The 71,790-nt window shown below is 43.9% G+C and overlaps 2 protein-coding genes across 2 annotated transcripts; both read left to right on the top strand.

The window, feature by feature from the left end:
- The first annotated feature begins 10,425 nt into the window (after positions 1-10,425).
- On the top strand, positions 10,426-21,796 carry LOC141471337 (C-type lectin domain family 2 member B-like). The gene is made up of 5 exons (XM_074157831.1): positions 10,426-10,939; positions 11,786-11,842; positions 13,963-14,126; positions 16,248-16,351; positions 19,316-21,796. The coding sequence occupies exons 1-5, from the start codon at positions 10,753-10,755 to the stop codon at positions 19,431-19,433; spliced, it is 630 nt and encodes a 209-aa protein (XP_074013932.1). The 5' UTR covers positions 10,426-10,752; the 3' UTR covers positions 19,434-21,796.
- A 32,795-nt stretch (positions 21,797-54,591) lies between these two features.
- Positions 54,592-66,467, top strand: LOC141471762 (killer cell lectin-like receptor subfamily F member 1). The gene is made up of 7 exons (XM_074158451.1): positions 54,592-54,673; positions 60,626-60,703; positions 61,858-61,956; positions 62,802-62,942; positions 64,719-64,870; positions 65,566-65,678; positions 66,335-66,467. Exons 1-7 carry the CDS (start codon positions 54,592-54,594, stop codon positions 66,465-66,467), a joined length of 798 nt encoding a protein of 265 aa, XP_074014552.1.
- Positions 66,468-71,790: the final 5,323 nt, after the last annotated feature.

Below are 71,790 nucleotides of genomic sequence, written 5' to 3' on the forward strand. Positions count from 1 at the left end.
GCCAAGCGTCCAGATCATCAGGGCAGGTCCAAGGTCAAGCTGGGAAATCAAGGGTTCACTTGAGCCGAAATGGGGTCCTGAGCCCCTGGGCTGGGGAATGGGAAGAGGGACCACCTGGAGCGTGACCCTTTAGAGTCACTCATGATGAATTCATCTGCATGTGGACAGGGAGGCTCTACAGAGAGACCTAGATAGGTTGGATGGATGGGCCAACATTAATGGTATGAACTTCAACAAGACCAAGTGCCAGGTCCTGCACTTGGGCCACAACAACCCCACGCATCGGTACAGGCCTGGGGAAGTGTGGCTGGAGCTGCCTGGTGGAAAAGGACTTGGGGGTTCTAATTGACAAGCGGCTGAATATGAGCCGGCAGTGTGCCCAGGTGGCCAAGAAAGCCAACGGCATCCTGGCTTGTATTAGAAATAGTGTGACCAGCAGAAGTAGGGAGGTGATTGTGCCCCTGTACTCAGCACTGGTGAGGCCACACCTGGAGTATTGTGTCCAGTTTTGGGCACCTCAATCCAAGAGAGATATCGAGGTGCTGGAGCGAGTGCAGAGGAGGGCAACGAAGCTGGTGAAGGGCCTGGAGAATAAATCTTATGAAGAGCGATTGAAGGAGCTGGGACTGTTTAGTATGAGGAAGAGGAGGCTGAGGGGAGACCTCATCACTCTCTATAACTACTTGAAAGGACATTGTAGAGAGGTTGGTGCTGGTCTCTTCTCACAAGCAAATAGCAATAGAACAAGAGGGAATGGATTCAAGCTGCAACAGGGTAGGTTTAGACTGAACATTAGGAAGAAATTCTTCACAGTAAGAGTGATCAGACACTGGAACAGGCTGCCCAGGGAGGGGGTTGAGTCACCATCCTTGGATGAGTCTAAGAGTCGCTTAGATGTGGTGTTGGGGGATATGGTGTAGGGAAGAACTTTGTAGAGTAGGGTAGATGGTTGGACTCGATGATCCCAAGGGTCTTTTCCAACCTGAACGATTCTATGATTCCATGAATTCACAGACCCTGTCATGGTCCTACACAGTCTGTGGATTTCACTGTGCAAAAACATCCTGTGCCCACCTACCGACAACAAGCGTAAGGAAGCAGGTATCCTAAGCTAAACAAAGCAGTCTTGGACGACCATGAACCTAAAGCAGGGGAGCAAGTTCAACCGAAAACAGAGATCCAAAGCATCGCTGGCAGCAACTACTGGAAGTCTTTATTGGCATATTTATTATTGGCGTATTATGCTTTTTTGGGGAACTACCATGGGGAATGAAGATATACTCCGGTCCAGTTTCTCATCGCACCTATTTCTTTCCCTCCCATCCAACTTCTGGATGAATACCAAGTGCATTTATAGCAATTCGAAGTTTTGTCTTCCCATTTCTTTGAAGATCAATATGCCAAACTCTTCGTCTTCCCTGTGAGCTCTGAGCTTAACGTGGTATTCTGTTTCCGAACTAGAACATTTTCCTAGCTTAAAAAGCCTGTCTTCTTCATTCACATTTTTAAAGACAGTAACCACCCTTTGTAAATCATGTACCTTGGGAAGCAGTCATTGTACAGGTGTCTGAATCTGAGCGTAACCAGACAGGAACAAGCCACAGATCTTCCAGGTGAGACTTCCATGCCCCCAGTGCCCATTTTCAGGGCATCATACCAAGAATTTAAACAGATTAATCCAGGGTGCTATGCTATTTGGTTCTAGTGCATCTATCCCATGGGCTGTTAAACTATCCTTGCCCACATAAGTCGCTTGATAAAACAGCCGTGCTGGAGACAATAAAAGCTTTCTTTAACCCTGCACAGGCAAACAGATGAATACCCTAAGTACCTCACTTTAAGCTGCCCTAGAACCCTAGAAGATGCTAGATAGACATGTTTCTCCCCTTCTAAATCCAGTTGAATTTGTCAGCCCTCCCAAAACGACAGTTGTGCGTGATTCAGACTGGGAGCTTTCCTATTGCTGCCATGTATTCAGCGAAGTTTTGGGTAGTAGCAGTCATGTTTCCAGATCAGTCCTGAGCGATAGAGAAGAATATCTGTAATCTGTCCCACTCTATATGCCCCTTAACAGCAGTGCCATTCACTGGAAGACCTAGTCATTATCTGCCTTCCTGATTTACAAAGCTCCCATTTATATCCTTGGACATTACATACCAAACCTCATGGAAAAATAAGGGGATAGAAGTCATAACACCTTGTGAAATCTCATCCATTTACCACAAAGACAAACTGAAAGTTCTCAGACAAAGAATTACTGAGTTCCACAGAGAAAAGGAAAAAAACCACATCATCGTGAAAATTGCATTTTCACTAAAACCTTCATGTCCATCTAACAGTGTTTTTAACGGCCTTAAAAAATTATGTTTTGCAATTGTGAAGAATTCTCAAGAACAGTATCTGTTGCCATGTCCTCCAGCAGTTTCAACAATGAAACTGTACTACCAAGAAGCAACTTCTGTTCTTTGCAACCGCCTGTATATCATTGTTTTCCCTCAGTACTGCCACTTCTTGACCAATTACCTCTTTCTCATGGAGTCACTCCCCATATTGCTTCTCACAGAGAAGTTTGGGTAAGATCCTCGCCGCGGCACAACTTGCCCCTGTGGACCTTCTACAGCAAGGACTTTCAGTACTCTGCGAATTCCAATGTCTTGTGGAGAAAGTCTCTGTATCTGCACCGCCAGCTGTTCCCTATTTAGAGCTTGTCTTGGGATTAAACTGACCAATGGTGCAAAGCCAGTTCCTGAGGGAGGAGCACTTTCTGGTAGAGATGAAGGTGGAATCTATATGGACGCAGTCTCCGTCATTTGTTATATTGACATGAAATCTAAAAAGCCAAGAGAAAATAAAAATTAGAGCAGAACTTTGAACTAAATATTAGAACACCTGTTTCTTATTCTTTGCAAAATTGGGTCTTAAAGACTGCAGAGAACAAACTACAGAACGATTTAAAATGAGCCCGGCTTCTTATTGGGAGGATCAGAATTCACATGCACGTGAAACACATGGTGATACTCTGATGCACCTACTATTAAAGCAAGCTTCTTTGATCCCCACAGAGGTGTACCACGTGTGCTTGTACTTCACAGTCTCCAATGTGTCGTGAGCATAAAAGGCACAATTCTCTAGGGCAGAAGAGAGTGGGTCCCAGCGGGACCCATGGCAGCAGTACTCCTCCAGTAGAGAACGCAGCCATTTTGCTGAGTATCTGCAGAATACACAGGATGTGGCTGCAGAGACACCCAGTCTTCCGGATGTGGGCAAAAGGGATGCCTTCTGAGACACAACGCCCCAGCCCAGTGGCCTTCCAACGTGGTCCTGAGCACCTCAGATGGTCTTAGGAGGCCCTGTCTACACTGGCTGAGTGTTGAACCCTGCAAGACCAACGGGGCAAGCTAATTCAAACAATTTGTAATGTATAACATGAGTAATTCTTCCTTCCTGAAAATGCATTTCATTTAGTGGGATTGTACAGAAAAGATGTTACTCTAGGCACAACCTAACACCTGTTATGCAACCACACAACATAGAGGAAATGATGCCACTTCCTGACTTCTCTGGGGACATAATTAGCATTTTTACAGCCAGCCCTCATTTGGTAAGATACGCCAGTTTATTTACAGTGGAATAGGTAACACAGAGTAACTTTTCTACTTGGACAAAAAAGCCACTCCATCTCCTCCTGCATAGTGTATTGGAAAGAAAACTCACAGGTTTGTGTCAAACGGCTCTCCATTCACCCAGACAAATTTGTTTCCTTTCCTGTGCAGCCCAATCCAGAAGTCTGTTACTCGTATTCGATACATTATAAAGTTCTAGACAAAACACAGAAAAAAATGACCATTAGATTTTTTTTACGATTATGATTGTATAGCTTTTTGTATAAAAACTGCACAGATATAAAACTCTTTCACAGAATATACAATGGTGGACTTTTTTTTTTCCCCACGGGTCACTGAATGTTTTACTGCTGAATTTAATTAGATGAAATATTAAAGGAAGCCCTAGTTCCACTACTAACAGTCAGTGAGGTCCCAGCTATTTAGGTGGTAGTCATGCAGAGTTACTGTCCATCCACCTATACCCTGTCCCACCCTGCCATTAAAAACATCCACGTGTGTCATTAGATGCACCATATCACAATACACACTAGTAAAATAGTTTAACTGTATCACCAGGAGAATGGCATTTCAGTACAAGGAGATGTATTTAGCAGAGGGACAGTGCCTGACTCGGCACAGGTTGCCTTGACTGTGTTGTATCACCGTAATTCCTCGGATGTCAGTTAGGTTGCATTTCTATGAAATCCAAGTCACACACTTAAAATCCCCCAACTTCCCAATTTTCGCACTTTTACTCTTGACGCTAACAGTATCATAAGTGTGTGAGTCTGTTCTGTTTTACCGTTCCTTGTATTGGGCCCACCTAAACCCAAACCCCAGGACATTCGAGGGCACACACGCAGTTTACCATCTGCAGTACAAATAAAACGAAGACTTTCTTGATTCTTTCCCTATGATCCTATAATCATCTCTGGAAACACATTGGCTATAGTGCTATTTTCTTTGGTTTTTATCAGCCATATAGAACACTGAATTGGCGGGACAGTACAGGAGCAAAAAGAAAAATGGTCTGAAAACAACAAAAAATACATGTAGAACCTACTACACGAACCAGATGTTTTCAATACCATGGTCCCAGCATCACAGCTGGTCTTCACCTTTTGTGGAAACAGAGAAATTGGCTATTTTGCACAGAACTAGCAACACGTTTCTGTTCCTCAGTTGGCGACTGAACCATTTGTAAAGAAAGCACCCTTTAAAAGAACCATGTCCTTAAAGATAAAACCTTTATAGCTACAAACTGTAAACACAACTTAGGAAAGAAACGCACAGAAACACTGACGTTGCCCTCCAGGGTCAGATCAGTGCTCTGTGGTGTGCTCCAGCACTGGGTAGCGTGAGCCACACCAGAAGAAGGTACACCAAAAACTGCAGAAATGGCACTGAGACCATACGGAGACAGTTTCTTCTGAACTACGTTGAATGGAAGTTGCTCAGGGAGAGTGGAGGAGGGTAAGGGTTCACTCTTTCCATATCCATTGGAGTCCTTGCTGAGAGCTAATATATCATTTTTAAGTTTGCTGAGTCTAGCGATAGCTTGTCGCAGGGAGTTCTGTAATATTAACCCATTGCAAACGCTCTTTCTGTTACCTTCCATCATTCTTTGCTGTGGCTGATATAGGCTGTCGCAAACTCCTGGAGCAGTGAACTGCCTTATACTGTTTTATCTGTACATCCACAAGTATCAAGAAAATAAGACACATAGGTGCGCGCCAGTGATCTGCGAACTCAAAATTAGTTTAGAGGTTATATTTAGCGTGGGAATTGCTGTTGACTGTATTTTGGGTACCCTGGAGAGATAACGAACGTCAAGAGGGTGTGAGGGGAGAGGGCAGGATAAACTGTCTAACTTAAAATGTATACCTAAATTGCCAGTTCAAAAAAACCACCCAATCACACCTTCTTTATTAGTAATTGGGAGTCATAACTCCATTGTCATATTCTTTCAGGCTTTACTTTTAATTTATACGTAGTTTGCCTTTTAAATTTCTGCCATACCCTCTAAGGTAATACCAGAATTTCTACAGCGGATTTTGGTGAAGAGACCACGTTGCGCTGAAGAACTCTGTAGGTTGTGCTGACTCACGGCAAACAGGTCTGCCACGCGGTCTGCTGGGTTCCAGGCTATCCAAGGGAACAAGTGATGGAGGAGGCCAGCAGAGATAACACCGAATTCAAGGCACCGGACAACTTACAAGCTCTTGATGGCTGTCAATCACCGCAAGGGAAGCTCCATAGTTAGAACAGGACTCCTGACTGGAATTCCAATCTGCTGGAGACCTGTCTTCTGAATGGTAGTAACACTTCCTCTTGTAGTACAGCCAGTCGTCAGGGCACGGCTCCAGCTGTAGTAATTTAGGTGGATCTTTTGTTCAAATGAAGAAGTGAAGAGAATGTTACTTACTCATTTAAAATACAATTGTATACACATTCACATATTCTGGACCTTCTTCCTTTATCTTAAAAATACCTGTGACTTGCAGTGAATTAATTAAGCAGGAGATGGGTGATCACAGTACAACCGAAGGATTGTGCTCAGTCTTATTAGTTTTTCCAGTTATACCAGCTACAGCGTGTCCAGTAATCTCTGATTACATGCTCACACGCAAACAGACTCCAGCATGTTTAGTTTGAGGAAGAGGAGGCTGAGGGGAGACCTCATCACTCTCTACAACTACTTGAAAGGACACTGTAGAGGTTGGTGCTGGTCTCTTCTCACAGGTAATTAGCGATAGAACAAGAGGGAATGGATTCAAGCTGCAACAGGGTAGGTTTAGACTGGACATTAGGGAAAAGTTCTTCACAGAAAGAGTGGTCAGACACTGGAACGGGCTGCCCAGGGAGGTGGTTGAGTCACCATCCCTGAATGTGTTTAAGAGTCGTTTAGATGTGGTGTTGGGGGATATGGTGTAGGGGAGAACTTTGTAGAGTAGGGTAGACGGTTGGACTCGATGATCCCAAGGGTCTCTTCCAACCTGAATGATTCTGTGATTCTATGTGCAAGTGCAAAGCTCCAGCTACACCAGAGACACCACAGGGGAGAACATCAGGGCAAAAGGCTGCCTTTGACAAAGGGTGCAGAGTTAGACACTCGTTTCTACTGTGAAACAGCTATAATTTGACCCTAAACAGGTTCTGGTTCAACGTAAAAAGAACTCTCTAGGCCAGAACCAAGTTAAAAAGTCAGTACTACCTCCCTAAGTTTGCTTACGGCTTTGCCATTCCTCAGCCTTTTGCTATGCTGCAGTCTAAGGAAATCCTGCAGACGGCAAAAAAAAAAGTCACTACAATTTAGTTTCATTTTCTTTCGGTGGACTCTGATCCCTGCACCAGCCGCCATTACAGTGTGTGCGGGAGAGCTGAAAGAAATTCCTCTTAGCCCTCAGCGATCAAGAGACAGCACAACTAGAGGGGGAAGTACCGTATTTCTCTTTCCACAGCTAAGGATTTTTTGAAATAAATACACTCACTTAGAGTAATCCACGTTAAGAGTAAAATCACAGCAACAGCGATGACAATTCCCGCAATTCTTCTCCAGAAAGAGAGTTGTAAAAAGATGTCTAAGGAGAGAAATAAATATTAATGCACGCCAAGGAATAAAAAGGAACGTGTAAGGAACTGAATTTTTGACTCGGGTCAAAAAAAACTCCATGCAGGGACATTAACTTTATTATTGCCCAGGGAAGTTGTGGATGCCCCATCCCTGGAAGTGTTCAAGGCCAGGCTGGATGGGGCTTTGAGCAACCTGCTCTGGTGGAGGTGTCCCTGCCCATGGCAGGGGGGTTGGAACTCCATGATCTTTAAGGTCTTTTCCAACCCAAACCATTATTCTATGATTCTAAGATGTTCCAAACGGTTGCGACTGCCCCTGAGAGGGCTGGGTACCGCGGAGCGTCAGGATTTCTAAAACTCGACCGGATTTTCCAAGGTATTGAATTGCGAAATCCCACAGAAACCCCCGCAGCACACAGCCCCCCCCACCGCTTCGTGCCCACGCACCGCCCTGGGCGGGGGGGTCGGGGGGGGGACGGAGGATCCTCGGCCCATCCCATCCAATCCCATCCCCTCTCTTCCCCTCTCCTCTCGGGCACCGGTCGGGCCTTCGCCGCAGCTCCCCTCCCGTCCCGTCCCGTCCCGTCCCGTCCCGCCCGTCTCACCCGGCCGTGCCCCGCGCCTTTTCTCCGTCGCCGGCTCTCCCTTCGGCATCCCCCCCCTCGCCACCACCGGCCGGCGGGACTCGTCCCGGGGCAGCAGCCGGGCCAGCAGCGGGTCGGTGGAGGTCCGTCGCCGGAGCCGTCTCAACCGCCGCAGCGCATCCCGGCGCCAGAGCGGGGAGAAAGAGACCTCGCCGCCGCCCGACACCTCCATCGCGGCCGCGGGGCGGAAGCCTGCCCGTTGGCCCTTTCGCTTTCACCGTAAGTGACGCGCCTCCCGCGGAGCTGGGCCTCGGCCCCGACGGCGGCCCCGGGTGCGGTGCCGGTAAGATGGCGGGCGGGGGGCCCGGGGAGCGCCCACCAGAGCCGGCAGAGAGCGGGGTAGGGGAGGGCCAAGCCGGGGGGGGGGGGGGGGGGGGGCGGCGGCGGCCGCCGGTTTCGTGCGGACGGGACGGGACGGGACGGGACGGGACGGGACGGGAGGGCCGGCGGGGGCCTCCGTTTCCCCCGCATGCAGGCGGCGGCCGGAGACCCCCCGCCCGCAGCGCCGGGAGCAGGTATAGGGTGCCGCTGCCGGCATGGCCCAGGGGGCCCGTGTGCCCCCCTCGGCAAAGCCACAGCCGAAGGACGGTGGGGCTGAAGAGCAGGAAGATGGAGACGCTGGCAGCCCAGAAAGCCAGGCCCATCCTGGGCTGCATCAAAAGGCCAGCAGGTCACGGGAGGGGATTCTGCCCCTCTGCTCCGCGCTCGTGAGACCCCACCTGGAGAACTGTGTCCAGCTCTGGGACCCCCGACATAAGAAGGACATGGACCTGTGGGAGCACATCCAGAGGAGGGCCACGAAGATGGTCAGAGGGCTGGAGCACCTCTCCTGTGAAGACAGGCTGAGAGAGTTAGGCTCTTTCAGCCTGGAGAAGAGAAGGATCCGGGGAGATGTTACAGCAGCCTTCCAGTGTCTGAAGGGGGCCTAGAAGAAAGCTGGAGAGGGACCTTTTACAAGGGCATGTAGTGATAGGACGAGGGGTAATGACTTCAAACTGGAAGAGGGGAGATTTAGGTTAGACATTAGGAGGAAATTCTTCCCTGTGAGGGTGGTGAGGCACTGGAACAGGTTGCCCAGGGAAGCTGTGGCTGCCCCATCCCTGGAAGTGTTCAAGGCCAGGCTGGATGGGGCTTTGAGCAACCTGCTCTAGTGGAGGTGTCCCTGCCCATGGCAGGGGGGTTGGAACTCGATGATCTTTAAGGTCTTTTTAATCTGGAGAAGGCTGAGGGGGGATCTGATCAACGCCTATAAATACTTAAAGGGAGGGTGTCAAGAGGACGGGGCCGGTCTTTTTTCAGTGGTGCCCAGGGACAGGACAAGAGGAAACGGGCACAAACTTGAATATAAGAAGTTCCACCTAAACATGAGGAGGAACTTTCCTTTGAGGGTGGCAGAGCCCTGGAAGAGGCTGCCCAGGGAGGTGGTGGAGTCTCCTTCTCTGGAGACATTCAAACCCGCCTGGACACGTTCCTGTGCAACCTGCTCTGGGTGGACCTGCTTTGGCAGGGGAGGTGGACTAGATGATCTCCAGAGGTCCCTGCCAACTCCATATCATTCCTTGGTTGATTCTGACCCTTCCAACCTAAACTATTCTATGATTCTATGACTAAGGAGGAGGAAAATGTCCTTGTTTAAAGCAGGGGTGGCCTGGGTCTCTGTGGTTCGCTTGTGGTTGTCTTGTGGCCTAGGACAAACAGAACTCCTGGTGGTGTTTCTTCCAAAGGATATTGTGGCTCAGTGAAAAATTGCTGATCTTTAGGCCGCATGTTTTTTCTTCAATCTTCCAAACCTTCTTTGAAATGCTTTTGCCGGCGCCTGCCTTCAAGAAGTGCCCTGTGTTTCAGAGCTCACCTGTACTCCTGCTGGCTGTGCTGCTCACTCTTCCATCCCAAAAGCCAAGGGAGGGCAAGAGGCTTTTTCCCTGGTGTGGATGAGAAGGTTCAGGAGACACTCCTCTGTGGCTGGAGTCAAACCCCAGTGCTTTTCAGTTCCAGTAGCAAAGCGTGGCATACTTGGTGGAGGCTAGAAGCCCGGCCCATGAACCAACACGCGAGAAAACATGGGGAAAGGGCACCTTACTGGAGAACGTAATTCCAAGCCCTAGGTTCTTTCTGCTGCAGTAGTGTGGACCAAGCACAAGTGGAATCTGATTCTCAGATGTATTTAGGCACCTAGTTAACGTTATGAATTGGTGAACTTGAGGAGGCCTCTTAGGCATGTGCCACAACATAAATATCATAATAACAGTAATGAAAATAAAGATGCTGAAGGAGGGAGTAGGGGCTTTTTCCCCATTATCACCTAACTCATGAAGATTAATTGACATTTCTGCACTGGCACAATAATGTTTATAGCTGCATATTTTTCTCTGAATGACTTTTTCTGTTAAATTTATGTCACTGAAAGTGGAATTGAAGAAAAACTGTGAGGAAAACCACGTATTGGAGTGAGCAGAAAAGAATACAGTGAACTTCCCTCTGCAGAGCAAGTTGAGCCTTTCCTGGGAAATTGCCCAAACTTTTTGCATGCAGGGGAAACTATAAGCTACGTAGTGGTGAAGTGGGAAGCTCTGCTTTTTGTGGCCTTTCCCTGCTGCCTGGATATGCCCCATCCCTTCCCTGTCGCATTGTTCCCATCTGCTCTGTCCTTCCCTTACCCTCCGTTACAGTCCTCATTCCCCATCGCCTCCCTCCCTGGGAAGGAAGATATGTGCAACGTATCTGAGGTCCACCTTCTTTTGGTGGGCCTCAAATATGTTGCACGAGTTCCTTATTTTCTATTTCTTTTCTGATTTCTCCGTCCACCCTGCCCTCATCTCCTCAGGTACAGGCAATAACTAAGGCAGCTTTGGGATTTCTGCTATTTCCACTCATTTATATAGGGGAAGCACTCATTAAACATAACTTCTTTCTTTGTTTCCCAGCTGTAGATGGAGCCTCAAGCTGAACAGGAGGCTGAACAGAAGGCTGAACAGGCTGAGACTACCAGGATGACACAAGCACCTCTAGGGAACGTAGACTCCACTAATGTCAAACAAGATGCCAAATGGAAAGCGGTGGCCAGTTCATGGATGCAGAAGAGGAGGCCCTGTAAAGAGTGCTGCTTGATGTCAAAATGTAAGACTTTTTTCTTTAGTGTTAGGTAAGACACCTTCCTGCAGGAAGCTGAAGTCAAGCTCCAAATCTAGCTCCCGGTGCCCTGGCTTGCATGAGAGAAAAGCTGGGAGTTCACTTCTAGGCAAAGCTGTAGTCACACAAATGAAGATAACTGTTATGTTTGAACCAAGTGTGAACTGTTTATGCTTGATCCTTTTGTGTGAAAATGGGCGTTTTTCCATGTGGTAGTTTACCTGTATAAAATACTGTTGGATAAGATGTAGAAAGTGAAGCCAAACCTCATTAGAGAGAATATTGTATGCCTTTGCAACAGATGAGCTTGCACATCTGCCTTGAAATGTGTGTGTGAAGGAGGGCTTGTGACACAGAGAAAACACATTTGATTCAAGACTGCAGCCATACTCTGAGCCTCAGCCTTTAGTGTTTGAATTGTGTGAAAGCATTCTCCTATTTTCCAAACATGGATGTAGCTTTCTTGGAGTCAGTGATGGCCTGTGAGTTCTCAGCCTCCACAGATTATTGCTAAGAGGTCTACAGAACATAGAGGAGATGATGAATTTGGGACTGGGTCCTTGCTATACAGGGGCCTGCACGTCTGTGGAAAACTTTAGGGTGTATACAGATCAAAAAACAAAAAAGCCAGTTTGGTGATAGTTGGCCACTTTATCGAACTGTCCAGTTATATAAATGTCAATTCAGGGTGCCTTGTTAGACTTCAGTAGTGCTTTGTATTTACATCCTTGGAGCTTAAATGAAATGAAATGCTGCTGTCTCACTTAATACTGAAATATAATCTGAGCCTAAGCGCTCATATTTACAAAACCATTTATGATCTTCTTTTCACAGGCTGTTTTCTGTGCCTATTTATTTTTGGATTTCTGGTGGTGCTCATCATTGTATTCGGTAAGATTTTGGAACGTTTTCCGTTTGAGAGATGTTTCCTCTGACTACCGGGTTCCAGGGTCACAGCAGTCAAGCGCACCAACATGAGTACTGCAAAGTCACAAAACCTGGGACTTCCGTCACTATTTCAGTTGTTTTGATGTCAATCTAAGGTTGAATAACCTCCAGGCAGAATTTAAAAGGAGAGAGAATTCTCCCTACAGATAAAATCCAGATGATTCAGCTGTAAACTCTTTTTTTTTTTTTTTTTTTTTTTAATTTTTGCTGCATCCTTATTACTCTTAAGAGTGTAGTTTCTTGCTTGGCCATACATGTGCTGTCTGCGTGTCTTGTCTGTGCTTATCTCCAGTAGCTTACTGGAGTAATACCAGCTAGTGCACTCAGTGAGCATTGCATGTCCGGGCGTATACTCCGGGCTTATTGTGTGGGCTGCTCGTATGCCTGGTCTGGAGGGGTCCTTTAATTGTCACACGTGGAAGGCAACTAGCTAATGCAGCTAGCTTATCTTTTCACAAATTTGGGGGGTCATTCTGCCTTTTTGTTTTTAAAAATTCATTTGTGTAGGAGCAAAGCCTGCGCTGCCTGCAGTATTACCTCAGGTATCCAAGTCACTGGTTGCCCATGTATCTCAGTGGAGCCTCCACAGCCCCATCTGCACAGGGAGCTCTTGAATATCTGCATTAAATATGTCTTCGGTCTGTCCCATGCAACAGCATGAGGTGTAGTAGTGAGGTCCTCTGCACGTTACGTGGAAACTAATGCCCAGGGAGGTGGTGGAGTCTCCGTCTCTGGAGACATTCAAACCCTGCTTGGACACGTTCCTGCTCTGGGTGGACTTCCTTTGGCAGGGAGTTGGACTAGATGATCTCCAGAGGTGCCTTCCAACCCCGTATCATTCTGTGATTCTGTGAATGGAGAATGATAGTGACATCTGTCCCTGTTGGTTTTCCTTTGCTTTGTTAGGCTTTTCTTTCAATGGCATCAGTCACATTTTCTTGCGAGGGGGTGAGGGCAGCGCTCACAGGTGACTTGCTAAGGGGTCTCCAATTATATATAGCAAAGAGAGTAGCTGATTGGAAAGGGAAAGGGAGCAAGCCTGACAACAGCAGGCTGCAGGGTCTGGGAGATCAATTAACTTCCTGCAAGCCCCTCTACTCACATAACGGCCAGTTACTTTAATTTCAATTATTAGCCATCTCCAAGGTTAAGCAATGAAAAAATGCACTTTGGGTGCAGAAGGTCCGGATTTGGTCCCAGGAGGATGACCCAGGAAATACTCCGGGTGAGCCCCCAGGTGTGTTACAGAAGACACCATGCCACACAGAAGGTCACAGTAACCATTCACTAACAATCAGGGCAGGTTATTTTTGTTGAGAAAACAGAAACAAAAGTAAATGCAAATTAATTATCTTCATTGGATGAACTTAAACTCAGCACTGAAATGAAACATGCCAGTGAGTCCTATCACCTCACAGAACTACTGTGATGGAAAGAAGATCAAGAGAGGGCGTCAAAATGTTCTGGGGGAACAACTCTGATGAACCATTCTCCAAACTATTATGTCCAAATAATAATAATTTTCATCTCTTCATTAACAGACAAATTTCATTAGCATCCTATCAACACCTCAACACCTACTTTACTTGCCTTCAGACAGATTTATCAAACACTTAAAGGTCTGAAAGAAAATCAAAGCAACTTGCCTTCATGAATTACCTCACCAGTTGTAGGTATTCAGTCAACTTCATTACTTAAAATGAATTTGATCACTAAATTAACAGTATGAGTTTTATTACCCTATTAATGGATTTGAAATGTGCTGAGTATAAATTGTCAATTGTCAATGCGTCTAATTCTCTAATATTTCGGAGTGATTTCCAAGCCCTACTAACTTCCTACTGGTTGTAATAATTGGATTGCAGCCCCCAACTCTCACATTCCTCAGCTGAAGACAGTGCCTGAAAGGCAGGGAAGGTCAGGACCCTTGCCCTACCTTTGGCTTCTCTTCTGGAATCTGGTGTGGCGTTGGCTTTCAAAAAATCTACATTTTAGGTTGACTTACACTGATGAATGCTAAGATTTTATTAGGTAAAAATTTCATCCTCTCTTTTCTTTTGTAGCTTTAAAACCTGGGGTATCTCATGAACAGTGCCCCAGTGAATGGATAGGTTACAAAAGGAAATGTTACTTCATCTCAGAGGAGGAAGAAAACTGGACATCTAGTCAGGCCTTCTGCGCTAAGAATGAATCCTTGCTAGTTGTTTTTGAAAACGAGGAAGAAATGGTAAGGGGAAAAAAAAAAAAACCAAAAACCCAACAACAAAATAGAACACAACTGCGGTATCTCTCTCTTTCCTTGACAAAGCTTTTTAACTTTTTTTTTTTTTTTTAAATTTTTTTTTGCATGCAATATTTATACGTTAAATCTTTGTAAAATAAGTAAGTGGTGTGAGTTCAGGTCCTGGGAAGTACCTGCTTTGCCGCTGTAAGTAGCTGGCTGCCTGCAGTGGCTGCACCAGCAGTACCAGCTGCCCCGCGCTGCTTGCGTGCCTGGATTTGACTTGAATGGCCACGAAAAAGCTCTTTGTTGTGAATCGTTTTGCCTACTTTCACTTTTCTGTCCTATGGGCCTTCATCTTCAAAGCAGTTATAATCTGTCTTAAGTTCCAGTACAGACAAATAAATGGATGCTTTGGTTGCTGTAAGAAACCAAACATTTAAAACCATTTCTCAGCACAGTGGGAAATTATCCATCTTTATCTGCTTGCATCCGTTTTTAGATACGCCTTAATGCCTCTTAGAGATGCATGCTTATACCAGTGGTGGGAATATGCCCCAGCTGAAGCTGGTTTGGACATTTTTTCATGCAAAGAAGTTTGTTCAAATACTTTGATTTCTCTGTATTATGGTCCAGTTGCATAGAGTTGGTGAATGCCAGTGACATCTTACTGCTGCGTGCCGCTAAAACTGTAATAGGCATTTACACATCTGCTGTCTTTCGAGTATTGTCAATGAGAAACTAGTTTCATCAAAAAGTTGGTTTTCAGATAGATTAACATTTGAGTTTTCTTGTTACTGTCGCTGTTGAAGAGAGGTCAAAAGGCTGCTTTTCTGGCTGGCTGGTACATATTAGTGGTGTAGCAGATACTGAAATGGAGGAGACTTCAGTGAAATTACACAGATTAAGTCACATGTGAATTTGACTTGCGCTAATAAATATTTTTACAGCGACAAGAATTTCAACAATGAGAAAGATTCAGGGCCTAGTTCCTCCTGTATGAGTCCCTTACTGAATGTGGTCTCTCATTTTATCCCATCATCAGACCCCTTTCTTTGCCAATAAGACCAACCATATTTACGAGCTTGTCCCCTCTCCACAAGCCCTTTCTGCATCGCAGCCCTGTGAGTGATCAACTCATACCAAATTTGTAGATGCCTCTTTTCCTTACTTGCCTAAAAGCTTCATTCCATTTGGTGCCCTTGATACTCAACTGATAATTGGCTGGGCAGAAATTGATGTTATTTCAACTGGTTCTTAAAAACTTTATACCTACAAACTGTAAACACAACTTAGGAAAGAAAAGCTACGTTGCCCTCCAGGGTCAGATCAGTGCTCTGTGGTGTGCTCCAGCACTGGGTAGCGTGAGCCACACCAGAAGAAGGTACACCAAAAACTGCAGAAATGGCACTGAGACCATACGGAGACAGTTTCTTCTGAACTACGTTGAATGGAAGTTGCTCAGGGAGAGTGGAGGAGGGTAAGGGTTCACTCTTTCCATATCCATTGGAGTCCTTGCTGAGAGCTAATATATCATTTTTAAGTTTGCTGAGTCTAGCAATAGCTTGTCGCAGGGAGTTCTGTAATATTAACCCATTGCAAACGCTCTTTCTGTTACCTTCCATCATTCTTTGCTGTGGCTGATACAGGCTGTCGCAAACTCCTGGAGCAGCGAACTGCCTTATACTCTTTTTATCTGTACATCTGCAGATAAAAAACTTTAAATTTAAATTAGTTAAATATTATCATTGGGAAAGGGAGGAGTTCCCATATGCCAATCTGAAATGCAAGAAACACCTGTATGTACCAGCCTAGTTAGACCAAGCTGCATACGTAGAGAGTGATAAACATATATAGACAGACACAACCAATACATGGTGTTTTGGTATTTTTGTGTGTAGGGAACAGTAATAATTTTCAAGTGAATTGAAAAATTTCACTGAAATTTATAGGGTACGATATGGTAAGAGTCAATTCAAAGACAGAATTAGGCTCTTTATCTCTCAATGAAATATTTATGAAAGTGTTCTAGATGACAGAATGACGAGCTAGACCTCCTCAAAATTCACAGGAGGAATTTGCTTATCATTTTGAGAGCTCATGTTGACAAAATGCCTTTTTTTTTAGCATTCTTTACTTAAGCATTTGAAAATAGATGACTCCTGGATTGGATTGCGCAAGAAAGGCGAAAGCTTCTTCTGGGAGAATGGTATTGCCTTCAAGGAGGGCTCGTAAGTACCTTGTGATTGCCTAACATGTACTTAAGGAAATGTACAATTAGGGTTTACAGCACGATGTTATTTATATCAGGATTCTTTTTTTTTTTTCCCTGTGAGTTATAACTATGACTTTGAAAATGAACTCTTTGCAGTTATAACTGATCTAATTCCAATAGCATCTACATAGAGAAGACCCTGATTCAAGAAGGGTTTTTTTGCTGCCTCAACACATGAAGATAATCATAGAATCCTAGAAACATAGAATCATTGAATGGTTCGGGTTGGAAGGAACCTTAAAGATCATCGAAGTCCAACCCCCCTGCCATGGGCAGGGACACCTCCCACCAGACCAGGTTGCTCAAAGCCCCATCCAGCCTGTTCTTAAACACTTCCCGGAATGGGACATCCACAACCTCTCTGGGCAACCTGTTCCAGTGCCTCACCACCCTCACAGTAACGAATTTCTTCCTAATATCTAATCTAAATTTCCCCTCATAGAATCATTCAGGTTGGAAAAGACCCTTGGGATCATCGAGTCCAACCATCTACCCTACTCTACAAAGTTCTTCCCTACACCATATCCCCCAACGCCACATCTAAGCGACTCTTAGACTCATCCAAGGATGGTGACTCAACCCCCTCCCTGGGCAGCCTGTTCCAGTGTCTGATCACTCTTACTGTGAAGAATTTCTTCCTAATGTCCAGTCTAAACCTACCCTGTTGCAGCTTGAATCCATTCCCTCTTGTTCTGTCGCTATTTGCTTGTGAGACCAGCACCAACCTCTCTACAATGTCCTTTCAAGTAGTTAAAGAGAGTGTTCAGTTTAAAACCATTACCCCTCATCCTGTCGCTCCATTCCCTGATAAAGAATCCCTCCCCATCTCTCCTGGAGGCCCTCTTCAAGTACTGGAAGGCTGCTTTTTAGGTCTCCCCGGAGCCTTCTTTTCTCCAGGCTGAACAACCCCAACTCTCAGTCTGCCTTCATAGGGGAGGTGCTCCATCCCTCTGATCATCTTTGTGGCCCTCCTCTGGACTTCCTCCAATAGGTCCATGTCCTTCCTGTGTTGAGGACTCCAGAGCTGGACACAATACTCCAGGTGGGGTATCACAAGAGCAGAGTAGAGGGGTAGAATCACCTCCTTGGACCTGCTGGCCACGCTTCTCTTGATGCAGCCCAGGATGCAGTTGGCTTTCTGGGCTGCCAGTGTACGTTGCCGGCTCATGTCAAGCTTCTCATCAACCAACATCCCCAAGTCCTTCTCCTCAAGGCTGCTCTCAATGTTATTGATCATCCCTATTTACCTTAATTTATACAAAGTATAGACATATATACTACATAGTATAGACATTTCAGTCTCTTTTCATATTAGTTTCCAATGTGATCCTGTGTGCTCGTTTTCCTGAAATACCCAATATCTAGCAGATACACATGCGTTTTTTAGGAACGAAAGATCAATGAAGTGACAGGTATGAGGGAATAATCATCTTGAGATGGATTAAGGAGCTTCATAGGAAAAATCATATCTACTTTAGTGAGTTTGTCACAACTTGCAGACAACCCAGATTTTCCCCCTATTTATAGTAGAAAATGTGTGGGCTACAGCAGTTCTGCATCAGGCCCATTGTCGTTGTTGTTGAGACGGACAAACGACACGGACAGCAATCTTCAGAAGTTCAAGCAGTAACAGTCTACCTTTATTAGCACACGTATATTCTTATATATTCTTTCTTAACACGTGTTCTTTTACTATTGGTTACATATTGTTATAACAATATATCATTGGTTGTCTCTTGCAAAACATCAAAACTACTCCTTATCTTGTCAGTCCCCAGCTGGTACCTAAAAGTTGTTTTACTTCTCAGGATGTTTTCTACTCCTTTCTTTCTCAAGGATATACTTCAATCTCTGCAAGGTCAACTCCTGACGCCGTTCCCACAATCAAGGGTTCCACGGACCTGCCGCCGCAGCCCATCACACAGCAGTTCCCTTTGTTGTACTCTCCAGAGCATTTATGACCTCAGTAATTCTAGCCAGGATAGATCATAAGCAGTCTTTTTTCTCTGCTTCTGTTATTGTATGACACTTGGTATGGACCCTTCATAGAAACAGAGAGTCATAGAGTCATAGAATTGTTTTGGTTGGAAGAGAGCTTTAAGATGGTCAAGTCCAACTGTTAACCTAGCCAAGTTACCACGTCCCTCAGCGCTATATCTACACGTCCTTTAAATGCCTCCAGGGATGGTGACTCGGCCACTTCCCTGGGCAGCCCGTTCCAATGCTTGATAACCCTTGCTGTGAAGAAATTTTTCCTAACATCCAATCTGAACCTTCCCTGGTGCAACTTGAGGCCTTTTCCTCTTGTCCTATCACCTATTACTTGGGAAACCAACCCTCACCTAGCTACAACCTCCTTTCAGGAAGTTGTGGGGAGAGATAAGGTCTCCCCTCAGCCTCCTGTTCTCCAGGCTGAACAACCACTTAGGGTTAGGGTATGGGTTAGGGTTAAGGTAAGGGTTAGGGTCATTAGGTTTAGGGCAATTAGGGTTAGGATTTGTTAGGGTTAGGGTTTCCTCAGCCGCTTCTCGTAGCACTTAGACTCCTCACCAGCTCCATTGCCCTTCTCTGGACTCTCTCCAGCACCTCAATGCCTTTCTTGTAGCAAGGGGCCCAAAACTGAACAGAACATTCGAGGTGGGGTCTCCCCAGTGCTGAGTACAGGGGGACGATCACTTCCCTGGTCCTGCTGGCCACGCTATTTCTGACGCAAGCTGTGCAGCATTGCCGACAGGCTTTTCTAATGTGGTTTGTCACTGACCTTGCTTTCAGCAGTTGAAACTACCGTATCAGAAGGGACCAAACTCAACTTGAAACTACTTCAGCAGAGGTTTAGTTTTACAGCAGGCTAAAATATTTAGTTCAGTGGTAGAAATTATTTAGTAATCACTGTTTTCTTACGTTTTTTTTTTTTTTTCAGGTTCCAGATACGGAATCACTCTGAGTGTGCCTACTTGGATGCCTTCACTATTTCTACATCAGCATGCTCTTTGCCCAGGCGCTGGATCTGTTTCCAACTTCCTAAATGGATGACATAGGTTTACATTTGATACTGACAGATAAGACATGTACATTATACACTCAGTTTAGATAGATGGCAGGCCTGCTACAGCCACACTGTCTCAGACTCTCTCGTAGCCTAAATGGGAGAGAAGAGGTTTTTGTCTTGCCTCCTGCCAACTCACAAAATCTTTCCTACTCAGCCTGGTTTTCATGTGGACTTTCATATTCATGTTTACTGAGCTTGTTTGTGCTACGATTTGAGCTTGTTCAAAAAAGCAACAGACACACCCCATCCTTGCTTACAGAGGAAACCTGGGCATAAAACTTAGGCTACACGCTGACTTTTACTGGTACTGCTAATGTTAAGTGAGATCAAAGTAAGTCTGTTGTCTGATGAATTCCCACTTTCTGAGAAGCTCTCCTGCCTCACTGAAAACCTGTTAGTCACTACTATGTTTAGTTTGTCTGGCAACTGCTTATGTCACACGCAATAATTCTGTTTTCAGTAGCACTAACTGAAAAGTTTCTAGGAAGTGTGGTTACAGGGACCCATCAGATCTAGAGATTTTAGGGTTCAGAAACTGCCGTGACTGTACCACCCAGCAAAGCTGTGCACAACTTCTGAGGTTGAAACTCCAGTTTTCCATCCCCTCTGTAGGGATTCCTGCTGTAACAGAGAGAGCACTAACTGGAAATAAACTGCAGGTTAAAGAAATTGCTCTGGCTGCGACATGGTGGGTGCTGCAAAGGGAAAGCCTGAGCGCAGAGAAGAGATGGGTGCTTTACCAAGACCGTAGACTTTTTTTGACCGCAGCTCCCAAGGCTTCACCTCCGACTTTGTGCGATGCATCTGTCAGCCAGCCCTGATACGGCTGGAAAGCAGTGAATGTGACGGGCAGTGTTCATCTCAGCCCCGGCAAGGCAGGGAACGGAAACTGCCCATGGGTAGACACTACCTCCACTTCCTGCAGCAACCATTTTCATATTACGCAGAGACTTAAAGGTTGCTGAAACCCCAGTGGTATTTGCTGCTAGCTCAAATCAGGTCATCTAAAAGCTTCCTCAGGCACTGTTTGCACTGTTTTTCTTAAGATCATCCACCGGTAAGATCAAGGATAGTAAATGTGGAGCTATTTCGCAGGAAGAAACAGCTTTACAAGGAGTTGCTTAAGAAGGGTTAACGCATTACTCCAGGATGCTTTGCAGAAGGCAAAATTAAGATGGAAATCAACAGAAACAATCCAAAGGCAGAGTGAGGGGATTTATGGAAAATGAGGGCATCACGCTCTGACTTCTTATGACTTGATGAGATCTACTGGTGATCGTAGCACTAGCAGACGAGAATGGGTTTGAACCTGTGAACACAAGGCCACAAAAGCATCTGTAACCCAATAAGAGCGGTTCCAGGAATTAGTAATTTAAAAGATGTGCAAAATTTGTTTGCTCGTTTTTCTTCTGACTGTATGAGAGCATCTACACTCTACTGAAGCACCTTTACTGTCCTTTGATCTCTATCGTAAAATCTCTAGGTAGTTTCCTCCTTCTTTACATGGTGTCAATGCCACTTACAGGAATTTTGATCTTCATTTACACAAAACATGTTTTTGAAGTGGAATTTTGAGAAATGTGGCCTTATTACTTGTTGCAATGTAACAATTTTCACACCACCGTTAAAATATTTTTTTATTCAAGGAGACCTTATAGCACCTAAAGGGGGCCTATAGGAGAGATGGGGAGGGACTCTTTATGAAGGAGTGTGTCCCGGTTTGAAGTAAAACCGAACCAATTTTCTGTTCTGTAATTTTGCATCTTAACTAGGCCGCTTCTAACTCTCTGAAATTAACAGTATATGGTGGAGAAAACTGCTCCTTCTCAGAATGATCAGCCCAACGTTTGTGCTCCATGCCAAGGGATGGTGAGCAGAGAGGCCCTTGCTTATCCTTATTGCTGTAACAACCAAGGGCAGCCAATTTCGGTATTTGCCCCCTTAGAGGGTCGGAAATGGAAAAATGTAGAGGGATCTCATCTGTAGGGAGGAGGGGACAGGAGAGGTGACCCAAACCTGACCAACTTGGGTATTCCATCCCATCTGCCCCATGCTCGGTGTAAAAGCTGAGGGATCAAAGGGTAAACCTTCTTTCTTCGATGGCCAACGTCCGAAGAGGACTCTGTCTGTTCATCTGCCTTTGATCCCGATCCGTGTGTTCCTGACTCCAGAGCTGGAATCCAGTTCCCATCTGTCGCTGAGTCCAGTCTGGGACTTCCCCAGTGCCTGCCGGTGATGTGACTGTCATCCTGGGAGCTCCACATGTTTTTCTATATATTGTATCTATTTAATTATTTTCTTCTTTATTTTTATTTTAATATTAATTCTTCATTAAAGTAGTTTAGTTCATGCTACTAAATCTCCTTATCTCTTTCTTCTCTTGGGCGGGGGGGGGGGGGCGGGGGAGAGGGAGAGAGGGGGTGAAGGGCCATCTGTGAGTCCGGTTTTGGTAAATTTGGCCAAAACCATGACAGAGTGTAGCAATAGGTTGAGAGGTAATGGCTTCATACTGGAAGAGGGTAGATTTAGATGAGATCTCAGGAAGAACTTCTTTCCTGTGAGGGTGGTGAGACACTGGAACAGGTTGCCCATAGAAGTTGTGGATGCCCCATCCCTCAAGGTCTTCAAGACCAGGCTGGTCTTGGGGCTTTGAGGCTTTGAGCAACCTGATCTAAAGGGAGGTGTCCCTGCCCATGGCAGGGGGGTTGGACCTCAATGATCTTTAATATCCCTTCCAACCCAAACCATTCCATGATTCTGTGATTCTATAACTGACAGTTTATGATGCTGACAGTGGTGCTGTGAAACCAAAAAGTGAATTCTTATTTTGAATGTCCTTTTCATTTTCCTTAAGTCAAATTGGTCAGATCTAGAAGCACTTATTTTCCACCCTCAGGTATTTCTTAATATAATTGCTGAATTTCAGAGACCAGATGCAAACAATATAAGCCCATGAACAAACATACAATTTATATTTATTATGGAAAATGACTGTAAATCTCAGCAGAGAATTTGTGAATTCCTATGTGAAGCTTAGTGGATGAAGAGCTGGACATGAGCTGACAATGTGCACTCGCAGCCCAGAAAACCAACCGTATCCTAGACTGAATCAAGAGGAGCGTGGCCAGCAGGTCGAGGGAGGTGATTCTGCCCCTCTGCTCTCATGAAGACTCCACCTGGATTGCTGTGTCCAGCTCTGGCACTCCCAACATAAGAAGGAGATGGACCTGTTGGAGCAAGTCCAGAGGGAGATGGACCTGTTGGAGCAAGTCCAGAGGAGGGCTATGAGGATGATCAGAGGGCTGGAGCACCTCTCCTGTGGGGACAGGCTGAGAGAGTTGGGGTTGTTCAGCCTGGAGAAGAGAAGGCTCCAGGGAGACTTACAGCAGCCTTCCTGTACTTAAAGGGGGCCACCAGGATGGGGCCCTGTTGTGATAGGCTGAGGGGTAATGGTTTTAAACTGAAAGGGGGGAGATTTAGACTAGATGGAAGGAAGAAATTTTTCACTCGGAGGGTGGTGGTCTCACCAGGGACAGGTTGCCCAGAGAGGTGGTAGATGCCCCATTCCTGGAAACATTCAAGACCAGGCTGGACAGGGCTCTGAGCAACCTGACCTAGTTAAAGATGTCCCTGCTCATTGCAGGGGAAGTTGGACTAGATGACCTGTTAAGGTCCCTCCCAGCCCAAAGTATTCTATGATCCTATGATTGTGTGAGTATCTGCTTGATCTCCCTGGAAAGGCTGAGACACCTGAGTATGTTTAGCCTGGAGAAGAGAAGACCGAGAGGGGATCTTATCAATGTTTATAAATATCTAAAGGCCAGGTGTCAAGAGGAAAGGGCTGGAGTCTTCTCAGTGGTGCCCAGCGACAGGACAAGGAGCAATGGACACAAACTGGAATACAGGAAATTCCATCTGAACATGAAGAAAAACTTCACTTTGAGGGTGACAGAGCACTGGAACAGGCTGCCCAGGGAGGTTGTGGAGTCTCCTTTTGTGGAGGTATTAAAAACCTCCCTGGATGCGTTCCTGTCCAGCCTGCTCCAGGTGAACCTGCTTTGGCAGGGGGGTTGGACTAGATGACCTCTGAAGGTCCCTTCCAACCCCTAGCGTTCTGTCATTCTGTGATGCTGTGACACTCTCTGGGAGCTGCAATCCAGACACCTCCTGTCCCTGTTCTCCCTTGACTGATGTTTGTCTCTTCAGTTTCAGAGTAATCCCCCTCACTGCAGCCTGCCGTTGCTCTTTCTAGAAGTCCTATGACCATGGACAATTTGAGCAAAAAAAAATAATAAAAATCAGTTAGCTCTAACAACTAACTACATGGTTTACATATAGCTTTTTTCTTTATTAAAAAATATAAACCGCCTGATAAATGGAACAAGAAAGGGCTAAAAAGGCAGACAAGAAGCCATGAAGTCTTGGAAGACTGCTACAGTATTTGCTAATAGCAGAGCCAAATTAATATCAATACAATTAATATAATGAATATAATATATATATGGTACAGCTGTAGTGTCATGCATACTGATTTAATCAACTTTTTCTTTAGAGAGAAGGCTTAAATTAATACCCTGCCCTGACAGACAGTATTCCATTCTGTTTTAATATGTAATTTCCCTAAAAAAGAGAAGGGATTTTAAAATCACATTCTTCTTTTGAAGATATAATGGGTTAAGGAGAGCACATAATGGATAATGTTTAAAAATTGTGTGCTTTCGTTACGAAAAAAACACCCTGTGTTAAGAGTTGTGGACTCAAGAACACCTTTCAGAAAGTCAGGACCTTGGAGTGCACGCACAAAAAAAAGTGACCAAAAAAAAAAAAAAGACAAAAAGTATAATTGTGACTCCAAAAGTCTGAACTGGGACATTGTTTCATTGTTTCCCTGACAGAGACGAGTATACTATTATGGGCTTTCTATAACTTGTCATTTTAGAAGACGGTGGAGCCTTTTACAAATGCAGAAAATGAGACAAAAACCTGAAGGTTGGTACAATGTCCATTGTTATAGTGAAAGCTATTTTGGATTATTGGAAGAAGTCATGTCTTTTCAAGTCAAGACTGATCACCACTAAAATCTCATGCTATGGAGATTTTCCTTTGCAAGCAAAAAATAATTGAACTTTTGGAGTTTGGAATTCTTCTTCAAGAAGAAGACATAGATATGAGAGACATGATTTCCCTCTAAATACCTTTCACTAGTGAACATATTTAGTCACGTGATGACAATTCTGTTCCTTATTTGAATTTGGGGGTTTGGGTCATTTTTTTTTTCCAGTATAAAGATCAGATTTACTGATTGGAAGTATTCCAGGTCTCTGCCGAGACCCTTGAAAAGTAGACCCGCCTTCTGACACCAGGAACTTCCTAAGTTCCTAAGACAGCTTGGCTGTCTGCTTGCTGAGTCCCACTAGAAGTCTTGAATGGATAGCACCTGACCTTAGCCGTTTGGGCCTATTGATTGTGCCGGTTCACTTCATAACGTCTCGCACTGACCTTCTGAATTGAGACACAGCCTCTCGTGTAACACCCATGAAAAAGATCCTAGTATGGGAACCTCCCCAGGTTGCTCCACAGCAAACACGTGCAAAGAAGTACTGAGTTTTTTTCCCTGCTGCTGTGTGCCCTTATCTATAAGCTGATCATCTATTGCCTTACAGACCTTTCGGCAGGTTCCCTGCTCCTGAAGAAGCAGGGTTTTGTTATTTTTATGTTTCTTGCAAGCTGCTCCTCAGTCTCTTACCTGTTTTGCTTCATTGTGTTTTCATATTCAACTTTACAGAATTTATGGTCCTCTCCTTCTGCTTCATTTCAACACCTACCTTTTTTTTTGTAGGTTGGCCTCTTGCTGTTCATAGCCTTCCTTGCCTGGCTGTTTAGATCTGCCAGCATCCTCTGGATCTATCATCTCAGTAAAAGGAATAGAAACATCCTTCCAAAATAAAGAAAAAACCCATGTATTTTTGACTTGGATTCACAATACCATGTTGCCAAGAAAGGGTACTTGTTTGCCTTTCCCAGAATTAAATCCTTTCCCAGAATTATATCCCTTATGAAGAAAGTCTGAGAGAGCTGGGGCTCTTTATCCTGGAGAAGAGAAGGCTGAGGGGAGACCTTATCTATGTTTACAAGTACCTAAAGGGTGGGTTGAAGGAGGATGGAGCCGGACTCTTTTCAGTGGTTCCCAGTGACAGGACGAGGGGCAACGGGCACAAGCTGGAACATGGGAGGTTCCACTCAAATATGAGAAGAAACTTCTTCACGGTGAGGGTGGCAGAGCCCTGGAACAGGCTGCCCAGGGAGGGTGTGGAGTCCCCTTCTCTGGAGATTTTCAAGACCCGCCTGGATGCAGTCCTGAGTAACATGCTCTGACATGCTCTGGGCAATCCTGCTTCGGCAGGGGAGTTGGACTAGATGATCTTTACGGTCCCTTCCAACTCTAAAAATTCAGTGAAATTCAGTGAAATTTAAAAGCTCTTGTTTTCAGTTAGAAGCATATATTGCACTTCACAAAAGAAATGATACAGCATTTTATATATGCCTGCAAGTGCTTTGAAATTTTCTTTCTGCTGAAATAAAACGTGAAGTGTGAAGTCTGTTTGAGAAACAAAAAGCAAGACGAAAGAAATGCAAAGCCAGTTCTCCCAGAGTGCGAAAAGAAGAGCGACGAGGTTTGTGATCGCAAAAATACTAGGCACATCAACTGGAAGTACAGCTTGAGTACACATACTCAAAAAATTCTATGCGGACACTGACGTTTAAATACAAGCATGCCTGTGTTTGCTCCCCTGGCTTGGTGTTTGGGGCCAAGTTCATAGATTCATAGATTGGTCCAGGCCGGAAGGGACCTCCAAAGGTCATCTAGTCCAACCTCCCCGCAGTCAGCAGGGACACCCCCAACTAGACCAGGTTGCCCAGGGCCTCGTCGAGCTTCACCTTGAATATCTCAAGGGAAGGGGCCTCAACCACCTCCCTGGGCAACCTGTTCCAGTGTTCCACCACCCTCATGGTAAAGAACTTTTTCCTAATATCCAATCTAAATCTCCCCTTCTCCAACTTAAAACCATTGCCCCTCGTCCTGTCACTGCAGGCCTTTGTAAACAGACCCTCCCCAGCCTTCCTGTAGCCCCCCTCAGGTACTGGAAGGCCGCTATGAGGTCTCCCCGGAGCCTCCTCTTCTCCAGGCTGAACAACCCCAGCTCCCTCAGCCTGTCCTCATAGGAGAGGTGCTCCAGCCCCCTGATCATTTTGGTGGCCCTCCTCTGGACCCGCTCCATCAGGTCCATGTCCTTTCTATATTGAGGGCTCCAGACCTGCACACAGTACTCCAGGTGAGGTCTCACCAGAGCAAAGTGGCAGAATCACCTCTCTGGATCTGCTGGCAACACTTCTTTTGATGCAGCCCAGGATGTGATTGGCCTTGTGGGCTGCGAGAGCACATTGCCTGCTCATGTCCAGCTTCTCGTCCATCAGCACCCCCAAGTCCCTTTCCTCAGGGCTGCTTTCTAATACCTCATCCCCCAGTCTGTATTTATACTGAGGATTGTTTCTTCCCAGGTGCAGAATCCTGCACTTGCTTTTGTTGAACCTCATGAGGTTCACCTGGGCCCACCTCTCCAGCCTGTCCAGGTCCCTCTGAATGACATCCCATCCCTCTGGTGTATCAACACCACCACACAGCTTGGTGTCATCTGCAAACTTGCTGATGGTGCTCTCAATCCCTCTGTCTATGTCTTTGATAAAAATGTTGAACAGTACCAGTCCCAGCACGGACCCTTGAGGGACACCACTAGTCACTGCTCTCCATCTGGACTTAAAGCCATTGAGTACCACCCTCTGGGTGTGACCATTCAGCCAATTCCTTATCCACCGAACCGTCCACCCATCAAATCCATATCCCTCCAATTTGGCAAGCAGGATGTTGTGAGGAACTGTGTCAAAGGCCTTACAGAAGTCCAGATAGATCACATCCATAGGTCGCCCCTTGTCTACTGACCTAGTCACTTCATCATAGAAGGCCACTAGATTAGTTAGGCAGGACTTGCCCCTAGTAAAGCCGTGTTGGCTGTCCTGAATCATCCCCCTGTCCTCCATGTGCCCAAGCATGGCGTCCAGAAGGATCTGCTCCATGATCTTCCCCGGCACAGAGGTGAGGCTGGCAGGTCGGTAGTTCCCAGGGTCCTCCTTTCTACCCTTTTTAAAAATGGGTGTGATGTTTCCTTTCTTCCAGTCTGCAGGGACTTCACCTGACTGCCATGACTTTTCGAATATCATGGAAAGTGGCTTTGCAACTACATGAGCCAGTTCCTTCAGGACTCTGGGATGGATTTGTTGCATGGGTCATCCTTCTGGTGAGACAGCCATCTGCATGTTCAAGGCTTGCGGCTGTCTCATACCTTCTCCCCTGCAACTTTGTTGTCAGGTTCTACCGCCAGCCTGCAAACACCCTTGAGCTTAAGTTAATTTACTAACTTATTGTCCTGGTTTAGCCTCAGACGGCAACGAAGACCGCTCTCTCTGCCCCCCCCCCCCCTTCAGTTGTGGGGGGAGAATCGGAAGAAAAAAGGCAAAACTCGTGGGTTGAGACAAAGGCGGTTTAACAGAACGGCAAAGGGAACAGGAGAACAACAACAATAGCACTGATAGAGGAATATACAAATGACCGGACCCAGGACGCCCCAGCCCGCTGCCCCGGCCAGCTCCGCTATGGGCTGGGCATGGCTCCCATGGTATGGAGTACCTGTGTCCCCTATCCACACCAGCCCCAGGACACTTTTTTAATAAACAGTTCTGTGTTTCCAGCCTCTGCCACAGCTGGAAGATGCTTCCTGTAAGTATCTTACTCCTTGACTTTCCTCCGGTACTTTCCCGAAGCTGCCCTCTGCTAGTGTGTAACTAAAACCTCCATAAAAGCTTAGCAGATACTGCTATGAGATCACTGCCCATCGTGCACAGCACTATTGGTTTACCCTTCTTGTGTCCTCCATGCTCCTCCATTTTCCTTTTGTATCCATCTCTTTGGCTTATCTTTTTGTAGAAGTAGCTAAATAAGCTTTGACATGGTAAAACCACCCCCTTGACATACGTTGCTATGGTACTCACTGTTCCCGGACAACGTACACAAAATGAATAGCAATGCCATCCTTGGTAGAGTGATGTAAAAACCTGAGAACCTTGAAAATTCTGTAATGAGAAGGGTTGCTCAAAAATTAATGTTTTGCTGTTACATAGAATTTAGCATGCATGTTAATTGGCTGTATCAGTTATTGGGTGTGCACTGCATCAATTGCTTGGTAAATTTGGGGGGCTGGATGGGGAATTATTCTTTTTAGCTTGAAAGAGTGTTTTTCCTTTCCTTGGGAATCTTTAAAGGTAGATATATGAATATATTTTCACTTCTACTCCAAACTTTTAAAAACTAATTTTAAAGTGTGAAGGGGATTTAGTACAAGTGAAAGACTATAGTATTCAGTTTATTTACTAGATACATAACTTTTTAAAACTGATTTGTTCTTATGCAGGAGGATAATCCACCTAGAAATTAATTTCTGTCATTATTCCCATGGATGGCCTTTTGCTAATCTTTTTGAGAGCCTCCTGAGACAACCACAGGATCCACTGCCTTTGATTTACTCAGCTTTACACAGCTTAACAAATTACATGAGATAAAAAAAAAAAAAAAGAAGAAATAAAAATCATATAGAAAATAATATAGAGTGGTAGGATGATTGTGGTAGGTTGACCCTGAGTGGCTGCCAGATGCCCATCCATCCTCTCTCTCATTCCCGGTCCTCAACAGGACAGGGGAGAAAATAAAGATGGAAAAGCTTGTGGGTCACGATAAAAGCAGAGAGATCACATACCGGCTACCAACATTAGCAAAACAGACTTGACTTGGGGAAAGTTAATTTATTGCAAATTAAAATAGATTTGGATAGTGAGAAATGAAGACAAAAAGATTAAAGCAACACCTTCCTCCTGCTCCCTCTTCCCAGGCTCAACTTCACTGCTTTGTTCCTGACTTCACTACCCTCATCACCCACCACCCCGAGCAGCTCAGAGGGATGGGAGTTATTGGGTCAGTCTATAACAGCTCCTCTCTGCTGCTCCTTCTTCCTCGCACTGTTTCCCTGCTGCAGCATTGGTGGTCCATGGGCTGCAGTCCTTTGAGATAAACATGCTCCAGTGTGGGTGCTGTACGTCCCACATATCCCCTGTGGTGGTGGATGCAGAACAGTCTAAGTGTCTGAAGTGAAGCAAGGCTTGTTTGGAGTTGTCACGTCTTTTACTTGACCAGCTGTTGCACCTGGTGAACCTAAAAGCTATAGCTCAGACCATGCAAGTCATTCCAGGGATGTTCTAGAACCAGTTAAAAAGCTCCGTATTCAAACTTTGCCTTCCAAGAAAGGCATCTTCCCAGAAAACAATTCAGAAAGCTGGTAAAACTGGTAAAACTCCGAGGATTTGTCTGTACTGGGTACAGGAGAGCTATTTATCATTGTGATGCTAAGTACTACCACCTTGTAGAAACAATATCTTTGTTGGTCACTCAGCACCTTTTGTTTCATGTTGATCTATCAGCCTCAAGTAGTATGTTTACAAGTACCTAAAGGGTGGGTTGAAGGAGGATGGAGCCGGACTCTTTTCAGTGGTTTCCAGCAATAGGACGAGGGGCAACGGGCACAAGCTGAAACATGGGAAGTTCCACTCAAATATGAGGAAGAACTTCTTTCCGGTGAGGGTGGCAGAGCCCTGGAACAGGCTGCCCAGGGAGGTGGTGGAGTCCCCTTCTCTGGAGATTTTCAAGACCCGCCTGGATGCAGTCCTGAGTGATGTGCTCTGGGCAATCCCGCTTCAGCAGGGGAGTTGGACTGGATGATCTCTAGAGGTCCCTTCCAACTCTGACAATTCCGTGATTCTGTTTGTGTTTGAAAGACTTTTCTGCAGATCACTTTTTTTTTTTTTCAGTATATGTGGTTGCACTGCATACAGCTTGACACTGGCTTTCAGGTACTAACCACAACATAAAAGCCGAGGTAAAGTTATTTTGGTGTCCAAGCTTAAATGACCATTCCTAATAATCAGAGAGCTTTTGTTTAAGATATCAGTGAATAATTTCTGTCTATTCCTCTGGATGCATTTATATTCCTCCAAACTGAGATAAGCGTTTAGGACACTAAGCATTTAATTGCGTACTAAAGATAATGACATGATGGTCTATGTCTCCCATGCTGTATCACCACTAGACACCATATGGACACATTAAAGGTGAAGTCAGTATGTAGTCCTGACCCAAAGAAAACCTTGATGAAACCTGCTGGATTTGACAGCTGCCAGAAATCATTATAACCATTTCAGAGAAAACAACTTGTAACTTTCTACTGAATCCTCAATTTCCAGAAAGAAATATTCCAGACTAGCACTTAAAAGATCACCAAGAACTTGCTAGAATCCCCAACTTACATTTTTTGGAAAAGACCTTGCGTAGTAATTTAAAAGTAAACGACTCTTTGCTGATACAAAAAGCTCAGGCTTGTCTTTTTGAAGCGCAACAGAAATGTTGCAACCTGTAAGTTCTGAAGGGATCTGATTCAGTTGTTCCGTGCCACACGATTCTCTGTTTAAAGAAAGGCATTAAGTTAAATCTATGAACACTTGCTCAAGTGGACAGGCACAAAGCAGAACCGAAGATCTATACATGTATTTAAATGCCCTTTCCAGCTATTTAATGACACATGTGCACACGATCTTCCTTTGGTAAAGCAAGAAGCAATTCCCAGCATTTGAGAAAAGAAAAAGAAGATTACACAGCTGATTTTAATATAAAATAAATGAAAAAAGTCCATCAATCCAGTGCTTGGGGGGCTCAAATCTATTCTCTGTGCAGGAGTGTGTGCGCATTGAAAGACTGCATTTGAGGACTGCGATATTTCACTGGAGAAAATGCAGCGTTAGAGGCGTCTGTTGGAAGGGTCTGGAGCTTGTCAGAGAACGACAGAGGCAGTGAAAAAGAAAAGAAAAAGAGTTTACTCGTTTGTGCAGTTCGCGCTGTTGCTCTTTTTCATCGTCCTGCTACTGCATGGCTTCAGCTAAAACACGAATGGCCACCCGCTGCCCCTTCCTGTTTATCACACTCACTCAAAGCATTTCCCATAGCCCGGTTTGACGCTAACAGTCAAGCAGTCTTCAATAGGAAGAAGCGAGAGAAAGACCTTGAGATGGAGAATGAAGAGGGTTACACGGCGCTTCGTTTCAAAACAAGGAAGAGAAGCTCTAACGCAGGTGAGCATGTGAGCATTTGTGCTCTGCCTTCAGACTTGTTCTGTAAATAACAAATCTCTCTAGCTATATTTGAGTTCTCATAAAAAAAAAACCAAAAAAAAACCCCAACAAATCTGCCACAGTTTTAAGCGGTGTTAGTAAATTTTTCCAATGAGAGATGGCAGTATACAGAGAAATATGATGATAAAATGCAGTACTAACAGTACCACCAGGCTTGGAGTCCCAGTACAAAATGGAGACTCAGCTATAGAGGCGCATGAGGAAAACATGAGTTGTCAGCAAGTTTGGCAGTTTAAGTTTTACCTGTTTAAGTTTTCTACAGGGTTTTTGTTTGGGTTTTTTTTTTTTTTGTTTGTTTTTGTTTTGTTTTGTTTTGCTTTCAGGAATCACGGCTAAAAAGAATTTAAGAATAACTTAAATGCAAACGGTAAGGCAGTAACTTACTGCCCAGTAAGCTTTTTTCAACAGCTTCTGGGGATTTTGTCAAGTGTCAGAAGCAGCAAGGAAGAAAGTACAAAGATATATGCCGGAAGGTTTTCAAGTTCACCCTTGCTAACCTTTATTCCTTTTAAATGTCCCAGGGAAGAGCTGCTCAGATCATAAATACCCAGTCCTCAGAGCAATTAGACATCCAGTTTCCAAACAGTTAATTAGCTGTAATGATCAGTTCCGGAGAAAACCTGGCTGCACGTTTATGTAGGAACATTTTAATAGAATTCTTTTTAATTATTAATTCTTTTTAATAGAAAAAAAATTCTTAATTAATTCTTTTTAATAGAAAAAAAAGAAAGAGAAACTTCAGTTACTCGTTATGGCAGGATAAACTTTGTGCAATTTTATTGATGTAAATTGTGCCTGTTTGTCTATTATTACAACTTGGCTGAAAGCCTGTTCCCAACTGCAGAAAAAGCACAGAACCAGCAAAATTGAGGAAAAAAATAATCAGGAAACTGGTCATACAAGCTAGTATTTATTTAATTAAGAATTTTCAATGGTCTTTAAAATGTTTGTCAGTGCACAAAAATATTGCTGTAATGGAGTAGTATGAAAGTTTCCATTTAAAAAGCAGCAGAAAGTCAGACAAAGCATACCTGGCACGTATACAGAACAGTACGTGGCCACGAACGTGCAGAGCACAGAGCGACAAAGCCGGGTTCAAAATGCTCCATCTCCATTGTCTACCTGAATGATTGGGCAGCGTGGCACGACAGGGCAGCAGGAAAGTTTGAAGTAAGCTGCTAATGGGGCACAAACTTGAATATAAGAAGTTCCACCTAACCATGAGGAGGAACTTCTTCACTTTGAGGGTGGCAGAGCCCTGGAAGAGGCTGCCCAGGGAGGTGGTGGAGTCTCCTTCTCTGGAGACATTCAAACCCCACCTGGACACGTTCCTGTGGGACCTGCTCTGGGTGTTCCTGCTCTGGCAGGGGGTTGGACTAGATGATCTCCAGAGGTCCCTTCCAACCCCGTATCATTCTGTGATTCTGTAAAGAGAGCAGCGCTTTCATGTGACTTGTTAAACAGGGCACAGCAAGCTGAGTCTCTACTTGTAGTGAGAGGTGTGTGAGCTCGCTTTAGACCAGACACAGACTTAGCATGATATACATACGGAATACAGAAGTGTATTCACTGGAGTGGTTAGAAAGGGTCGCAGTGCCTCACTGGTGTGCTCTGCTGCGATATCCGTGCCAGTTCACATAGTACAGGAAGAAGACCACAAAGACTCTGCCCTTCCCCCTCGCAGAGCCATCCGGTCTCGGCTGGTGGTGCAAGTGACGGAGCTGACGTGAGAAGCCGGGCAGCCGCTGAGTTGTGAGCCTGTGCTGCCTCGTCAGCCCTGCCGTGTTGGTGCTACCAGAGCTCACCCTGGGTAGCTGGGTGGTCATCTGAGTATTTGCACAAATCACTGTGGCTGTTTTGCCTGCAGCCAAGCCACTGTGCAAATCATAGAATCACAGAATGGTCAGAGTTGGAAGGGACCTTAAAGATCATCGAGTTCCAACCCCCCTGCCATGGGCAGGGACACCTCCACTAGAGCAGGTTGCTCAAAGCCCCATCCAGCCTGGCCTTGAACACTTCCAGGGATGGGGCAGCCACAGCTTCCCTGGGCAACCTGTTCCAGTGCCTCACCACCCTCACAGGAAAGAATTTCCTCCTAATATCTAACCTAAATCTCCCCTCTTCCAATTTCAAACCATTACGCCTTGTCCTGTCACTACATCTCCTGACAAAGAGTCCCTCTCCGGCTCTCCTGGAGGCTCCCTTCAGATATTGGAAGGCTGCTGTGAGGTCTCCCCGGAGCCTTCTCTTCTCCAGGCTGAACAACCCCAGCTCTCTCAGCCTGTCTTCATAGGGGAGGTGCTCCAGCCCTCTGATCATCTTTGTGGCCCTCCGCTGGACCTGTTCCGACAGGTCCATGTCCTTCCTGTGTTGAGGACTCCAGAGCTGGACACAGTATTCCAGGTGGGGTCTCACGAGCACAGAGTAGAGGGGTAGAATCACCTCCCGTGACCTGCTGGCCACATTTCTCTTGATGCAGCCCAGGATGCAGTTGGCTTTCTGGGCTGCCAGTGCACAGAGTTCAGATTAGACCTCAGATCAAGGCAGAGTTAAGATTAGACCCCAGATATCCTGTCAAAATCACTGCATAGCACCGAAAGGAAGAAGGAAAATGTACACAGATGCTTAACCATAGTATGTTGCCTTGCTAGCGAAAAGTACTGCGTTCGGTTTACATATATCTGCCATCTAAATAACCTGGCAATATAAAAACAGTGGGGATTAGCTGTTTGAATATTTAAAGGTGATTAGTCACAGATACAGTGTTTCCTGAGTAAGTATGATTGAACACAATCACACTTTGACTCAACGATGTTTGACCTCTGTGCAAAACAATGATAGCTAGACATGAAGTGAAAGTGTTACTGGAAATGAGACTATCATGTAGCACAAAGTTCAGGTTGTTTCATGATTTGAAATACAGCTCCGTGCATGACATTTTTGAAATAGTAATGCAGAAGCAAAGAACTTTTCTAACAGCTGATTCACATCTGATCTGGACCACCAGCACTTGAAATGTAATGGCTTTTAAATGATACTTCCTGATCTTATTTAAAAGTTAGAGAACAAGTTCTCTACAAGGTATAACATTTTGGCACCCTGTTTTCTGTTCCATGAACGGCCATTTCCATGAAATGAAAATTCTGTCATTTGCTGACTTTATTCCCGGGTCCTAACTCATGGAAGTTTCGCATGTAAAATCTTTTTTTCTCATGAAGTTGAGTTTGTACAAAGAGAACAGTGTGTTATGCCTTGCTCTTTCTAAAAGAACACACAAAAAGTATTTCCTGAAAACACTAGTGTTAGAAAGTTAGGAAGAAAAATTAACGTGACATTTCCTGCATAGCTGGGCATCTTCTAACTGTTCTCCTCCCTGTTCAAAGGAATCCTTTGAGGTATCATAGAACATCTTTTATGCCTCAATTATTTTAAAGAACTTTGCTGTATTGCAGCCTACATTAACTATATCGCTACCCCTTCCAAGAGCATGCTGACAACCTGGTGGAAGGAGTCCAGCAAAGGGCTCCTGAGATAATGAGAAGTGACACAGGAGGAGAGGCCAAGACAATTGACTTTGTGCAGCCCTAAGAAGAGAAAGCTGAAGGGAGTTTTACCTTTCTCTTTAACTACTGAATGGAAGTGTGTAGAGAAGACAGAACCAAACTCTTCTTGAAGGTGCACATTGAAAGACACAAGTTAGAAAATGGAAAATTGCAATTTCATGCAAAAAATTTGTTCTTACCGTGGCAGTGGTCAAACACTAGGGCAGGAGCCTGGAAAGGTTGTGGAATCTCCATCCTCGGAGAAATTTATAAATTGACTGGACAAAGCCTTGAGAAACCTGTTATAACCTGACCCACCATATGCAGTACTCTGGACTAGATGGCCTCCTTACATTCCTTCCAGCCTACATAGTTCTGTGATTCTATGTCAAGATATGTAGAAATCTTTATGTAAAGTGAGTGAGCAAACAGAAGCTTCATTTTTGTTCTTACTTGTTGATTTACTTTTGTTCTTACTTACTTGATATACATCTTTTTCTCTGCAACTATTAGAAACTTCAGTTCTTCATTTTTCACTGTTTGTGAGGTTTTCTTTAGCAATGTTTGTTAAGTGCTTGCTGCAACATCTAACAGTCATCATAATATCTGCAATTGACACCCCCCTGCTATGAAGAAGCAGAAACTGTTCAGTCACCAGAGAAAACCTTAAATGAACTGGCAAACAACGAAGATAGTATGAGAATCCCCAAAAAGTTTTCATAAGTGAAGGTTTATTAGAATCAAGAACCACTTGATATGCAGGAGGCAACCAGAAGGGAAAAAGCAACTGTGACAAGGCACACAGCAAAGTAACAGTGATGGATGTTCTGTCTGCAAGATGTCTAGAGAAACCCAGATTTATATCCTGGGTAGCAATTAATGCTGTGTTTGTAAACCCCTCTTATTTCTTGCAGAACTTCCCTCTAATTCTTCAGGCTTGCGGTACTTTGCTGCTCTCTCAGGATTTCTGAATGTTGTATTTTTGGGAGCTGTGATCGCATTAACTCAGCGATGTGAGTGACCAAGTGAAATTTTTTGCTTTAATTCCTGTGAAATTGATGGGTATCAATTCTTAACTTAAACAAGTTTTGCAAACAAACTGTTTTGATAAGGCCTTTCTACTATTGTGTTTCCAATGAAGGTGGGAGGGAGTCACCAGTATTTTGGGGCTGTGGATCTACAGAAGGTCAGTGGATTTCAGAGGATTGTTGCATGTTTGGGGTGTATGAAGAGGGCTGGAGTGTTTCTCACTTCCCAGTCCCCCAATCTGAGAGTCCCTCCTATTCCTTTCCAAAACTGAACAAACCACCAAGGTTTCTAGCCAAAGAATCCATCCATCCATCCATCCATCCGTCTAGAAAAACACTTTTAGCAATGAAACAGAACTCACTTCAGGTATAAGGTTCAACTGGAACCCCTGCTATGTCCTCCTTCCCTCATTCTCACATCCAGTCTTCACCTTCTGATACCCTGGTTTGCTTACCTTAAGCCTCAGCCAGTCCTCCCTGGTGTGTACAACAGGAATGTGAGCTGGACTTCAGAGACGGGTGAGATAGGAGGCTGGAAGATGGTATACTTTGTTGGAAAAGACCTCTCTAAACAGAAATAAAAATGTGTGCCTCTAAATTTATAAAAGTGGCGTTTGCATTGCCCACAGAACTTGTGCATAAGCACTGGGTCACTGCCAGCATTGATCATGTGCATACAGAGCTTACCCATCCAGCATGGATGTGTGCCATTATCCCTGAGCATCTAAACTCAGAGATCAGAGACAAATGGTGGCAGTTGCCCTGGCAAAGCAAGTTGAACAAGTTTTTAGGTTGCCATCAACAAGCATCTGAATATTGATCAAGGAGTCTGATTTTAGTCTCTTCCTTTAGAATATCTTGGCCTGGTAGTCCCAGTGTTCAGCCTGCTTCTGGACATCAAAATCATTTCACACATCAAAATCCCTCAAGAACAGAGGAGAGAACGAGAATTCAGCAGCACTTCTGGGCGTAAGCGTCCTGCAGAGTCAGCTGTTCTCCCATCCTCTGGATGTGAGTCCTGCCTGCTCACATCAACCCATTATTTTCTGAAATCTGCTCAATACAAACTTCAGGAACTGGAAAATCAAAGGCACAGCCACGCTATTTGAAAGACAACTGTTGCATACCATGTTGTCAAAAGCATGATGGTAATGGACCCTACACTGTCTTTGTGAAGTCGGTCACCTCATGCATTTGTTTAATGTATATGATTCGCATGTTCAACTCTCCACCTACCATTTGCAGGAGAGCTGGAAGGACAAATGAGCAACCTGAGTTTCCACTTAAAGCTCCTATTATTATCTATTGAAAAATACTGCGTGGTTTCTATACAGTGTGTTTTACATTAAAATGTTGGAGATTCTTGTCTAGGTGACTTGCTATCAAGTGACGTGTGGAAGTCCAGAGAAAATATTTCTGAAAGTGACAGTGTCTTTGAGGAAGGTCTTCGTGAAAAGAGCTTACTGACTACGTTGAAGGAAAGCTTATGTGTGCATACAAATGGTAAGGAAATAAAGTCTCGCTTGTAGCATAAATGGTTTGAAGCTCTTGAAAAGATTAATACAAGACCAAACAACTCCACAAAGGAATTGACCTTTGGATTCCAGAATATGCATGTATATATTGATAAAGGTGTATAAAGTGATCTATTTTAGAGTTCCATCCTTGAAAGTTTTAGTTTAAGTCAAAAATAGGAGCGGAGAAGTGTTACTGAAAGTCTTGGTTATTTCTCCATAGATGCCATTTAATTGTACTACTCCCAGTGGAGCTGGGATTTTACCCCATGGCTTTTACCCAAACTATTATGTAAAATATTTAGTACAATTATCTAGGGTTCTGAAATATTTAAAGGTACAGAGTGATCTCTAATCAAAAAATGACTATCCTTATTACCGCTATGACTGTCCCTACTGCCACTGCAAAGCAGGGACAATGTGCTTTCTTAAAATGACCTATACCATCACAATTTCTTCCCTGCCACAGAAAAAGAAGAAGCCAATAATAATGATATCAATTTAAAAAAAAAAAAAGTGACAAAAGTCCTTTTACTCCAAACTTTTCACAGACTCCAGATGTGAACTCTGCCCCATTGGCTGGAAGCTTCATGACGGGAGATGTTATTTCTACTCAGAAACTCGTGACACCTGGGAGAACTGTAGAAAATATTGCTCAGGAAAAAAATCTAAGCTCCTGATTATAGAGGATGAGACTGAAATGGTAAGCTTATAAGATACTCTGTGGCTTAAATATTCTTTTTACTTATACCTTGTGAATCCACATATGAAAGTATAGCTTTCCATGTATTTTTAGAAGCCATTTCTAATACAGATGCGCTCGTAACAGGCATTGTCAGTGGAAAGTGCTCTGATAATTGGCTTCTGCACATTAAGAAACTTTTGTGTTAACCAGAAGACCAATAGCCTACATGCAATGATATGCCCAGAGATTATCTCCAGCAAGAAGCAACTGGTATCTAAAGGATTCTTGCATCTTTTATTCCAAATCAAACTTCTCCAGAACTAAGCTGTCATAAAGGCTCTTGGCTTTCTTTGGGGGATGAAACTGTTTCTCTGTACTTTTTACATTTTTAAATGTCAGTACCAGGTCTGCAGCAATAGAAAAAACAGTTCTGTGGACCAAATCCTAACCTGTATTGTGTCTCTTTTGTGCTCCTGATTTTGCTTAAAGGTGGCCAGGTTCAGGCAGTCACTTCTAGAGCACCTAGGAGGGTGAGCTGGCAAAATGATCACCTCCCTTCCTTGTAGTGGGGAAAAAGAGGAAATAGCTTCAGCTCCTGTAATTCAGATCAGCCTGATCCTCATCTATAATGTGCTAGTGGAATGGGCCTGGGACCAGCAAGGCGGCCAAGGTTAGCTCTTTGGTTGCTCCACTTCCCATCATTAGCCACAGTACTGGGTGTAGTTGAGAATCTGAACTAATTTCCATATGGTTTATTGGGGTTTTTTTTATTCTCAGTTTCTTGGGAACATTCTCTGGAATTTGGGCATGAAAGGTTTTAAAATATTAATTACCACCGTACATTACTGGTGCTGGAGTTGTGTGAAGTGTCACTATTATGAGAGTTCAAAGACATATCTCTCTGTAGAATTTCTTAAACAAGCAGAAGGATAAAAACGTTGGCTTTGTTTGGACTGGATTAAGCTTTGACGAGGAGGAAGGAAGATGGGTATGGCTCAGTGATCCCAAACATCCGGGGCACAGGTAGGTTCATTCTGGAGTGAATCTGTGTTGGCTTCCATGACGTGTTCCTCCCTTGCTGTGCCCGGGCTCTTCAGCCATTAGACCATGAGAAAGCAGTAGTCAGATATGAGTCAGATATGAGAGACTCAGATATGAGTACCCGTACTCCAGTTAGGCAGCTCAGCCTGTTCTGGTTTTTCTCAGTACAGAATTCTGATCAAAACATGCAGTTGAAAAGTGAAATTCCTTGGCAGCTCTCAGAAAAAGGAACCGATGTAATTAGGAGGTGGCTATGCTGTGTAAGCTTTTTACTTCCAGTTGCGTAGCAAGTTAGGGAAACAGAGAAAGGGTGATGCTCACTAAACAAATAAAACCTGTCTGCATGTCAGAGAATCAAAAGAATGACAGCATAAAGGAAAAACATGCAGTCTTTGTGGTTTCTCTCTTTGTATATACAAGCAATTCTTTTTCAATCATCTTCACCTCTATGTGTTGTTTGGCTCTTGCAGTTTTACAGTAAAAGGAAGGAAGAAAGAAGAAAAATGTGCCGTCTATAAGCTGACAGAAATGCATGCTGATAACTGCCGCTCCCTGCACAAGTGGATTTGCAAGAAGAGTGCAGTCCTTCTGGGTATCTAAGATATTGTAAAGTGAGAGTGGATGGGGTCGTTGAAGGGTCTTGGGAGGTTTACACCACTTTACCTTGGGTAGGACATCTGATGTTAAATAAAGGGGGAACTGTTGACCTGACTTACGATGAATCAACGCGCTGTGATTCTATTTGTGACTAAAGTCCAGGAGGATTTCAGGCTTGTGTCGCTCTTCTTTTCAGAATGAAGGTATGAAATCTATGTGTCTTTGTGCACGCTGGTGCATTGCCCCTTAGACCTATTAGAATAAGCAACCTACTAATTTTAAGCATCTTACAGAGTCTAAGAGTCGTGTAAAACACAGGTAAAATGAGGTGTTTTTTACCAGCCTGGCAACTAGATCATACAGCCGGCAAAAAAGTCGCAGTTGCTACTTATTTCAGGTGACATGGTGATAATCAGTGCTATGAACTTAAACAGGCCTGCAAACCTCACCACTGGAGGTCCAATATGGGAAGACAGCATAGCTCTATGCAAGAGAAAGTCAGGATCTCGTATTTTTCTAAAAAAGCTTAATTTCATGTACATCATTCAGTGTTACAGAATTTGGCACATAAAAAAACATAAATACCTCTTTGATTTGGATGTGAGATTTAGTTGCCTGATCCGATGTCTTTGTTCACGTGTGTTAGAAATGGCAAAATCATATTTATGGGGCTACAGGCCTATGATCCTTCCATTTGTTCGTCCACTTCACAGACACTTTTTACAAGTCAAAAATGGATGTTGCAACCCTTCTCCATCTCGAGGACACTGATCAGGACAAGGCAGCAGATCTCAGACACATTTGCTCTTTTCTGTCTGATCTTACCTTGAGATAACTTGTGCAGTCTGACAGTAGTATGTAGTTTTTCATTGTTATCTATAACCATAGCTTACTTAATATTTGATTTTTATAGCTAAGAAAAATAAGGATAATGATTAAAATGAGGATTCTAGGATGTAAAGCCAAGTTCCAAACTTTTCTGGTTGAGGAAGATCACTCTGACAGGCAATTCCACTGCATTTTGGACGGTGGTAGTAATGTAGCTTACTTGGTGATTTGTTTGGTGTACAGCAACCTCTCCTTTTGTGGCTTCTGGAATTTCTGTCTATCATTTGAAAACTGTTGAAAATTGCTTGGTAATTCCTAAAGACATTCGAACCTAACACAGCACGCAATTGCAGTGATTCCTGTGAGCCGAGTGTTGCTTCTGTAGGCATGGTGTAATTAAAACCACATCCTTCAGCAGACGTTACTTTACTTACACATCTATTATCAGATAAATTATACACAATGAGGTAATTTACAATAATTTGTGGGCATTTGATAAACAAACAATTGCAATGGTGTTATGCATTTCTAACACTATCTGGCTAACCCCTTGACAACAAAAAGTCTTTTTCATAAAATCAGTGCATGGGTGGATGTCATACCTGTATGTAGGTTTTTTGTGCTTCTGTAACTGAGGAAATTCTGCTTTTCTACCTAGCCCAGAAGCATCCACTTTTAAATAGCTGTTTTATATCTCTGGCATCATATATAACACTCTACAAATGTGCAGTCTTCCCAGTCCCAATGTTGCAGAGGTACACGTAATAGCATACATTCTTCTAAAATAGAACTTACCGTTGTAATTATTTCTATACTTAATTGATTAAGCGTTGCTTTCTGTAGCACTTAAACCATTATGTTTTATAAATACACAGCATCACATCCGTGTATGTTTCTGTTGCATGTGCAAGCATCATACATTAATGATCATGTTATTAATGCGAGGCATGTATATCCTCACTGAGAGAAATGGGGTTTTTCTTGCTTGGAGATGAGAACACCTTACAACTGGTCCCATTTTCCCCCATTATTCATAAGTGAATGTGATGGTCTTGGTTTTAACTTCAGCCATGGGAATTGACTGAACAACCCCAGTGTTACATCTTTTCCATTTCTTATATACATACACAACAACAATAAAAAGAAGGCAAAACCAACTAAACCAAATCAATGCAAACTATAAGTAGAGATACCCTTAGGGTTGAAATGGATTATTTGTTCTTCTGTACTACTCTTTTTTATCCTTCCTTGCTTTTCCATATGCAAGGTCCATACAAAATTGGGCATTCCTACTACATCCTGGTTCACATTTACCTTCCTTCTCCAGTTCCACTGCTGCAGTCTGCTGTTAGCAAATGTTACAGGCTGGACTAATTCCAGTGAGCTATTATCCCTTTTTCTCATTTCTTATAACTCTCCTTGCTTGCTGGATCCCTTTTGCTAAGTCTGTCCAAGCAATAGTGGATCTCACTGCTCAATCTGAGCAATGGTTGGTTGCTCAAGCTACATTTTTATTTGTCAAGCATGGGGTTTTTCTTTAGTTTAACCACCCCTTCAATGCAAATATCACCATTTAAGGGCCTTATCTTTTGCAGTATTATACTAATCTGTTTCTGAGTCTGATGTGATAGTGATTTGTGGTGTTCTGTCTTTGACCACATCCCTGGCTCTCTGTGTTTTTACAATGCTTTCAAAAACTAAAGGCTCTCTCAGTTTTTCAGCTGGTTGTCTATTGCGGAGCTCTTTTTGAATGAGGCGGATGGTAGTGGATAACTGTACTCCTCCAGACTCTTCTTAGCACAACTGTTATAATTCCTTGTTGTGGGTGGATCCTAATGTCATCTAAGCCCCACTTAAGATCCTTTTCCTGCTTTATAGCCGTGTTTAATGTCCTGGGGATAAGCTATGCACAACAATTGTTAAAACGCAACCTGGTCATAATTTGGGGCTTGTCTGCCTCTATTGTTTAGAAGACTACGAGCAGAGGCTGACAACTTTTTCCATGCCAAATACATTTCTACTGTTACATTTGACTTGTGCTAACATATATAATAGTGTGATGTATCCACTTAAAATGATGGTTTACTACTTCGAAGATTGCATCTATATCAGTTATTCCATCAGTCCACCCAGAAGCTGTAGCAGATGCTCAAGAGGACTTCTCTTGATCAGTCATGGTTAAACTAGTATTAGCAACTGACATAAGAAGCCATTTAATACACATTTTTTTTATTTAAAGGATCTGTTTTTGGGGCCAAGACTCTTAGCTATTCTGGGGTCTAATGAGCAGTAGTCATTATTTCTTGCCTAACAACTCAGTCTGACTCTGGTTGTGTATTTCTCTTTTCCCTTTTTTTTGCCCATCTTCTGTTTTTACAGTAACCCAGGTAGTAATGGGTGGTACAGGATTCACTTTCAACACCGGAAGCACATCAGCATCAGAAGCATGTGGAGTTTTAGCCTTATACTTCTCTGTGGAAGGGTCACTGTCTTGATCAAACCATTTTCCGCTATCCCCTAAGTCAGCATCATCATGAGAGGGTGCTTTGGTAACAGCTGCATCCATGCCTTGCTTTGCACATAATGTTGCTCTACAGCTTCAATCCCTTCTAGAGTTTTACTTTCTCGGTGTTTTCACTCAGTAGGCTCCTATCTCAGCTTTTAATTTCGTGCCTTTGATTTTGAAGTATGAATTTCCTGATCTAGCCTGTGTCACTGACCACATTGTCCATACGCTCTCTCACTTGGTCTCATTACTGGCAAGTTTTGGCGTTAACACTTTAAAGTTTGCAAACTCTTGGTCAGTATCTGTGTTATGCAAATTGGGCTCTGAGTGCTCGAGCAACCCCGTTCCCCAATTCCAACAGTTTTTATAGAATGTAGATGGTGTATAAGCGAGATGCTTGCCAGGGACACGGGAACACACGTTAGCTGCATTCTGGGTCTTCTGTGATCCCGGGAAACTGCCATCCACAGAAAGGCTTTCACAGAAAAGCTGCTCACAGTCTTTGTTATACTCAGAGACTTATTACGGTCCAAAAGGAAATGCACACCTCATATACAAAGTCAAGAGGTCATTGCTTGGCTAGCTAAAGTTGTAACGGTCTCATCAGAATATAACAAACAAATTATTAATCCAGTTACAATAATACTGCACAGTCCAAATTATCAGAAAAAGTCTCATTAATAATACATTGCTGATGCCTCCTTCCTAGTAGAGTTTTGTTCGTCATTGCGATACCCCACAAGTCCTATGTCTATGGTACCTCTCTTCCACGAGAAGAATAGGGGTGTATGGAGTGATCGATTGATGTCCACCATCTGGTTTCTCAGGAGGGGTCTGTTGTTGATGGAGATAAGTTTTTCACTGAATTTCACTGAATTTCACTGAATTTTTTAGAGCTGGAAGGGACCATAAAGATCATCTAGTCCAACTCCCCTGCCGAAGCAGGATTGTCCAGAGCATGTCAGAGCATGTTACTCAGGACTGCATCCAGGCGGGGCTTGAAGATCTCCAGAGAAGGGGACTCCACACCCTCCCTGGGCAGCCTGTTCCAGGGCTCTGGCACCCTCACCGGAAAGAAGTTTCTTCTCATATTTGAGTGGAACCTCCCATGTTCCAGCTTGTGCCCGTTGCCCCTCGTCCTGTCACTGGCAACCACTGAAAAGAGTCCGGCTCCCTCCTCCTTCAACCCACCCTTTAGGTACTTATAAGCATCGATAAGGTCTCCCCTCAGCCTTCTCTTCTCCAGGCTAAAGCGTCCCAGCTCTTTGAGCCTTTCCTCATCAGGGAGATGCTCCAATCCTTGAATCATCCTCGTTGCCCGTTTTTTCCTCCTCATTCTTAGTTCGAACTGGAGTTTTATTTTCCTTGGTTGCTAACATAGTCTGCTTAGTTTCTCTTTTTTTTTTTTTTTCACTGGCTCCCAACTAAAGTTTGACTGTCTTTATTTGACTGTCTGCTAAAAATACACAATATCCTCTGTAGCCTCAGCCTGTGGGGTTAATATTTGTTACCAAATTACAGCATAGGTCAGTTACACTTTCACTGCATGTGGTATTCCCAGAGTTAACTAAAAACGAGTTGTGCAATTGTTCCCTGGCTGCTAGAGGACTATGGTCACAGCTAAAACGAGCTGAAATCAGCTCAGGCCAAGACAAGTGCGGACAAATGGACGGATCAAAGCCTGTCGCTTTTCGTAGCGATGCGAAGACTGTATTTACTGGGCTGCAGGGCTGCCTTCTGGTTCTTTTTCCATGTTGCCTCATAGCCTTTCTGCAGAAGATTAGTACATCCCTAGGCCTTTCCTATGGGTGTAATCTGAATATTATATGGGTATCAATAGAAAATGGTTTTATTTGAAGACACACGGAGAATTGCAACCTGAGTGCTTGGTCTTGCTATTTCTACATCATGCACCTTAACCTCTTAAGTACCATTCAAGTTTTTTCCATCAAATACAGATTCATCAGTATTTGTAAGTGTAGTGTCAACTGACTGGTATACTTGCAAAGTGAAAAAAACAGTTGTATCAGGATATGGAGAGCAGTGACTAGCGGTGTCCCTCAAGGGTCCGTGCTGGGACCAGTACTGTTTAACATTTTTATCAAAGACATAGACAGAGGGATTGAGAGCACCATCAGCAAGTTTGCAGATGACACCAAGCTGTGTGGTGTTGTCGATACACCAGAGGGATGGGATGTCATTCAGAGGGACCTGGACAGGCTGTAGAGGTGGGCCCAGGTGAACCTCATGAGGTTCAACAAAAGCAAGTGCAGGATTCTGCACCTGGGAAGAAACAATCCTCAGTATAAATACAGACTGGGGGATGAGGCATTAGAAAGCAGCCCTGAGGAAAGGGACTTGGGGGTGCTGATGGACGAGAAGCTGGACATGAGCAGGCAATGTGCTCTCGCAGCCCAGAAGGCCAATCACATCCTGGGCTGCATCAAAAGAAGTGTTGCCAGCAGATCCAGAGAGGTGATTCTGCCACTTTACTCTGCTCTGGTGAGACCTCACCTGGAGCACTGTGTGCAGGTCTGGAGCCCTCAATATAGAAAGGACATGGACCTGATGGAGCGGGTCCAGAGGAGGGCCACCAAAATGATCAGGGGGCTGGAGCACCTCTCCTATGAGGACAGGCTGAGGGAGCTGGGGTTGTTCAGCTTGGAGAAAAGGAGGCTCCGGGGAGACCTCATAGCGGCCTTCCAGTACCTGAGGGGGGCCTACAGGAAGGCTGGGGAGGGTCTGTTTACAAAGGCCTGCAGTGACAGGACGAGGGGCAATGGCTTTAAGTTGGAGAAGGGAAGATTTAGATTGGATATTAGGAACAAGTTCTTTACCATGAGGGTGGTGGAACACTGGAACAGGTTGCCCAGGGAGGTGGTTGAGGCCCCTTCCCTTGAGATATTCAAGGTGAAGCTCGACGAGGCCCTGGGCAACCTGGTCTAGTTGGGGGTGTCCCTGCTGACTGCGGGGAGGTTGGACTAGATGACCTTTGGAGGTCCCTTCCGGCCTGGACCAATCTATGAATCTATGAATCCATCCCAGCCTGGAGACCTCAGCATCTTCTAGGCTTTCACTGCTGTGCTAATTTTGCTGGGTCCAGCAGGCACACAGATGTTCAGTGGAACATCCTGAATAAATGTGCTGTAGCCAGAAGGAAATATTATGCTGCCTGTCAACAGAAAAGGTGCAAAATAAACAAGCTAAATAATAGAAAAATGAAAGATTATCAACTCAGGATATGGTTTGCTCCTATTATAGACTTTTGATCACATTATGTGCACAGCATTTCAAACAGAAATGCAACCAGTTTGGCTGGGCCTACTAAACCAGAAGAATACGAAACAGCTTTCCCGTACACATGGGGTAATTGAAATCCCTCTGACCACTAGATTTTTATGCTGAAACCCCAAAGGCAGGCTAAGGAGTCCTGATTCTTTAGGATTTTAGCATTGTGAGCTGCACTTCCATGTGCTTTCTCCCCAGCCATCAATTTCTACGTCTAGAAGCCATGCAAGCCAGCCTTCCAGCTCATAGAAAACTGTTAGTTTATTGGCTCGCTAGGCTTGTTCCCCTGCAAAGTTTTACATGGTGTTTTTGTAGGGAGCTAACTTTGCACAGAAAACCAATCAAGATCTAGGCTTCACTACTGAAACTTCTCCAGGGGCTGAGTTCAGCCTCTCCTCCCTGCCCTGTGCCACCCCAGGCGGTGCACTGCAGTTCTGCTGGCTTTGACTCCCTGTGACTGAGAACTGGGCCACTACCTCTACTGGGATGTGGTAAGGTCATGGATTATATTCCTCCTTTTCAAGGCTTTTTTTGATCACTATTTATATTCTGGGGTTTAAGCTGTTTCCTTCCGTTAGACAAAAATATATTTACTTAAACTTTATACAGCATATTATGAAAAATATAAAAGGTATGGGCTTCTTAATGGATTCCTAGGTATTCCTTATAACAAATTCTATAATGTGTTCACTTTCACTTGAGAATCACTCAAGTGAAAGCTGAGAACAAATCCATTAGCTTCATGTAAATTGGCCCCAGGATGAACAAGCACTGGTGCTCTATGGAGCTGTAACTGAACAAATTAGCTTTTGAATCTTGAAATCACATGTTCAAGAAAAACTCATTCGTGGTTGTGGTTCTGCCTCCTAGGGAAAAATGTGAAGACGTCACATACTTGTAGTTGTAAAGAAACAACGCTAGAGAGCACTGGAAGTTTTGCAGAAGGGAGTGCTCGTCGTACTCTCGTTTGTTCCCTAAACTGGGCTGAAAAACACATAGCAAGTAAGGGCTGGAGAGTCCCAAAAGAAACCTTGATAGCTATGCTCTTTTTTGTCAGTGCAGCCTTTCCTTGTGCACTTAGCTTTCCCTGCCGTAGGGGCACACAGCTTACTCACTGCTCAGCATGTTTTACTGCATGAAATATGGTGCATGTTTTCTGTGTTCAGATACCTAGTCACAGGCTTTTCCTGTGTTCTGGTAGTTGTTCTAGGCTCGATACTACTATGTGTTACATATGTATATATATGTGTTATATATGTATACACACTTTTATACTATTTCTAAGAGATTTCAAAACACCAGTAGCCCATTTCCTGGTTTGCTGGTGCATAACTCTCCTATCATGATGAGATCTCGGTCAGATCTCATTTCAGCTCCATATCTCTGCCCTAATGCTGGCAGCATATCCAGAGATACTTGCAGAGGGGGAAACATTCATCTGTCCTGTCTTTGAATTTATATTGTAAGCTGAATCTCTCTTTGTAGCTGATGATGGAAAGAGGGGCAGTTTCAGGAGGCTCCTCATCTCAGCCACAAAGTTAGAATGTGGTACATCTCCTGGACTGCTGAGCTGCTCTCACTTAGCTGCAGGAGGCATTAACAGGTCTGAGGCTTAACTCACGTCAGTAGACTTAGGCGAGATGCTCCCACACAGTCTTGCTCATTGCTGCAGTCTGGAGAAGGTTACCATATACACCGCTGACACAGTATGTACATTGGGATTCAACAACGCTGTTACTGCTTAGAGATACATTTGTCCCTATTGTCTGCAAATATTAGGAATATTAGCTTAAATGTAGCTCAGTGGCAAACCTAAAATGTTTGTAAAGCTGCTCAAGGGATATTAATTCCTATATCTTCTGGGAGAATTGTAAGCTGTCTGTGATCTAGCCACCTTTTGTCCATTCACTCCACACAACTTACGGACAATCGCACTTTTACAACATCTTTTCTTCCAATTTCATAAGCAGAAAGAAAATTATTGCCGAAAAGCACTGCGACAGTAAATAAGTACATTAATGGCCAAGGAATGTCTAACTCTACATGTGAGTGCAGTTACAGAAAGAGCTCAGGAATGCGTGGGAAGAAGGAAACCAATATATCTGGATGCAGATCTTACAGTATGTGAAGCAAAAAAAAGAACAACTGCAAATATATGACGCATCACTCATCAGCCTGGCTACTGATAAGGGTACTGTGCGGAGGGACCAGAGTGCTGAGCAGTCTTCCAGCCTCTGACCTGCTGAGCGATCTTGGGCAAGTCCTTTTACTTTAGCCCTTCCAACTGTGTCCCGGGAATAGTGTCATGCCCTTCTTTGCCAAGTGCTCTCAGACTCACAGATTAAACTGTTAACTATTTACCATACATGAGGGTAAGACACAGGAGCTCTACTAGACCTGAAGGAAGGCAAGCTATGTCTGTATGGCCGAAAAGAGCACATCAAGGAAGGCCTAAACAAACAGACTTCAACCTCTAAGTCCACATGGTGGGTGCAGTGCTGCACACTGTATTACTGTGTATTTGCATCAAACCAGGATGTGTTCACTCAGCCACAGCACTGTGGTCATGCTGGGGTGATTTGCAACTGTACCAGCACCTCTGCTTTGTCTCACCTCGCAGAGACACCCTCCATTGCCCAAAGCACTAGATGCTCTTGCATAGACGTATGGTCTGCAGAGATATACACCACTTTTTCCCCACCAGTCATTCTCCAAGTCACAGACACAGGGTTCCAGAAGACCAGAACGTACCTTATAACATGGCCAAGAACATGCTACATATGGAAGTGGTCCCAGCAGGCTCACTGCTTCAATCCTTTGAAGGAAAACTAACTCAGTGTGCAAAAATGCAGGAAAGGAGAGAAGGCAATATGGCAATGTGCTGGAAGGGCTCCAGCTCTAGCTCCTTCCTGACATGCCATCACCAAACTGTTCAGGAGACCGAGCACATTCTCCTGCCCACATATTCACTCCACCATTGCTTAGCATTGAAAAATGCACCCAAGGGAATACGTGGCGCTCAAAATAAGTAAGTAATAAGCACAGCAACAACGTTGGGAATTAACCTAAAGTTCAAAAGAGTTGACGTGCCCCAAAAAACCCTTCATAGGGAAGAAACCCATCTCACAGGCTTCTAACCCTGTTTGCTTCCCACCTACTCCAAGCCCCATCTGCTGACCATGAAGCTGCCGGCGTGGAAATATGCAGCTTGCAATCTGCAGGCACCACTGGTGCACTGAGCTCTTTTTTGTTTGTTTGTTTGATTGTTTTTTCCTTTTTCTTGGTAAATTAATGGGTTTGCTCTGTTTAGATAACATCTTTTTTGCTGCAGTGTGGGATAACAATGCACAAACTGTCATTTATGGCAGGAAGTTTCTTTGGTTGTAGTCCTAGCGCTGATCATGTCTTCTGGGTGCCACCACTCTTGCACCTTGTTGTCCGTATGGGCTCTGCTGTGACACAGGGTTTAGAATCAAAACCCAAACTGGAGATCTGCTCATGGGATTCACCCAGGTTAGCTTGGAAGCTGTGTTGCATCTCAGCCTTTGGGAAGTGAAAACGTCCACTTTGTTGTCAGAGCAGCAGTTCGAGTTCTTCAAAATGTGCACCACGAGGCAGCTGGAGCCCTGGGCTGAGCAGCCTGTTTTCTGTGCCAGAAGGTGCTGAATTCTGCTTTACAGCCCACATCACTGTTTTCAGTCTACTTTTACCTTTGCACGCAACGAAGCACACGCTGTCACACCCACAGAAGGGGTGTCATCTGCAGTTGTTGCAACATTTACTCCGTGCGTGACTGGAGCTGGTGACTGTGCTGACACCAGAACATTGCTAAGCGATGCCACTCAGGCACGACGGTTAGAAGTGGAGAGTCTATGTGCAATCAGGAGCACATCTCAAGATGGGGTAAAAACATGAGCTCGCATTCGTTTGCCTGCCTCAACAGAGCCACTGAAGCTCCAGACTGCCAAACTCACTCTAAATGAGGTGGGGAGGAAGCCTAGACAACCACCCCACCATCTTTCCTTGTGGATGCTGCAAGAAGGTCTGAACCACCAGATATTTCCATGCTCTGGCAAACGGCCTGAAAACTCAAGGCTAAAAAATCACTCCTGCCCTCCCTGACACGTGGCTGACATACATAGCAAGCCCTGCTGTTTTGGTGTCCTCACCAGCGTTTAGGCACTGTGAGCTAAACATATTAATCAGGTGGCTGAGAGGAAAGAAGAGGGTTGAGGCAGGGATCTACCTGGTGAATCCAAAAGGCACAAGCTGCCAGTGGATCCTGGGAGAAGTTAAGCCGTACGGATGCTCAGCCCGAAGCTGTATGGATGCTCAACCCAGATTACAGCTTGTGAAGAAGCATTTTGGTATTTGGGTGACTTTTTTCCATAGGAGTAACAAACCAGAAAGACTATGACATCTGAATGTGAAAAGAAGACAGTGGGGGAATGACTAGGCTGAACCAGGCTCTGCTTCTGAAGCATTTATTCTGCAGAATACACCAGTAGACAGCAGCACAAGCAAACCCTGACAGGTATGTTCGGGTTCTGGAGATAGTCATGTGATAAAAGTGCAGCTGCGGCAGTGTCTAGACAAACCAGAATAACTCCACTTAGGGGAATTTGCAAGAAATACCAACAATTTATTTTAAGACACATGGCACATAGTGAGAGAGGCTTGCTTTATAAAATTTAACGTTAGCCTGTTAGCTTGCCTGCAGTGTTCTGTTAGATAACATACAAGAAGAGGGTTACGGAAGGCACTCTCTTCTCCAAGGGACACCCTAGAAGGACAAGGAGCAATGGGTGAGAGTTGCAGCCCAGAGATTGTGACCAGGCAGAAGGAGAAAATTTCTTCCTTCGTGAGAGTGGTGCAGCACTGCAGCAGGTGGCCAGGGAGCCCATGGGGTCTCTGTCGGTGGAGATTTCTTAAACCTGCCTGGACAAAGCCCTGAGCGACCTGATCTAGCTGTGGAATCAGCCCTGCTTTGAGCAGGGATTGGATTAGAGGCCTCCAGAGGTCCCTTCCTCCCCAGATGACACCATGATCCTGTGATGTGCGGGCTGGCAATGCTGCTTAGACCTGGAAACCTGGCTCCTTGATCTGACTGGAACTGCCATACCCAGACACAGGGGCAGGAAAGAGGGGGCTTTCCATTGTCTTCATGAGCTGTGGGTCATTTTGCTATCACATATTTCTTGATTCTATGACAGCATTTTCCTACAACAGCCTGGATTTTTTCTTCTGAAAGTGCTATTGGTGCTGAGACTTGGTGACCCACATCTGGGTATTCATAAATAAAGCTGGAATTTTAAATGAAAGCAAAAAAAAAATAAAATGAAAAGACCTACAGAGCTAAAGTTATTAACACTGAAGAAAATACTTATCAAATGCAAATCCTGTAACAGAGCAATATCCATTTTAAAAATAAGAAAAAGTCACAGTTTTCCAGTAGGATAGAAGGAATTCAAGAAGAATGCCTTGCAAAGGCTCCTACTCACCTATTCCTTCTAGAAATTAAAATTCACATTCCTTTCATTATCAGTCCTAACTGTGAGCACAGCACGTAGACTTCAAATCCAAAATAGCACTTACGGCTGTTTTGTAAGTTTGCTGTGGAAAATAACTGCGTGCATTTGTCATTTTCTCCAGGCAAGTGAGAATCTGCTGGGTCACAAAGGATGCAATTGCCTCGTTTGCACTGCACACTTACTGAGATTGCTCTTGTGGCTGAAAATAGGTTTTTCGGAGGAGAGAAGAGGAGAGGAGAGGAGAGGAGAGGAGAGGAGAGGAGAGGAGAGGAGAGGAGAGGAGAGGAGAGGAGAGGAGAGGAGAGGAGAGGAGAGGAGAGGAGAGGAGAGGAGAGGAGAGGAGAGGAGAGGAGAGGAGAGGAGAGGAGAGGAGAGACATGTTCCTTTAAAACAGAAACACTGGGTTTTTTTTCCACTAGCTCAAAAAGGCCCATGCTTACGCTGACTATACATGATTACATCTTGATGGTTTTGAATCATTTAGGAGCGAGTGATGTGAGAGAAGACTTCTTAGGTGTATATGCAGTGATGGAAAAAGAGACTGAGAGTTCAAGCAACCCATTTGGCCTTTTAGCTCTCCTTTATGGACTAACGTTTGAAAAACACCCAAATAAAGAAAGTAGATTTGGGGTTGGGGATAGTTGTGGTGGGTTTTTTTTTTTGTTTGTTTGCTTGGTTTTTTTTTTCTTTTTCCATTTCAAAGCCTAAATATCCTGCTGTAAAGGATGGTGAGAAGTACAGGAGGAAGCAATGGAAAGTGATTCAGTCAGAGGACAAAAGTTTTGTTTCACCTTAGGACCAGTCATATGGCCGATATGTACGTTTCCATGAAACAAAACTTATCAGTATCCAGTTAACGGTATCCACATCTGCGTACTGATCACTTTGTGGCTGATGATAGAGCAACAATGATTTAGATATGTTCCATATAAATTGTACCTGAGTGGCACTTCTGAGTAATCTGTTCCATGACTATCAAAGGCTCATTTTTTTCCCTAAACCTTTTTGTTTCTGCACTTAACACAGTTACCAGTGTTGAAAGTAGGAAGGGAAAAGATCAGAAACATAAGATCACAAAGACAAACATTTTTTTCATTTTAATATAGACTCCCATTAAATGTAACAGGAAAGGTAAGTAGGCTGTATCACAGTATTTTCAGTTGACGCATGTAGGTTTGTAGAGCCTATCTATGCTGAACTCTAAAGGGATTTTCTAAGTGGGAATAAAGCACAAAACCAACAGACTAGCTTTTAGCAGGAAATGTGAGGACTGTGCACGCACAGGACTTTGTGTCTGTGTGTTCTGAAATGTATTTTTAGGTTTCAGAAGAGCTTTAAGTTTCAATTCAAATCTGTGTTGGTTTTTGGTTTTGTTTTTTTTTTTTTATTTTTTCCAAAATAGGAGACAAAAACACTGTCATCAAAATATCCTGCGACAAACACATGGGTCATGAACAAGGAGTTAAAGGCAACTCAGGCTTTATGCCTGTGGGGTTGCTTGGGTCAAGCAACATAGGAACAGCAGCTCTGGTCCTCGTAACTACTGTTACAGTAAAGTACTGAAACATTCTTTTAAAAGGAATTGATCATATAACTTCTAATTTTATTCTGAGTTAAACTTAATGCATCATTAGTGTAATCTAAATGCAGTTCTTAAACCATTATAATAGTTGTTGGATGCGGCAGGTTAAAATTTGAGTTACATTTTTATAGCTTTAGCTGTGCTTGCAGTTACATTAGCCCCAAAACATCTTATACTGATATATATCTTGTTTATTTTCCTTTTAGGTGAATAGGCTATGTCAGATCACGCACACGAGCACCATACATTCACAACACAGATCGTACTGCTTTAGCTATTCTCATGATTCTCATGAGAACCAGCAAAGCTTTTGTACCTGTATAAGTCCATTTTTGGGTATTCCTTAGAAACTTTGCTCTGCTTTGGCCAAAAATATTATTTTTTTTTTTTGGTATTAATAAAAAGATTGTTTTTGAATCTTCATTTTCTCCTGTATTCTGAAGGGCATGAGATCACACAAGAAGAGGCAGAATGATGGCTGAAAATAGGCTTTGAAGCTGTATTGAAAGAAGTAACTTCCTTCCTTTTATCTGTTTCTCAGCCTTCCTCAGAGCCATAGCACAACGTATGTACACTTCTGGAGGCAGGCAAAGCTAATACAGGATGCAACCCACTGTATTAAACCAGCTCTTTCCATAACTCAGAGGGACTTGCTCATCAATGGCAGGTGATATCACATACGTGGACGTGGCAATGCTACCAAGGGAAAGACCACACGTTCCTTCTCGGACACCAGTTCCAGGTAAAACATCTAATCAGCTCTTGGGCATACGCTGTTTTCTCTCGTGTGCTCTCTTTCTCTCTTTCATTTTTAATATTGTCACTGGATAATACTAGGAGAATGTTATAAAATGTTGCATGCAGAAGTCATGGGAAGGGTGAAAGGTGCAGATGGTGGAAGAGAGATGCTCACGAGGTACAGCTCAGCAAAGCTATTCCTAAGTCAGTATCACTGCAGAGTAGTGTCTCAGTTCTGGACCCTTGTTTTAAGTAATAGAATGAGAAACAACAACTGATTATTTTTGAATAATGAGCTTTTTTTTTTTACATGAAGAGCATGATTAAAATCTTGTTAGAATATGCTCCACCAAATTATTACCTAGTCCAAAAATCAGATCAGTGCATTTTATGATGTCTTCATGGAAAAGGAGTAGTAAATCAGAAAACTAGTGGCATTTGACAGTGCAGTCACTGTCACTGAAGGAAGTACTGAATGACTCCTAAAACCTTCCTGCTCTTCCTTTTTCATTTTCCAGTAGTGATTTTCCCAGAATCACATTATCAATCTGTGATCACTTCCTGCATTTGTAGCAAAAGACAAAGGATTAAGTCAATATTCAGGGTAAGGAGGTGATTTAAACCAATTTTTTTTAAAGAAATAAAATTTCCACTACTTGAAAAAATATAATTCATTCATTAAAGCATTTTGTCAAAATTCAGGATCACAGCTAATATGAATGACAACTCCTGACTATGAGCAAATAGGAAATGTTTGCGGTCAGACTAAGGTGATATTTTCATGCTTTCAAGGTTCATTAGTAATCAATGGATTCAATTATTTAAGGAAACGACACTGTGTAATAAGCATTTTTAGAAGATGTTCTACTTACAATGTAGATTAATAGTGATGGTAGTGCTCTGACCGTTAGTTAAATAATGGGGAAAATAATTTTTAAAATATTTTTACAAGACTTGTATCTAAAAAATAAAAATGAGTTCTCTTTATTATCTGTCTAGCAGAAAATACTACCTTAGACTGTATGTTCATGCATCCCTGGCTGTTGTTCGTACTACTGTAACCTGTACAACACAAAGCACAGAGGGTTTGCCTAGAATTTTATCCAGTTTCTAAAGTGATATAATTTATTTGCAAAGGGAGACAGACATCAAATCTTGATTTGAAGACATCCAAAAATGTCTCTTGATCATGCTCACTAGAGGAAAAGCTTGAATTTAAGTAGACCAGGCTTTAATTTCCAATGAAAGTTCTCATTGACACCTAGATGGTTCTTGTTAAACCTTTGTCGAATAGATTTTAGCATTCAATGTTTTCTCACATTAAGTTACTGGCCATAATAATCGAGTAATTTCTCAGTCCTTTTGCCTTTAAATCTTCCACACTAACTTTCCAAAGAACTCTAATTATTTTTATGGATGGTTTTCCTGTTCGTTCTCCAGTGTTTCTATCACCTTTAAAAAATATGGGCACCAGAGACGCACCCAATATTACTGCAAGTCTCAGTTATGCTACCTCAGTTACACAGAGACAAAAATCTCTTAAATCTTCCCTTCACTGTTCATAACTCCCAGTATCACTTTCTCCCTCCCTTATATCTGGTTATACTTAAACACATTTTGTTTCACTAGGCTTGAACTTACAGAGCTGCCATTATGGTTGTCTTTATTTATTGCTCTGTTAACCTTTCTGTTATTTTCAGATTGTATTAGCAATTACTTTTCTACTTACTTTGACACAATCAGAATAAGCACCAAATAGTATTAAGCGATATTGGACCTCATATTGGCATAGAACATGCTAGAAATATCTCCCTGATGACAATTATTTCTCTGTCTTCATGGCTTTTATTGCTATTCAAATAGACAAGAACTTGAGCTGTGTTATCATGCTTTACAAATTTAAATGAACAATTTCAGTTCCTTGTTCCTTCTTTGAAGTTTTAATGTTCTGACCAAAATTCACACATACCCATCCCTCCTGTTGGTGAGTGGTCTTGTATTACAAAAAAATTTTCAAAAAGGAAAGAGTCACTCTTACCATAGGAAAAAGGGGAGAAAATAATTTTTCCACAGAATCAGTTCTGTAATTTTAAAAAACCTGGTAGGAAATTGAGGGAAAAATCCTCAGATGTGATGGACGACGTGTTGAGCAATGTTCACAAAACAGACTTAAGCTCAGTGTAAGTATAGCAAGGGTTAGTATTAAGGTTCTCCACTGCACGCTGGACCCTTGCTGAGATGCCCTGCTTTTCTTTACAGCTAACAGAGGAGAGTTTGGGATCCTAGCATGATGAGCTGGGAACTGCCTAAAGTAGCGAATAGAATAGAGCAATGACACAAGGTGCTGCTCAGTCAGCCGTTTCTGGGAGTTAGATCCTTCCCTGAAAGATAGAAGGAGCTCTCTCCTACATGGACTGGGCCCAAGGCTGCTTTGGACAGGACAGCTTCTGCATATCAGACACTCTTACGACATGTCCCACTCTGCAGGAAGAGGTTTCAATGCTTCCTCCCGCTTGGAGCAGGAATTCTAAGCTGATTCTCAAAGTGAGGGTCTCAGCTCCAAGGTGGTGGGACGCTCCATGGCAGGCATCATAAGCTCTCCCTTTGGCACTATCCGACTCTGTGACACATGGAAATGTCTGCTGGAGGATGGCTAGTACCCGCATCCCTCCCTGTGCCAGATTCTATGCTGGTCTTGCTCTTGGCCAGGGATGTCTGATGAAGAAGCAGTTTCAAGATGGGCATGAGGGAAAGTGCTGCATGGTTAAAACTCTCACCACAGAGGAGGGAGAGCTGGTTTTAACCACCACTGCAAATTTGGCAGATGAATGCTCTGAGTGGCAGATTCCCACACTTTAGGCAAGATTTCAAATCACTAGGCTATGGGAAAGCAGGACGTGTCCACCTCCTCCTGGCTGCATTTTGTGCAAGCTTCAGACTATTAGATGCAATTTACTGGAGTAGATACCTAAAAACATGAGTGGGGGGGCATAGCTGATTTACTCTGTTAAAGTATAGCTGCTGTCCAGACCTGCTGCACATGAAAGATAAACATGCGGGGAGCTGAACTTCTGCCAAGGTTCTCTAGTAATTGAGTAGGTGTTTTAAATATGTAAAATTTGGATTTGAGAATGAAAGTCCCTTTACGGATCCAGTGCCCACCTCTTTTTTTTTTTTCTTTAGATTTTTCTGTATCCATGAGAAAGGGATTTGATTTGGTCGAATTATGCAGAGTTTCTTGGAGTTCTCCCAAATACTGTTCTTATCTCAAAGTCTACTCAATGTATTTTATGAGGATAAAGAAAAAGTTCTAAAAATCACGGGTGGCAGAGCTACAAATAATGTATAAGTTTACAGTCTAACGGTAAGGAAAGCTCACTCATTGAAAACTATTGGGATAAACTTGATAGACTGGACAAACTGCGCTAAATAATGTTTATCATAACGTAGCAATAAAAAAATGTCTGCAGCTGTAAGTTTGGGAGGCTGCATCCAGAAAAGTGATTGAAATGGATTTCTTCTGATCCTGTTCCAACGGGAAAGTCAATGCCAGGTTGTTACACAGTCAGTTGGACTCCAGCTGTCGGTCAGGTGCTCTGGATTACAAGGATGAGGTGATTCTTGGACGCTCTAGCCGAGCGTGTTGGGGAGGAGTTAGTAGGTGGTACTATCTGTACACATGCTTTGGTGGGCTAGCAGGGGCTATTACGGTGCGTGCACTTCAAAACAGGTGTTCAAAAGTAGGAAAGTATTCCAAAAATACCAGCAAGGATAAATACAGCCTGGAAATCCATTTTCTAATGAAAGACTCGGACAGTTTTCCCTTCTTAGTTTACTCAGTAATAATTTGAGGGTTGCCTGATTATGGTTCATAAATGATTACATACAAGCCCTTTCCTCTAGCAGAAAAACAAACCAAGAAGAGTTCAACTCCATTGTCAAACCAGCCTACAGGTAGTTGTAGGCTGCTATTAGTTCTCCCCTTAGCTTCTGGTTCCCCTCCTTAGCCTCTTTGGCCCCTCCAGAACATCTCAAGCATCTCCCAGTCGCCTCCGAATGGAGTTGCCCACATCTGGAGACAATGTTCCAGGTGTGGCCACAGCAGCAGCAAGTGGAGCAGCGCGGGAACTTCCCCAGCTCCGCAGGCCAGGGCTCTCCTAACGCAGCCCCGCTGGTGGCTTGTACCAGCTGTGATGACGAGGGTCTGCCGTGGGCTCACACTCAAACCGGTGTCCAGTTGATGGCAAGAGCCCAGCGGCTGTAAAGCCCGACTCTTTGGAGCAAGTGACCTGTCAGAAGCACTCCCCTATCTGCACGTTCATCAGGTAGAATCTTCCAGTAAATACAGATGTCTTTCTGCACTTGAAATTTGCATATAGAAATGAAGTGAAATTTCAGTTTTAGTAAGTGAGAGAGGTCTCCACCTAGCACCAGGGCTGCTTGTGGCTAAACTAGGTAAGGGTGTGTAAGCATCTGGCAAAATAAAGGTTATGTGATATTTTAAAACCACTTGCTGACTTCTGAGGACTTCACATTTAAATGATCATGTGCCAATACACACTGTAATAGAAGTAATCCTTTTTTTAAATATTCAATCTGTGCCATATTTTTTTTTCATACAGTCAGATATGTATTCTTTAAAGGAATTCATCTTTATTTGAGATACAAAATATTTAGTAATAGTATCAGGTTTTCTAAGGTACGTATTTTAGAAGAAGTGTCTCCATTTATAAGGCTTGTGCATTTAAAAGTTTTAAAGTCCCGACTGTTCTTCTTTGAAAAATATTTACATTATAAGAAGAAAAACTTTTATGAGCATTTCTTTTTGAGAACAGTTACTTATCTATACAGTTAAATATAATTTATAGATTTTTCTGTAGTTCATTGAACTAACAAATTGTAACAAAGCAAACAGCAAAGTGTGTTAGGTCAGGTCCTCTAAAGCACAGAGCATCTTACCTGTATGAATAAACCTTATTTGCCAATCATGTCCTCAGTATTTTTCTTACTGTAAAATCTCTCCACACTTCAGCAATTCTCATATCAAATGCTACCACATTCTAGCCCGATGAGACTCTCTTCTTCTGCCAATTTTTCCTTGATTGGTGAAGTTTTATATGACACAAATTGCTTACTTCTTTTTAAAAGCCCCGGTGATCACAAACTAAGGCTGTAGCACAGAAGGTCATTCTTGATTCAGACTGATAAAATCTCACCATTTATGGAGAGCAGATTAGCTTACCAAAGGTCCAATTCTCTTCCATAATACTAGCCAGTAGCTCTACAAAATACCCAGCTGAAACAAAACTGAAAATATGTTCGGAAAGAATCCATGTGCATCTAACTCACACTGCTATTTTAATGGCTTTTCTGTTCTGTTTGGGCAATGTGCATCTGGAAAGGGGCATCTTCAACCATCAGGTCCGTTCTTCTGCTATTACAGTCAACACATAATATCCTGGCATAAACATTCACAAGTCAGGAATGCCCCCAAGAATCACCTTGCTGCAGAAGCATTGCTCTGAGTGGCAGTTTCCCCTTTGGGGTCTCCCTGCTCCATAAAGCGGTCATGGCTCCTGATGCCCCTTAAGCCCCTATGATACCTCCTGAGGTGGCTTAGCAACAAATGGGACGTTTGCTATGGATAGTGCCCAGGTCTTACCCATCCTTCTGTCTGTCTGTCTGCCTCCTGGTCCAGCCACACGGGACCCAAGCAGTTCAGGCAAAGATTATGGAGGAGGCTTTTAGTTACTTCCTGACAGCAGCAGGAAATGATAAGTCATCATCTTGCCTGTTGTTTCTTAAAGAAAAAAAAAAATAATAAAAAAATGAACTAGCAGCTCTGGGAACACATGCCCCTTTCTATATAGACTTGCTCTTCTATGTAATTCTTTATTTTTTCTCCGCTTAATGGCTTGCACAACCACAAATGTCAGCGTTTCCCTACTCATTACAGGAAACGTGATCACATACGCTGAGCTGCGCGTGAAGCCCAAAGCCGAAGGGAGCAGCAGATCAGAGACTTCCGCTTCTGGTAGGGTGCTGTTTTGTTTGGTTGTTGGTTACTAATTATAGATTTAGTCTTTCCTATTACCCAACAGTAAAACCTGCTACCAACAGTCTTTACGTACAATCTCTCAATAAAGAACTGATTTATCTTTTCATACATTATTTTTTTTCGTTGGGTTCTCGGATTATGTAACTTCCTTGCAAAAATAATATTGAAAGAGATTTTAAAAATAATTTTTAAAAAATTCCTTTGTGCCCTACGTTGAAGATTTAGCAAAGGAAAGTAAAACTCCACTTTTTTTTTTTTAGGAACCCTTGTGTGAGTGTCTCTGCAGGAGCAGTCACAGGGACACATTTGGCTTTGGGAGTAGCGTAATACCCAGCTCTCCACGGTGCAGTCAGTGCACTGGTGGTTGCACCTTCTCTGTACTGAAGGACACATGTCAGACAAAGACAGGCTCGTAGAACTCCGTTCTATGAAAGGGATGATTAATGAAAGGGATCATTACAAAAATTCATCTCAGGTGGCTGGAGAACGGGGCAGTTGCTCATCTCATGCAGGCTATGAGGTCAGGAAAACAGCAATTATGAAAGTGCAACTCCGTGGTTTGTGGAAATGGCACCTTGACCCCAAATTTCCTGCCTCTTCCTGAGTGTTTCACTCTCATGAGCTGATGACTGCCAGATGGCTGGAGAGATGCTCGGGCAGATGGACTTCACTGTGCTGTGATGTCAGTATGGGATTTTTTGCCTTTTCTGTGCATTCAGCTTTCAGCCGTGTGAGGGGCACGTTAACACAAGAGAGCGTGACCGGAGAGGAGGAACATACCACAGGCTGAAACTGTCCCTGAATTGCTCTGCAGGGTCTTTCAGGGGGTAGGTGGGAGGAGGCAACGCTTGACAAAAATTACCTCAAAGGAGAAAGAGACAATTCTTAATGGAATGATTGATTGAAAATCACTTGCACTGACAAAATGATCTTTCGATTTCACTTTCATGTATGCAAAATGGATGCAAATTTTTAATAAGTGAAATGTCCCCGCATACTTCAAACAGCAGACTGATTGTAGGCAGATGATTTCTCTGTTGTTCCCGTGTAAGAAACTGGCATAGAGAAAGGCAGTGTTAATTTTAATAGTCCGAAGACCTTGAGCCGCTCTTCCTCCTGCCTCTCTCCAGGCTGCCGAGGTGGGCGCTCAGCCTGGTTCTACGTGTCGCTGGTCCTGGGAGTCCTTGTGCTCATCCTGCTGGGTGTCATAGCCGCACTAGCCGAGCAATGTGAGTAGCTCCTACCATCCTCTTCCTCTCCTCGTTGCAGACATGGTTAAACTTCACAAGCAGAGGGATGCCAAAAGAAAAATTCCCTTAACGTCATGTTAAAGGTGTCAAGTTATAGACAAATACAGCAAAATAAAGGTACCATTCCAAAGGGAACATTTGCCACCTGTCATTTAACATATATATAGCACAGATGAAGGGGAGTTGCTGCAGTCTACCTTGCCATCAGTGATGCTGGAAGGCTGTAGAAGCAGATTTGAAATCATTATGACAATCATTTGGCCTTCCTGACTTACAAGTTAAAAGTTGCATCCATGATGCCCCTTTGAGATCATTTGACTTAATTTAGGTTTGAACAAATAAAATAAAAAACAGACTTCAGATCATTTAGTTTAATCAGATTTCCCTAGTACTAGTAATATCAAAATCCACAGCATGCTCCAGTTCTACAAGAAGTCTTCCAGAGAGGATAGTAATTTCTTAAGAGGAAACAGTCTTGAAAAACTACAGAAAAAATGTGTACCTCCCAACCCTCCCTAAAATCTCACCAAAATATTGTGCATTCTTTACATATCCAACTATCAAAAATTACAAACTTACCTTCTCTTCCTGTAATGTCCATATTATTCAGCAGCTACACCCTTTGCCAGTCAGTTATACTCACTTAGTATGCTCATAACTGAGTGTACATCCCCACAATATACGCACACAAAATACACACACATATCCTCACATTCACTGTGTAGCACTGGACACAAAGACCTTGTTGTTAACCATAATCTCTTTTTTTTTTTTTTTTTTTTGTGGTGTTCTTTTTTTTTTCTCTCTGTGTGTGCGTGTTCAAGTTTTGAAGGGCAGAGAAGGAAAATCAGAAAGTTTGTCCCAGTACGATCTAAATAGCACTGGCAATAACATTTCTTCAGAGAAGACTGTCTCGGCAGTGCTCCTGAAATGGCTCATGGAGGAATTGTGTGAAGATGGACAGGGTAAGGACAGTTAGTTCTTCCAAAGAATAGAGGATGCCTTGTGTGCATACTTCTGTTGTCTCTGTTCCCTTTTCTATGACATCCTGCAGTTTATGGGAACTCACTGGTACTACCCAGGGGGCACGGTGTTCCTGCATAGAAGCGATGACAGGATCTAAACTAACATTTTAATGACAATAGTTCTGCTCCTCTTTCGTTATAAATAGCTTCAGGTACTTTCTTTACATTTCTTTCTGGCAGGAGCTGCTGCTAGAAATGCCATATGTCATAGATCCTCCCCTTGCCTTGGAGAACACTTTCCAGACAATAATTGTTTGCTAAGAGTGGGAGGAAATTTAGCTTTCCTATCCTTTTGCAAGGATAAGGCAGGGGAAGACCTTTCTGGTCGTTTTATTGTGTATCTATTATTTGTTGGCAAATACTAATGCTTTTCTAAGGACTGGTTGTAATGATGTTACTTTGAAACATTAGAGGAAGCCAAGACAAAAAGAAAATGTGGGGGACGTTCCTCGCAGATGCTCTGAGTGAAATGGGAAGTAGACCTTGGAATAGCAGTGTTCCCCTGATTTAGCACAGTTCCTTCTCCAGCTCCATGGACATAGTTTGGACTTCACCTGAAGTGCCTGTGCTTTCTGGTCACATCACATGTCAAATCCACACAGTCCACATCACGTTGCATCATGGCATGGTGTTTCCTCATAACGGCTGCATGATGGAGGATGAAAAGTGTCTTTGCAGCCCTCTAGGTCTTCCCGGCGCTCTCCACCGGACAGGTGTAGAGGAGACAAATAACCCCCTGCACCAGGACAGGTTGGGGCTGACCTGCTGGAGAGCAGCTCTGAGGAGAAAGACCTAGGAGTCCTGGTGGACAACAGGATGACCATGAGCCAACAATGTGTCCTTGTGGCCAAGAAGGCCAATGGCATCCTACGGTGTATCAGGAAGAGTGTGACCAGCAGGTGGAGGGAGGTCATCCTCCCCCTCTGCTCTGCCCTGGTGAGGCCCCATCTGGAGCACTGGGACCAGTTCTGGGCTCCCCAGTTCAAGAAGGACAGGGAACTGCTGGAGAGGGGACAGCAGAAAGCTACAAAGAAGATTAGGGGCTTGGAGCATCTCCCTTACGAGAGAGGCTGAGGGGCTTGGGTCTTTTTAGTCTAGAGAAGAAAAGAATGAGGGGGGATCTGATCAATGCTTATAAATACTTAAAGGGTGGGTGTCAAGAGGACGGGGCCGGTCTTTTTTCAGTGGTGCCCAGGGACAGGACAAGAGAAAATGGGCACAAACTTGAACATAAGAAGTTCCACCTAAACATGAGGAGGAACTGCTTCACTTTGAGGGTGGCAGAGCCCTGGAAGAGGCTGCCCAGGGAGGTGGTGGAATCTCCTTCTCTGGAGACATTCAAAACCCACCTGGACATGTTCCTGTGTGACCTGCTGTAGGTGGACCTGCTTCGGCAGGGGATTGGACTTCATGATCTCCAGAGGTCCCTTCCAACCCCATGTGATTCTGTGATACTGTGATTCTCTGCACAGGGAGGTGGAGAGCCCTGTGATGTGCAGTGGGAGTGCAGAAGTGCATAGCACCATGGCAAGGGAGTGGGAAGCTGGGGAGAGGAGTGGCACTGGAGCCCTCAAACCTCTCTCCACATGCAGCAAACACATGCTTAGGGGTGGGGACTGGCCGCTTTTGGACCAGTCAGCCAGGCACATGAACATAAAATACTACATGGCAACTGGAGCCAACAGTGAGCTAACGGTTCCCTCTCTCCACCTACAGGAACAACGTGTGAGCTGTGTCCTCCCGGGTGGCAACTACACAGGGGGAGATGTTACTATTTCTCTGAGGACGCTGTAAGCTGGGATGACAGCCAGAGAAACTGTCTGGCCAGGAAATCCCAGCTTCTTGAAATCGAAGATGAAATCGAGATGGTGAGTCTTGCAGCAGCCTTAAAACTGTGCTACAGGCATCTGCCTTAGCCAAACTTAGCCAGCCGCTAGGTGAACATGGCCCAGATGTCAGGCGTACGTGCAGGCAAGCAAGAGAGCCATCAGGGGCAGAGCATCTGACTCGCCGGGGAAAGGAGCTTGTTTTGAAAGTAGAGCTGAAGGGATGCAAGTGTGGAAGCCAGCGTGGTTTTGACTGGGAGGAGGAAATGCTGGGGACTTCCCACCCATTTCCATTACTTGGCTCTGGGAAGAGAGGTCTGATTCAACCACCAAATTCAAACAGCCAAACTCCCCTCCCATTTCCCTTTGTGAAAAAGAATAGCAAGGTATCACTGAATGGCTCTTCTGAGAAACTCATCATCCCCTGAGGAACAGGTCTTTTACCTCAAAGACCAGGCTTTGCAATCTGGTACGTTACAGTGAGGAGCATCACTGAGAGGTTTTTTTTTTTTTGACAGCTGACAGGAAGGTAGTCAGCCCGAGCACCAGCCTGAACCCAAACTCTGTGCTGGTCACGTGCATGGGCCATTGCAATGGGCTGCTTTGCCACGGCTGGATCCCTGCCCTTGCTCTCCATGTGAGGGACTGCATGAAAAACTGTGCTCAGGATGGGCCAAAGACCTGAGCACAGCAGAGAAGCTCTGCTGGCGGGTAACATGCTTCTGCTTGCTCCACAGGAATTTATAGACAATAAAGAGAAAGATACCAAATATATCTGGATTGGTTTGAAGGCTCAAGACATTAAGAAAGAATGGAGTTCAGCTGAAGATCCCGGAGTAAAAGAAAACAGGTGATGATTTGTGGGGAGACAGTGTCTTTGGCAATACAACGGCACTCTGCACGGAAATACAACTCTGAATCCAAGAGAGTTTCCCAAAGCAGAGATTTAGTCCTGCAGCCTCAGGCACCTATTCCGGGTTTATTTCACAGCCCGTTCCAGGTTAACTGGTTCCTGCTGGGCACCTCTGGGAGCGGATTTGTTTTCTTTCTGCAAGACCAACCACAGCCACCGTTCACGTACGCATTAACGCAGAGGGACGTTAACACACACTTCTCCCACTGAAATCGCTGTCAACAAACCGTGTCCCTTTACAGCGTTGATCGCCTCCGTTGAATGTGATGCCTGTCACATAGCGGGGGTGCTAGGATCTGTGCAGCTGAAGGGTCCTTCCTCTCCCTCTTGCCATTACAGTTCAGCATTGTGGCTGCACGTAGAGGTTTTCTCATCCTTCTTACGCTGATGTTCCTGAGCACCTGTCCCTCAGCAGCCAGCGGTCTCCACTGTGTGTGCCCATCCCACCTATGCACGACTGTTGAGGAACTGTGCTTCAATGGGTTACCGACTGGGCACCACCCATACCCCTCATTCAGGATATTATCAATATTTTTATCCAGCACTGAATTTAAAGCCGACAACTCATTGCATTCCTTTTGTTCTCTCACCAGGATAGCTGTTAAAAGAATGGAGACCGACAAGAACTGTGCTGTTTACAGAAGAAAACACATGATCCAAGCGGATAACTGCCAGACTTTAAAGAAGTGGATCTGTAAGAAGAATGCAACTTTGTTGGTGCTCTGAGCCAAGTTGTCAGACAACAGGCAGAGCTTTCTGTCAGAAGACCCACTCTACTGACACAACAGCTTGTGATGTAAATACTTTTATGAGCCTTGCACAGAAATTTGCATTTCGCTGTTCCGTGCTCCCTAAGACTTTGATGCAAACAGGGAACTCAGAAGTTGCCAGGTGCCAGCGTGAAGGTCACGCCGCAGGACTGCCAAGTCAGCATGTGTGGATTTTGGGGGTGCTAAGCCTTCCCACGGACAGACGTTGGCAGCGGTTGCCTCTAGGAAAGGGTAGGGGAGAAGAGGTACACACGTGAGGCTCAGCAGTGTGCGCATGAACTGCGTGGTGTGCAGGGAAGATGCCATCTGTGGGGGCTGACGAGTGTGTTGGAGCCCACTGCTGCTGTACATATCCCTCAGGCAGCCGCTGCTGAGCTGACGTGCTTTTTATTTGGGTTTCAAGATGATAATGTTTTCTGAAGTTTATTGGGGTTTTTTGGGTTCTTTTGTTTGTGGTTTTTTTTTTTTTGTTTACAGTCTAATTGCAACTTACAGAAACCACTTGAAGGCTGGGAAAAATGCATTTCACAGAATCTTCATGGTTGGAAGGGACCTTTGAGATCATCGCGTCCAACCATACACACACAACAGGAAAAAAAAACAAACCCAACCCAACAATCTCGGGCACTAGAGCATGCCCTGAAGTGCCACGTCTACAGGTTTCTTAAATACCTCCAGGGATGGCGACTCCACCACCTCCCTGGGCAGGCTGTTCCAGTGCCTGACCACCCTCTCAGGAAAGTCATTCTTCCTAACATCTAATCTAAACCTCCCCTGCCCCAACTTCAGACCATTCCCTCTGGTCCTGTCATGATTCCCTTGGGAGAAGAGGCCAACACCCACCTCTCTACACCCTCCTTTCAGGGAGTTGTAGAGGGCAGTGAGGTCCCCCCTCAGCCTCCTCTTCTCCAAACTAAACATGCCCAGTTCCCTCAGCCTCTCCTCATATGACTTGTTCTCCAGACCCCTCACCAGCTTGGTGGCTCTCCTCTGGACACGCTCCAGCAGCTCAATGTCCTTCCTGGAGTGAGGGGCCCAGAACTGAACACAGCACTCGAGGTGAGGCCTCACCAGTGCCCAGTCCAGAGGCACCATCACCGCCCTGCTCCTGCTGGCCACGCTGTTCCTGATACAGGCCAGGATGCTGTTGGCCGCCTTGGCCACCTGGGCACACTGCTGGCTCATGTTCAGCCGGCTGTCCACCAACACCCCCAGGTCCTTTTCTGCTGGGCAGCTTTCCAGCCGCTCTTCCCCGAGCCTGTAGCGTTGCCTGGGGCGCATTGATCCAACCTGTCCAGGTCCCTCTGCAGAGCTTTCCTACCTTCAAGCAGATATTTTAGATCTTTTAGACAGTGTTTTGTGCTAATTCACAGCTGAACTGCCCAGCTACTGGGTATACAATTAGCAGACCGGGCACAAAGTAACTCATAACACTTGTGGTTAATAAGATGACGGCTCCCATCTTCTGATGCTGAACCTTGGGATCTGAAAGAAAGCTCTTAAATAGGGAATGGGCTTGGACTGTAAGACAACATTGCAGTGCAAGGAAATGAAGATGATAGCACGCCTTTCCACCTATATTTTGTCCCTTTCCATTGCAAATTCTTTGATGTGGAACCATAGTTACTGCCTGGCAAGTATGATCATAGAATCACGGAATCATGGAATGGTTTGGGTTGGAAGGAACCTTTAAAGGCCATCTAGTCCAACCTCCCCTGCAATGAGCAGGGACATCTTCAACTAGGTCAGGTTGCTCAGAGCCCAGTCCAGCTTGACCTTGAATGTTTCCAGGAATGGGGCATCTACCACCTCTCTGGGCAACCTGTTCCAGTGTTTGACCACCTTCATCGTAAAAATTTTCTTCCTTCTGTTTAGTCTAAATCTCCCCTCTTTTAGTTTAAAACCATTACCTATTGTCCTATTGCAACAGGCCCTGCTAAAAAGTTTGTCCCCACCTTTCTTATAAGCCTCCTTTAAGTACTGATGATTATGAGGTACTGAAGATAAAGGCTGATGAAATTAATGCCTGTGGGTGTAGTCAGTAAACACATTACTTGGGCACTCAAGTGTTATGGATATATGCCATTTCTGCATCTAGACTACAAAAATGCTATGAGCAGTCTTAGTGCCTTTATTAGATTCATATATTTGAAAAAAAGGAACAGATGTCATTATTTGTTTTTTAAGAAATCAGACACATGTCATTTTGTCTCAGCTCTTAAAAACACCTTAGTCTAATAAAGGTATTAACTCCTCTAGATCTGTAGCTAGCATGTGTCTTCGAATTCAGGGTGACCAAACGCAAGGCCAGTCAGGGGGAGATTCTAAGTTCCCAGAGTTTTACTATAATTTTATGTACTTTTATGCTATGTGGCGTTAGCTGTGTTTGGAGATAAAAAAACCCAACCAACCAGAACAAAACCTAACATTAAAATCCTAGGTGCTACTCTAACAAAAAACGCACAGGCAGGAGTTAAAGTCCTTATTAGCAATGAGAGAGAGAAACACGTCCAGCAAGGCTTTCAAAACGTAGAGCCTTCAGCTCATCTTTGCCGTGAAACACATAATTAAAGGCAGCTGAAGTTTCCCAGGTATGTTGTCTCATACCTGCAGTAGATGTCTAGTGCCCCTGTGGCTGTGGTTAGTGTCTAGCGACTTGTGATGAGCAACCAACAGATACGCTTGCACGTGAGCACTTGGTGTAAAGTACCAAGGCTTTAGCCTGCAGGACTGCAGCTGTGGAACAAAACGCTCACGAGCAATACGGTAACACCAACAGGCGGACACCCCTCCGTCTATGGACGCTGACGGGTAACACCTCACTTAACTATGGACAGGCAGAGATGCAGGAAGGTGGTAGGTGCTTGTAAGCGAGAGCTGAAAAAGGCATAGAGATCTTCAGCGGAAAGAGACACCAAGCACATGATGCAGTCTGCTGCTTTCCACAAGCACAGCACGATGGCTCTCCGGAAGGACTTTGGGGCCACAGATTAAAAAGTCAACTGTACCTTCCGTGTGGCTGACTTCCTTTGAAGTGAAAAAACAGCACAGGTTTACCCTACAGAATGCAGCATCAGCAGCTAAAGACTCCTTTGAAAAACTGCTGTTATTCTTGTGTTTGTACCCTTGTTGAGATATTTCCAGTGACTTGTGTTGCAACAGTGAGCAAACAAAGAACAAAATCCCCCAAACTCAGTGCAACACGTGTGTGTGGGCTGGTCTGCTTATTCTAGACAGAGAAGCAAAGATAAGGAAAGAGTCTGAAATGAATTCGATATATCTATCTATCAATATCTATAATATGTATTTTATACAGATATAGATATATTCCCCTTTGAGAAAATGCACCTTCAGGGTACTTAAAAGCGCACCCTTCTCCATGCATTGGAGACGACTGCTGAATTGCTGTTTTTATGGCAGATGTTTCTTGAGCCATGCTGGATTTAACAAGGAAAACCCCTGAGCTGGCTTCTCTCCAATTGGTTGTGGTGTTTAGGTTTTAACAATATTCATTCAACATCTACTATTGGGATATTTGTGCTATTACTAATGTAATTAAACATGTTTTTTGCAGGCCCTTACTGAAGCTCTTACCTACATTTTAAGCTGTCACTAAATATTGAGTAATTCCACCAATAAAAAAAAAAAAAAAAGGGCCATTGAAGCGAAGTACTTCATAAAACATCACTTCATCACTTCAAGAAAAGTGAGTTTGCAAGCTTGACCCATCATTTCTTAGCATGACACTTTGCATACTAAAGAAGATGCTAATTGCACTCCTTAAGAGTGAGATTACTAAAAGCTTCCATTATAACCTGCTGTGCTCACAGTTTCTCCAAAACCTCTTCTAAGAACCAAAATTTCCCATTTATTTTTTGACTCTATCCATAGATGACACTGATGGAAAAAAAAACATAAGAGAGGCATTATTTTGTAGTTAAAGGAAATATTCAGGTAAATCAGCTCATTAGGAAAGGCCAAGATGTACCTCTGGTATGCCCCTAACGCAAATACTTGGAAAACTTTGCAAGAGTGAACTGCGGAAAATTCCACGTTTCCCTCCAAAGTTACTGCACTGTATGTGCTCCACTATGCACACTTCAGCATTTCCACAGAAGTACTTCAACATTTCAGTTAAATGCTTTTGTTACAGCTCTGACGTATTTTGAAGTGTGAAAATGTGTTAGAAATGTTAGAAAGCGAACTGCACTCTTTTTTGGGGTCAACCTCGGTATTTTGATTAAAGAACTTTTCATATTCAAAACCTGAAATTTTTATTTTGCTTCAGTCTGGTGATTCATTTTTTTCCCCCCAAATGGTGCCTGAGTCAAAAAATACTCTTAATGGCACAATATTAAGACACAAACCACTGTACTTCAGAGGCTCTGTAAAGATATTTATTGCATATCTTTCAGGACTATTGCACGTATCATATCCTTCAGAGCTAGTTAATTTAAAAACATTGCAGACTACCTCCCCCCTCCAATAGTTACATATAAATTAACAAATAGATTATCAGGCTATTCATACTGTAGAGTTCTGCTACTGTGCCTATAAAGAATACAAGCAATTACAAAAAGTGCAGTTCAGCAAAATTAGTGACCATATATAAATAAACATCTTAAAGTCACAAGTTGTTAACAATATCCATATTGCATGGTCCTGTTACAGTAAAATCCTGTTGTCACAGAAAACAATGAAGGCCTTAACAAGATGTGAACAAAACTAGACAGCAATTAAATTTGCATGAAAACACAGCGAGAGCAAAAATAATTACAAGTAGGACAAAAAACCCCAACGAACCAACAAAACTCCAAATAACCTGTCAAACATGGTGCAATTTTACATTCTTAAAAACCGAGAAGACAAAATTATCTATCCTCCCTTCCCTGAAACTACAGTGCGCTCTAGTGGTTACTCCAATACCAGCTCCACTTGCTCCTTCGAGAAGACCCGGGGAGTCCATAGTCCTCTCCATAGCACCCAGATGACAAGAAAACCAATTTTCCAGATTTTATTCCGGGCAGGGAAGTATTTTGCCCCGCTATACATGCGAATTTCCCATTCTTCCTCCTCTAGAAACCCGACAGGAATAGTTCTATCGGGAAAATAAGCTGTTTTGCTTCCTCTGGGTCAAATGGCACTTTTAATCTTCAGGTTACCCGCTAGACATGAGTGAACAGAGTTCAGCAGGGCTGCGCCCCGACTCTGCTCGGGCTCATGGCAACGCAACGGCGCTGGGTGTTGCTGCTGAAAATGATAGGCGCACAGAAGAAAAC

Source organism: Numenius arquata, chromosome 1 (assembly GCF_964106895.1).
Source record: "Numenius arquata chromosome 1, bNumArq3.hap1.1, whole genome shotgun sequence".
In the NCBI taxonomy this organism is placed as follows: Eukaryota; Metazoa; Chordata; class Aves; order Charadriiformes; family Scolopacidae; genus Numenius; species Numenius arquata.

Coding starts and splice junctions, on each gene's coding strand:
- LOC141471337 (XM_074157831.1), top strand. CDS start 10,753: ATGGAGCCTCAAGCTGAACAGGAGGCTGAACAGAAGGCTGAACAGGCT. Junction 11,843..13,962: donor GGTGCTCATCATTGTATTCG/GTAAGATTTTGG, acceptor TTTCTTTTGTAG/CTTTAAAACCTGGGGTATCT. Junction 14,127..16,247: donor TTGAAAACGAGGAAGAAATG/GTAAGGGGAAAA, acceptor CTTTTTTTTTAG/CATTCTTTACTTAAGCATTT.
- LOC141471762 (XM_074158451.1), top strand. CDS start 54,592: ATGGCAGGTGATATCACATACGTGGACGTGGCAATGCTACCAAGGGAA. Junction 61,957..62,801: donor AGCCGCACTAGCCGAGCAAT/GTGAGTAGCTCC, acceptor TGCGTGTTCAAG/TTTTGAAGGGCAGAGAAGGA. Junction 64,871..65,565: donor TCGAAGATGAAATCGAGATG/GTGAGTCTTGCA, acceptor CTTGCTCCACAG/GAATTTATAGACAATAAAGA.